At 39.9% G+C, this 57776-nt stretch overlaps 1 long non-coding RNA gene across 1 annotated transcript; it reads left to right on the top strand.

Moving 5' to 3' along the window:
• The first annotated feature begins 12998 nt into the window (after positions 1-12998).
• LOC114564047 (uncharacterized) lies at positions 12999-46197 on the top strand. Its single transcript, XR_003693719.1, has 3 exons — positions 12999-13074; positions 40240-40328; positions 45731-46197. It is a non-coding gene; the product is annotated as an uncharacterized LOC114564047 (long non-coding RNA).
• The last annotated feature ends 11579 nt before the right edge of the window (positions 46198-57776 follow it).

Raw genomic sequence — 57776 nt, 5'->3', positions numbered from 1 at the left:
TTACTTGAAGGTAAGTCTTGTAGATCACGAGTAGAAGCTCTTTAGAGAGAAGGACCATTAGGGACATTTTCGTCTGTTTTGTAGGATCTCATTCTCCTCACGGGCATCCTATTTATTTATTTTGTATTATTTTGCTTAATCTTTCGTACTAGCATATAGCCTATTTATTATTTAAGTAATTTTGTATTGCACCTTATTTATCGTTTATATGCGAGTATTTCTAAATGTGGATTTTTTTGTAAGATTGGACAGATCAGTGCACTTGGAAGTGTTGGCAAAACAGGGTTTGAAAAATGCGATGACTCGCAGTGTATTGTTAAAAAAGAGCATTTCTAATTGTAAATCTGGGATAAATGGGGCATTTGATAGTGTATAAACACCACTATATGTCCATGATTAATCTTGTCTCAAACCTAAAGCAAAACGTAGACTATCGAAGTATGAAATATTATACACCAGCATGTCATTTCGTGTAGTCCATTACTATTTTTTATTTGTCTTCCATTGTTATTCATTTAGTTGGATATCCATAAATTTATGAAACCTTAATGATATTGAAATGTTATATTTTATTGTGTTTAACATTTTGTAAATAAAGTGCTCAAACTTGTATTTTTTATTGCATTTTGTTGATTTTGTAAAACACCCTGCAGCAGTGGTCACCCACTGTTTCTGATGATTTTAATTCCTCCCAGTGACACTGTCAGGTAACAGTAGAGGCTTATTGACTCCACAGCTCTACTGCACAGTCCAAACAGGGAGAGACAATCAATAATTAGACACCAGGATATCTAAAACTCATCAGACGGCTCTATGCTTCCAATGCATTTGGAGGATAAAAGGCTCTGGAGATTATTGATGTTTCATTGGTTTGAAGGAAGTGAGTGTATGGGCTTATTGCATCTTCCACATGTCACTTATAATTTTTTAGACTTGGCCACGTCATTACCTTCCTATCTGCTGGGACAAGAGTATAAGCTCTATTTAGAGCAAAGCTCACTGGCTGTCTAATTTATTAGTACACATCTTTAAAATAATGATTCATAAACTGGATAAAGTGGAAGTATAGAAATATGTCCATATACTGATGGGTAAGGGAGAAGAGATTGGTGACAACACAAGCAAAAGAAGAAAAAACTTGCTTTGACATTGGAAATGATGCAACGATGAATGTGCGTGTATTTGTTCGCGCGCGCGCGCGCGTGTGTGTGAGAGAGAGAGAGAGAGAGAGAGAGAGCAGTTCATCCTTTATTGCTCCTGGAGAGCCATTTCAAACCTCATTAATCAAAAACTCGTCGCTTTCAGACTCCTCGCTGATCCCTCCTCCTCCTGAACAAAGCATTTGCATTCCAAATCCAAGTAACACATTTCAAACCGAGCAGCCTCAATCTTTAATGTTGGGGGAGAGTTAAAAAAAACAACATCCCTACTTTGTTCACATATTCTGAGATGATACATCTTTGGATTTAAGAGCGCATTAAGGCAAATGAAATCATCATCATGACTTTAAATCCGTACAAGTCCCACAGTCACAGTGTCCCGAAAACTTTCAGCCAGTTAACTGAATCTGACTTGGCACCTGAATTATTTAATAACATAGCTTTTATATTGATTTCATCTTATTTCATAATTAATGTATTCCTGGATTGTGGCTATGCGCTAATACAATAGGCAACAAATCACCTCAGTATTCAGTGGATGGCGGCCATTTTAACCCTGGGTGAGCTCTTCCTTCTTTCTTCTCCCCCACTGCGGCTTTCTGCACCACACTGGTCATTTATTGAGACCCTATGATCTTCATTAAATAACTTTGGAAAACTGAACGACCCACCCACAAAACAAGATGAATGTTAGGCTAATAAAATAATTGTATGTAATCAAAAAAATATTTGCTGTTATCTGCATTATTTTGCATTAAAAATCAATTGATTCAAATGAAAATGCATTGGAAAACGTTAAAGTATTTCATAGAATAAAATATTTCTGGTAGGCTATACCAGATCTATTTAAATTTTAAATAGGAAAATATAACATAATTTTTTCACTTATAAACTCTTAAACCTAATGGCGAAAATATAGGTTAGGTTACCATGGAATCAAACTAGGAAATATAAAAGTCCAAATATCACTGCTGTAGCACCAAATGGAGCAAATTGAGTTTCAGATGTTATCCTTGCCATCACGCCCCTTAGGCCTACTCTGATTGGACATGGTGATGAGATCAAATTCAACAATGTGGCATGCCAAAAGGAAGTTTCACGCAATTTGGAAATAGCAGCAGCATAGTTCCTTTGATTAGAGCTGCTCTGCAAGAAAAGATTATGTAAAGTGGGGTCTGGTTAAAAAACTATGGGCTATGAAAAATTTTTACTTTACAGAGTACTTTTGTTGCTATAAATGAGTCTGAAACGTTTTGCATGTAAACGGAATAAGATGTGGCTGGCAATATGCATTTGTTTTAGGTTATGCTTACATTTTGATTTGCAATTTATTAATTGAATCATAACAATAAAACAGTGAAGCAACAAAATCTTTGTTTGAGTAGGCAGTGCAGTTGGGCATTTTGTGTTCCTGATTGGATAAAAACAGAGCAGACCACGCCTGCTCAGTGGAGGGTAATATTTACATATGGGGAAGTAGCCCTACCGTAGGCTAACTATTAATGAGAACAAGGGGTGTTAGCAGCCGTGGCTCATCTATATACAGGCTATCTTAACTGGAGACAGACGGTTATTTAATTAAACCATAGGTAGGCTATTTTTTGTATGCTTGTAGAACAAAAGAGGTGCAGTCACAGCTGTTTCTTATAATTAATGAATTGGGTGCCGGAAGAAATATTCCAGTTCCACTGCACCAACACTTGTTCTTTAATCAGACCTAGAAGAAAGTTGGTGTGCACAGAACATATCGCGATGATTCCTCTGTGCAAGTGAGCAGCATTCATCTCCATCCCATAAGAGGGCTTTTATTTTTTTTTACACGCGCAGCCTGGCTCGAGAGACAAGAGGGAGTAGGAGTTGTGAAAACGTCGCAGAAGAAATTAACATGATTAAGAAAATGTTTCGTTCTTTCACTTTTATTAAACGCGTCCTATATCGAACGAAGTTAACGTGGATTATCACCGGACCAAGACTGAATTTCACAACAAAGCAGTTGACGGAAGTGGACAGAGAAAGGACTCTCATCTCAACATAATCTGCCACAAACTAGAAGGACTGGTCCGTAGTTTGTTTCAGACCTAAAGAAAGGCGTGGAGAGAGGACGTGAAAGAAAAGGGGCCCTGAAGGTCTGCTTTGGTTTTATCACAGCATCCCTCAACTCATAATTATGTTCTGTAATGGAGCAATAGTTTATAGTATTGGTCACCTCTGCTGCTGTCTCTTAAACTGTGATGAAAAGCTCCAACTGTGATGGTTTTAAGAAAGTTACTGTAAAGTGCAGGAGTTAGTGGTGTTGTTGACTTTAATGTTAGTATCTCCGGTCAGAACAGTTAATACACAACATACAGCTTTAAATGCCTTTTTGCAGGATACAGTTAATTTGCTTTAAAATAACTTTTATGATGCTGGGAAAGTTGATAGATTATTGCTGTGGACCTGTGTTCGTTTATTTATTGGCATACTTGTCTCTTCCAGTCCGAACTATTTTAAATATAAACTCAATAACTATTTTTGTGTTTAATGTAATTGCTACATTATTCCTTCTAGTATTATGCCATTGTGTGATGTAAAAGTTGCAACAAATGAATTGTAATGAAATTGCCAGTGACTTAATTTAATGATAAAAGAGAATGTATTGATATCTAAATGACCCATTTTCTTTTCTTCAAATAAAGGATTTAATTTGCCTTGTCATTGTGTTTTTCATGTGATGCTCGTTCACTCATTTGCAATATTCCTTCATATTACAGGAGAGCAAAAAGAGCCTTTTTGTTTTAATTTGTAAAGAAGATGCCATCTTTTTCCTCACAGTAGTCCACACACACAGTGCAGATTTGATATAAAGGGTTCTACACCCTCATTTTTGTCTCAGTCCATTAAACTGACAGGATTTCATTTGTTTCCTCATTTGTGTTGATGTTCAGTAATTCTTTGGTATCAGACACGAGGAGGAAGGATCTGTATCTCTATCACACACCCTGACCCTCTGTAAATACTGACAGAGGATGTGAATGTTAGAGAACAGCATTGTCAGAAGTCCTTCCTGTCCTCTGGCCTCTGCTGTCATTAAGGATTCACCGCACAGTGTGTAGGTGAATGAGCAGAGGAGGCACACATTCAGTTCTGTGTTGTTTGTCAAATCATAAAGCCTTCTGAAAGGAAACGGACTGTACATCCCCATATACCTCACAGTCATGTGAATACTCATTATTTGTGTATTGGTTGCAGGGGGCTACATCTGTCCTTCTAAAGAGGGCATATTGAATGGTAAAAGTCTGTCCACATACACAGAGCAAAAATAAAATCATCACTAAATATTTAGTTAAATATTGGACTATATCCACTGAGGAACAACTGACTGATAGGGCTGAGGTAGGGTTGCTTCCCATTTTGCAAGCTCTACATCTCAAGCACCTACAAAGCTTAAAAATGATTTTTTTACCCTGCCAGCTCCCACTCTCCTGTAACTGGCCTCTGCAGCTGACGGAAATGGATTTCCAGTGAAGTGTAGGTGGTCCTTTGTTTTGCACACTCCGTATGCCATAACAGCAGGGTTATGGGTTTGTGCATGCAAAATATAAGGAGGAAACACAAAGAAAGATGAGCATTGATTAGAGACTGAAAATCTGAATCTTATTCCTTAATACGTTGATCTTTGAGTTGAGCACATAGGCTTGCTGATTCATCAAACACTACAACTGCTTAAAATAACTGTAGCTGAGGAACCTCCCTACATTGATCATGCATGTTGTCACAGAAACTGATGTGCGTGGATTTATCGCAGCTCTTATGTGTTAGTGATATTGATATAATTGTAACTAAAATAAATGACTCGCTCCTCTGGGTATGATTTAGAGGGCTTGGCCAAAAGGCTCTTCTCCTCCTTCCTCGTGTGAAAGATAGCTCACTGATGTGAGGAAACCTGAAGTAACTCATACATTACCCAAGTCTTGACTACAATGCTCTGGTAGTCTATATCAAAAAGTATTAGTGCCTCTACCCTTTTCTGATGCTCATATGGATTTCTTTCACGCCATTTTCTGTATGAAATTATGAGTGAATAAATTGCATCTTCATTTATCTTCGAAAAACCCTTCTGTGCTGACTGCGATACTCAGCTCTCAGCGCTTTACATAATTATATTAGTCTTCTGCTACACCACAAAATTGATTGCCCAGGAAAATGAACCTGGCTTTGCTATAAATTACACCTATGGATCATAAGAAATGTGTTATTTTGTTTAAAATAGTACCTAATATAATTAGAGTTCTAATTCATGGCAAGCTACAAGTGTGCCTATTACAGTAACAGGGTTTGGAATTTAACCTGTCTGCTGGATAAAGAATGATCCTGTGTGGTTTTCATTTGTAATCCCAGACACATTATTTCAGTAAAATAGTCTGTGACTTTTAGATATGAGAGATGGATTGTTGAATGAATAAGTATATTCATAAGTTTTAGTATTAAAGTTAACAATTAATCCAGGAAGTTTCAACATCAATTCCACAGTCTGTCTGGTGTAACTTTTCCTTCACAGTGGACAGAAACTGGATCCTGCTTCTTTGGAGGTCTTACCTCTGCTGAGGATGGAAGGTAGATCTCTATCAGTCTGACACACAGGATGGTTAACTGTGTGAAAATGCAATGTAGAGAAGTTACTGTATATCTGAAATATTAAATACCCATGACAAAATCCTGTCCTAAAACAGCTGGGCACTGTATGCTTTATCAAATGTTATTCAAACAGGAGTAAACAGAACATTTGTTGGGGACTATTTGCAGAGGCGGATTAATACACATTTGCTTGAGTAAGTATTAGCAGTAGCACCTATGTGCAACAAAATAAACAACAGTGCCTATGGTCACCAGAGCAACAGTGTGCCTCGCTGATGTGTTTTTAATAGTTTTGGACCACAACTGAGGAATAAGATACATCAGGCACAAAGGGACAACTCATTAGAAGATTCAATTAGTTGTTGGTTTTGCTCTTTTAGTTGGATTTGTTGACAGTAATAAATATACAGAATATCACTAGCCGTATCATTGAACTGTCAGAGCAAAAATGACCAATTTTGGCTTTGTTTTGGGTTGAGCACACATTACAGATTAGAACTGTTAAGTGTGACACAGTATCTAAATCTGAAAAGGTAACTTGTACCACAACTCATCTTTGGCTTTAACTTTTTCAGCAGGCCGACTGTGACATTTCAATCAAATTTGACATATTTTGCATAGTTTTACAACTTGATACAAATTTAAATCCACAATCAATATTTACTTACTCTCTCAAACCATTCAGTTTTCCTAACACAGCTCTTCTGAGTTTCAAATTTCAAATGGTAGACAGTTGAGTAGCATATAGAGAAGATAGAGTTCATTTTCTTTAAAGTATATTGGGTTAGAATTGAGTATATTAGCCACGAATATGTGAAATTATAGGCTATTTTGTTTTAATAAAGTGCACCTTCTCAAGCCTCCCATTCACCCAAGCTAATGCGACTTAACTCTTGGTATCAAAATGTCTTGCTTTGACAAGATGAAGTGTTCCACTATGTAAGAATAACATACAGGAACAGTTTCCTCTTGGTCCTATCCCCCTTACCATCCTCATTCTAAGTGTTAAATCTCAGTGTGCTATACGCAACAAGGTGTATCTTACATTTTAAAGCTACCAAAATGCAAAGACACATTTCTTCCCTCTATTGTTCTCCTTACCTACAGCCCTCTGCATCACAATCTAAAATACAAGAGCACAGTGGCAGCATGCAGGGTTAAGTAATTCTGCACCGTTGAGAAAGACATTTGATTTCATTTGTAGTGTGTCTTGCAGCGGCCAGAGGTGAGCCCACCTTTGGCTGCGGGAGGAGTGAAGCGGCACACATATCTAGTGTTGGGAGACATAAAATTGACAATGCATTTATCTTTGAATAATGTAAATGTCCTGAGAATACGGTGGCAGTGGTCCTGGAGTGTCCGCCGAGGGCTCAGGGCTGTCACTGAGCTCTCTGGCCCTGCTGCAGCATAATGTGGCCTCCGTCTCCCCTGGAGCATCGCCGCTGCTCGGCTCGGCTCTGCCTCAGGCCCACATTCCTGCTTCCTGCACTAGCTCCCCTCTTAATTTACACTCTGGTATACACTCTGGTAGAAGAGGGAGTTAATGCAGAAAAGCCTGCCAAGAAGAATCTTATCTGCTTTCCCTCTTTAAAGGTGAGTTAGTTTAGAGCACGATATAGAGGTGTGGAAGGTGATGGTATATTTCCAGTACACCCTGTCTGCTCATTTAAAGATGTAATATTTGTTCATCTTAAATGCATTAAGCATAACATGGAATCTGTGTCATGAGAGTACACATTTTCAGTGTTTGAATAGCTTCTATTATTTTAAGTAGTTGGCTTAGCTTCAATGGTTCTATGAATGCTGTGAGTTATTGTGTCCAAGAAATGTGCAGCTTGGTGACTAAAACATGTATTGTTTAAAATGGATGGTTCCTGGCAGGCTGACAGTGCTGTTCAGTGAGGCAAAGTGCCAGTAAATTGTTTGTCTTCTGCAGTGCTGCCCTATAATTCTTCTGGGAACCAATGGCATTGTGTTTGCCAAAGAGAATAATGATAGATGGGATAAAATCAAACTAGAGGATTTTGGGATGCACTCTGACCACCAGGCATAATCTGAATACATTTGTGCCCCCAGGAATGACACTGGCAATTGTTTGTGTTTGTGTCTCCCCTGCCTCTTGTCTGTCCCCTGATAGAACAACTGATTTTATATAGATCATTTTGAGTTTGCAGGTAATGCTTAATATCACATTTCTTATACAACCATTCTAATTTTGATTTGTTTAATGTCTGCATTGAAAACCTATATGCACCATCAGCTATGTGTATCTGCTCCCCTAGACTATATGTTGGATGAAATGATGCATGTTACGCTGTATAAACTGCTGGCTCGTAATGTCTTCAGTTCTGAGGCGTAAATGTAAATGTGCAATCTGCCTGTTCAAGTGTCCTGTTGGCCCAACAACAGGAGCAGGTCCCCATCTGTTCCATCTCTGGAGTGCCCAGACAATACATTCCCCCCGCCAGACCTTCCCATTTGCTAGTGCAGAAGTTTCCCAGTCATTTCTAAGGTTACAGGCAGGGTAAGCACTTCCACCGTGTGCTCACAGTTCTCTGATCGGAACTATTTGGTCCTTATTTGCAGATAGAGTCGCGCTACATTTTCGGTGATGATAAATATTTAAATAAGCTGCCCTTGGCTTCCAGGCCTTTTTGTTGCTGTTGCTGCAGTTCCACAGGATGCGAGCAGCGAAAGACGAGCGTGGTTGTCAGTGGAGTGTGATTTGTTGCAAGCCCAGCCTTGCCAACTGTGAGGCACTGAAGTGTGACCATAGAGATGCCTAACATCTCCAGTTGCCTCAGGGCCAGCCAGTCAATTACACAATACTGTCTACCCTGAGCAATGGAATGTGCTCAATAACGGACCAAAGGCAAAGAAAAAAACACATCTCAGAACATTTTACACCAATGGCCACATTACTACAATATTCCCGGGTCAGATATTGTCGTTATGTCATATAACGCTGTGGTCAGCTGTGAAAATGCATGTATGTGTCTGTGTTTTATTGTTTTTTTTTTAACTTGTGGACCTCATCTGTTTATGAGGAACATGTGGGGGAAACTCCAAGTCCCTGTTCAAAGAAACCTGCCTCTCCTTTGTGAGACACTTTATCGTGTGGATGCAGATGTGCTTTTTGTTAGAATCTTGCACCTCATCCATTACTCTCGGCCTGCCAAAGAGATAGTGGAGAGTGAATCCACTCAAAAGGACCAAGACAGAGCCTGCTGCTTAACTGAACTTTCCGTGAACTAGGCTCAACAGCGGGATCCATGCATCAAAAAAATAAGTCATTTCTCCTTGCTGCTCTGGCCTCTGTTTCACACAGATTGGTACTATCAACACGTCCAGCATCCTCATGTATCAATCTGTCAATCTGATATTCGTTTGAGCACTATATCTGTCTCCAAAGATTTCATAGAGACTAACACTGAACTGGGAATTTTGTAAATATCTTGTCTTGTTGAATCAAGATTAAGGATATGTTAAGATATATAAAATAAATGCTACAGTGGGACATAGTGGTTTCAGTGATGTGGATATGACTGTAAAAACAGCTGTGCATTCATTTGGACATCATGTCCCGTGCACGAGCAAAACAAACATAGTGGTATAATTCTTTTAATCTAACTTTTGTCAAGAAAAGTGGAGAAAGTAAAAACATTTGCTGTATTTACCAAAATACTAAAACTTTAACTTAAAATTTCTTTAACTGAATGGCTTTGGTGTCAGAATAAAAGAACTAAGATTTCTCTGGAGAATCATGGTTTGCATTAATGTTTACAAGGAGGAGAAAGAGATGCCTGTTTCTGCACCAAACATCAGATGCCTTCAAAAATAAGATTAGCATGTTTTTTGTTAGTTTAGGTGAGCTACCAGTAGATATGTTATCATGATATTGTTGAGGGATTCTGATACATATACGTAAACATTCAAATACAGCACTACCTTTGGAAGTTGTTTTCAGTGTTGTAGGCTGGATCTGACTGGTTGTGTTTTACCAAAAAAAAGCAGGCGAGTAAAAAAGGATGGGAACAGCATGAGACCAAACAGTGGCTGTACTGAGAGCAATGCAATTTTTTAGCAATGGTAATATGACTATTTGCTATTTACTTTCCAGTGTCAGCCTACATATTTCAGTATCATCACATCATCAATGGAAATACATGACATGATATATTTCTCACAATTTCTGGTGACTTCATGAGAGTCCTTATACTGACACTTAATGTGACAAAACAAAAATACAGAACACGTACACAGGCACCTTTATTATCAACCACTCAATGTTGATATTATGGCCGTTAGTTGATTGTGCTGAAGTGATGTTTCACAATAGAATTTGTGATGTTTTTGCTTTATTAGAAATTGCTCATGTGAAAGAGAGATAAAAGAAACTGAAAGGTTGACATTTGGAGTCCAAACAAAAAGGCTTTTTTGCCTGTTCAGTAATGGTACTGAAACTGTGGCACTATTGACATAGACCTTGGGTTGTTATATGAAAAGTCCGTGGACACAATTTAATTTCTGTCAGCAGTCAGGCTCCACAGCCACAATGGATTTCTTTTATGCCCTAGCCTCTGACTCTCAGCAAGCATCTGTGTGAGCTGGAAACACAGTTTCTGCACAGCCCCTTCCTCTCCTCCACCCGCTGCCTCTGCCCTTAAGGTGCATTTCATCCACATAGAAAATGAAGTTATATCTGAACTTCGACCAATAGTCTCGCTAGCCCAGGGGAAAAGCGTTGTAAGAAGCTTGCCTTAGTATGACCAGGCAACACAGACTCCACAAGTCCATCAATCTCTTTCTGTTCTACAGTGCCTCTAATGACTGCATACATATACATACATACATAACCATCAGTTTTGCTGATATGAAATTTGCTGTTTAAAAAAAAAATAAGTTTCTTTACTTATTGCTGTAAATGCTTCTAGCTCTTTATTCTTCCAGCTGCGGTGTCTTGTAAAAAACATAAGGACCCCACATGGTGTCGCATGTTGAGGGCTGGATTATATCCAAAAGGCTTGTTCATGAAAAATGTGTTGCTGACAACCTTGGTGCAGCAACTCTTGAAAATGTGACTGTTTCCGATCCTAATGGTAGGTAGCAGAGCAGTGTGTTCATGGCTCTTTTTCTTATGGTGACTGACAGCACTCCATTCAGGTCGGACTGACAGGAAAATAAATGACATGATTTTCTTCTTGGGAAGTGCTGACATTAGACTTCTTTAGTCGAGGGTTGGATAGGAATGTGATTTTCTACTAATGTGACTCACGTTTGGAGCTGTTCCCTCATAGTGAATCTGTGCACAGGGCAACACCACATCATATTTTGTCTCATTGAGCATAACTATATCACGCCCCATGTATTCAGAATCTGACCTGCCTGAAACTCCCCAAGAGGCCATGGAAAATGTTACTGACTTCTTATATATGAAATTGGTGAAAAAGCTGCATCAGCAAAAAGTGATGCAAAAAATAGCATCATCAACTTCATTAGTGTCTCTTACTTCAAGCTGCTGTAATTCATATTTTTATAATTTTTTTTGGTTCACCCTCACAGCTTACATCTGTGTCATTTTCAGACACAGCAGGTAGCTTTTTTCAGTGGAAAAGGTCTGATACCTTTATGATGCCCTTCAAGCACCAAACAGCAGACAGACACCGTTAGCAACTACCTGCTGAACAGAGTAGAACATTTTTCAGCTATCTCTTGCCCTCGCCACTGATCTTGGCATTAGTTTCATTTCATTCAGGTAAACAAATAGACCCATAAAGAGACTCAACCAAAGTTCTTCAGGGGTGAGGATTATCATTCATTGTTGCTATTTGCTGTCCTCTTATGAGTCCATATCTCTACTCTCCTCCTGGCGTCTAACCTAATATGACCCGCCCTGTTGAAGCTTGGCAACCAATCAAATATAACAACTTGTGACTGTGAAAATATCAACTTAAAATGTGATTGTGTTTCAACTTGTTTCTGCTGGCTCAAAGTGGTCAAAACGTTATTGCACTTTTAAATCAGATCAATCCTGAGCAGAAGTTGCACCTGCACATATCTACATAGCATCACAAGCCTGCCAGAGTAACAGGTCTTCCCATCATGAATCACACCACCTGCCAGAAGGATGTTGCCTCACACACAATGATTACAACCACCCCTGTTTTTGCGGTTTTTAGTTTGAGATATATATATATATATATACTCACAAATGTTATTGTCACCCGTTAACAGGTCGCCACCATCATTGCCTATACTTCTCTCAGTGTCTCCTCTCTCCGTCCACAGCGGTTGTGTCCATCTGGTTGTCACGTGGTATGGGAGAGCCACCTAAGAGATGTTGTGCCCTCTCAGATCATTTGTCTTTATTAAAATTTTATGAAATGTGTCTCTCTTTACTATTGTGTCTTGCAGCTCATAAATTAATAATTGTACTTTGTAGCATTACTCACACAGTGCTCCATACATTGTTAAATGTATGCAAAGCCAGTACAATAGTATCTCAACCAGTACCTTTGAAAATACTGCTGGATGCATTTAATATAGGGATGGTTGTTTTTAGGAGTGCTGCATAGTAATGAATTATGTATTTTGAGAAATACTGTACTGTAAATACTAATTGTACGATATCATAAATGTAGAAAGTAGCCTGGAACAGATTGGTACAGACTTGATTTTAAATAGTGAGCCAAAGTTGTGACCTCACCTCCAGGCTAGCTAGTGTTCCACATGCTTCTATGACTCAATGAAGTCTCCCATTGAGCATTTCTTTCTGAGAAAATACCAGTTCTTAGGGTTTATTAAGAAAACTAAAGTTTTGGAAATGTGAGGAAGAGTGCTAAATACAAATTAATCTCTAAAAAGTTGTCCATATGGGAAACCTATCCATGTACTTACTGATTTAGAGTGCTTAACCTCCCTCATTCTTACTGTGTTTTTAAAATCAGTGTAACCCAAGATGATGAATTCTGAGAAAGAAGAACTTTTATGAGGTGCTTTAGTTGTAGGTGACAGACCTTCAGTGAATAGCTCTTCATGTTAGCTGCTAGCTGGTTTACTGCACCTTTATGTGCATTGTGACATATATGTAAATGACCTCCGGTATGGTCCAGCATACTCGGATAATCTGTTGTTTTACATGAGTGTTCATTTTGTTTTCTTTCTGCTGTGTTAATTATGACCCGTTAGCCCATAAAGGCTGATGCTTTTATTTTGAAGGAGTGCTGGTAGGAGAAAAAGACGCAGGTGTGTCTTCCAAAAGAACTTAGTTTGTTTAGCACCTGGCTGATTGCGGCACAAGGTTTGACAATATTTCGTTTCCTATTGTGATTGTTATTGAGAGATATTATAATGGATTTTTGCTTTGTTGGAAGTGTGTATAAAAAGCTAGCAAGGATGCTACGTTGGCTCAATGCATCGTAATTGCAGTCACGTTAACATAACACGCAATTAATTAGCATTCATTGGGTCTGCTACATATAGTCTGAAGAAATGCTATTGAAGTGTAAGTGTGTATTTCTGTTGTACAGTAGCCTTCATGGGACGAAGCGTGCTTGAATTGGGCTTTTTGGAGCTGCATTTTAGGTGTGATTTTTCACTAGGCCTAGTCTGGCTTTGCCAGACCCTCCTCCACTGACTTGTTTTTGTGATGTTTTATGTGTGATTTTAGTAAAAAGAAAAAAAAGTGCCTAATTATTTTATTTTGAGTTAAATATGCTGACCTCTAGCACCATTTTAGCCCCAATTTTGTTAAGTTGAAAAATGGTAATGTTTTGTTGTCTTCTTCCGGTGTGTTCAGGGCATGTTTTTGGAGCTACAGTATTATTGATAAAGCCTTTGTGAACCATCAGTTGGAGGGTTCGGTGATCATTGAGCCGGGCATACTACAGTGTGTACATCATGTCTACACTTTGTTAAAACTTCGTAGATATCATCAGTAGGCCTACAAATTTAGTGAAAATCAGGTCACTACTTCTTTCTCTGTTTTTTTCACCTTTTGTGACAAGCTACCGTATTTTTTTTTTTTTTTATTAAGTTTGTTTTATATTAGTTTTTCAAGTGCAGTAATCTTCACATAAATAAACAAGAAGCTTCATAAGTGTCGCTGTGGCTGTTGCAGTTTGCCTCTGGAATGTGGTTGAGGCACTTTGACAGATGTGTCCTCACCTTCTCTGTAGAGTAAATACTTATTTTTCTAATGGAAATCTGAGTTGAATACAACTAGGCCTAATGAGAGGCAACAGCGAATTGGTATATCATATTATAGTGTAGGATTTGTCTATTTTTTCAGTTTTCAGGGTTGTTGAACAACTTTATAGTTACAAACAATAACTTAATGCAAGACTGTACTGTATGTTCCGCATGATGTGGCCTTGGTAGTAAACATGTTAACTAGGCTGTTGTGCAGTTGAGGGGCAGCAAATAGCTGGGAGTTGCTTGAACGATAGTTACGTTATTGTAACTCCAGATTCTATGAGTATAGGCGTAGCCCTCTAAGCCACGCTATGGGTTTATCCCTTCGCGCATGCGCAGTCGAAGGGATAAACCCATAGCGTGGCTTAGAGGGCGAAGCCTATACGAAATAGAACTTACCTTTTGCAAAGGGTTAGGGTGTTTTCATCTTCATCAAAACACTGGGTCAGGCTAAAACCCTTCATGGAAACTAGCACTGTACATCGTATTGCTGCCATATTTCTTGGTTAATGACACAAAGGTGAAACCAAAAGGCAGCTTTCACATCTATCCTGTTAAGAGTTTCTTGCCACAAGATGAACTGGGAGGAGATTCTTCTCTTTGAAGTGCATATGTTGTGTCTGAGAGGCTGCAGAAAGGACCTGAGAAGCCAGCCCCCTGGTTCCTTCATTTCATTTACTTTCAGGAAGGGTGAAGGGTAAAGCTACTGGAATGGTGTAACATGGTTACCCAACTCTCATTGTTTTTAAGGGTCGCCTGCATGTGTTCACGTTTCTCTTTAACTCTGAGCACGGGGGGAAATTATAATTAATCTGTTAATGACAGTCGGGGCTGTCATTAGCTTGGGGAGTGTATAATAAATTGCTGTAATAAAAATTAAGATTGCATGCATCATTGAGGCCTTCAGAGGGTTTGTTTAATGTAGTTACAAAAATGGTAGCAGCTGATGTGGCGTCCACTGCTCTACCAGGAGAACGCTAATTTCTGAGTGACAACCTGCTGTAGCTCAACCACAGCTGAGGGAGGTGAGGGAAAATCTAATGAGTTTTTCCTGCGTCCCATTTTGAGAACCACCGAACTGGATGGCCTGGTTTGTATCCGAAAGGCAAAGGCAAAAACTTGCATTGTTCAGGGAAAACTAATTAGACCATCTGAAAATCTATGCAATTCCAAATCCAAGTAAATGTAAAAGAATTCATTATGGCCTGTCTCTCTGGTCAGTGAATGATTGGTCATCGTTTTTGAGGGCTCAAACTTTAGACAAATCACCACATGCTCTGAAAAGTCATGCGAGGGTTAAAGGCTGGGTTGTTCACTTGTCCCTCTTCCCTTTAACTGGAACATGAAAGATGCTGCATCGTCTGTAACATGCTCTCTGAGGGGGCACAGCGTAGTTACAGCAGCAGAGGACTTCCTCTTCTTTGATGAGAGACAAAGCTTCCTCTGTGATGCCATTAGAGGAGAGTCCTCAACTTCTGCCCCGGAGGAACAAAAGAACAAATCTTAAGTACATTAGAGGATTATCGTTTTAGATGATGAGCTCCCACTATTAGCACCACCTGATAAGGATACCTCTCCAAGTGTCTTTTTATGCACCCATGTTCGTGCACGCTCTCCACTTCAACTGCGATCTGCTGACATACCAAAACAGAGGTTGGCTGACCGGTTTCCTGTCTAGTCAGTGTGGCTGTGTCACCTTTTCTGGCCCTTTCAACCAGAAATCTTTGTCAAGGAGGAGGCTTGGAGCCTTATCTTTGGTTGTATTGTTTGGGACACAAGGGGCCTCGTTTGGGGTTTAGCCTGCGGGCAAGCTGGTATATTGCACTCGTAGCCTGACACCAGTTGACACAGCATAGTTGCCCAGGTCACCCTACAAAAACATCGCTCTCTCTCTGGATGAAGCCACCGAACAATGGCGATATATTTGTTGACAGACAGCCCATGGTGCTCTAATTGAGACTAAGTTCACTAGTCTCACTGATTTTGTAGGGAACCTTAAAGCAATAACATCCTTCCTGTTCTGCTGGTTAACTTAGCAAGAGACTTGTTCTTGTGTCAGGTCACATTGTCTGGTCTATGGAGCTCAATTAAAATATATTTGCTGAGTAAATTATTTAAAAAAAAACAACAAACAAAAGTAAATTCTTAATCTTTCACAGAAAAATAATTAACCTACCTTATGTAAAAACTTTCAAAAGCAAGGGATTTTTTTTTAAGCCTGGGCTTTTAAAGCTGTAACTAGAACCCTGTGGCTGAAACATAAAGCTTGTGAGCCGACTCTAATAGGGCCTCAGTGGATGGTAGACTGCAGTAGCAGATCCTCCACTGTGATTCATCTGTATTGTTTTCCTGGTTTGTTACCTTTCTCTCAAAGAGCCTATTGCTCCCGTGGCTCCTACAACAATTATCACTCGCTTGTCTCTCAGCTTACCGGGTTGTTGTCTTTTCTGATCCTCTTCTTTGTATTTACCTTTTCGCTTGTGCCGTATATGTTGTATATAAACATGTTATGCATCACCCACCGGTGTGTCTATATAATTATAGACCAAAAGGAGCAATGGGCTTAATTTTCCAAATTAAGTGAAATTTAATAATTCTTGCCTAAATCCTGGCAGTTATTAATGGCTGTGAGCAGACAAAGCAAAAATGCCATGTACATGCAGGTCAACTGCTTTTTATGGTAGATAAGCAAAGCTTTGTTTTTCTGAACAATTCTGGATATAAAAAGAAACATTAACCACCTTTTTAAAAGGAAGAAAACTATAACAAGGTAAGGAAATAATATATTATTATAATATAATAATCCAGATACATTTTATATTTATTGTAATTTCAGTGTCCCTTAAAAGTTTCCATCAAAGAACATAATTGAAACAAATAAGTGTACACTATATATAAGACCAAAGCAGCTAGCAACACCCCAATGGACCATCCACTTTTTCATACATTTAGGAAAAATATAATCATTCTTTTTAATTACTGCACCTAGGCACTCTATTAAAATTCTAATTCACCTCATCCACCTCGATTGATCTGTTCACAGTGGGTGGCTGTGGTGAAATGCACTGTATAATATTCATGCTGGTACGCCTTGGTTGTGCTGTGTGTCAGAAGCCATCTTGCAGCGAATCCCTCACCCACCTTGGAGCGCAGCCTGTGGAACTGATGAGGTGAAGAGCATTGCTCTGCAGCTCCATGCTAGTAATCACGGGACTGAAGAAACACATACATCATCTGCCACACAGGTTGGCATGGCGAGTGAAAAGCCTTCACATCACGTAAGATGTTGGACAAATGATGGCCATACGTGTGTTTGTCTCATCACAGATGGCTGTGCATCTTCAGTCAGGAAAAAGCTGAGCCTGGCACTTATTCCCCTCCCCCAATCCACTCTTCTTGCTCCCTCTTCCTTTCTCCCTCCATCAGTCTTTTGTAGCACATCCCTTTTTTGCCTCTCCTCTGCAGGAGGTTTGATATTGGCAACACAGTTAGTGCCCTCCACGGAAATAACAGTGGAAAAGATGACATAAATTATTTGCCAATTGTTTGACACATGCAGGGCATTGTCCTTGCTATAATCATCAGCACTCTGTCACCTGAAGGTATGAACGGTGCCACTGCTGCTTTGTGTCTCTGCTAAACCTCTTGGGCTGTTCAGGGCTCCTGCTCTCTTCAGTAACAAGTATACGAAGCACCTTTCTTCCAAGCAGCAAGGAGGAATGAATCACAATCATGCTTTTAAATTGTAGGGCTTCTGCATTGTTATTTACACTGGTGCAGAAAAAAACATGGCCAGTCAATGAATTAAACAATAATGGTAACTATAGGCCTACTGCACTGAGACCTTCTTTTCGGCTGACTGACACACATTTTGCTCATCAACAGCCAAGTTACACTGCATTAAGGAACACTTACAAAATGGCATAGTCTCACTGTTGTTGAAGCACTGGTAAATATTTAATATCTAACTCATGAGAAGCAGCAGGGACAGATAGCCACCAGTGATATTTAAATAAATCTGTTTTAATGGCACTGTGGAGGACAAGGAGTCTTATTTTACTACACAGTGCTTTGTTATAAAATGGCTATAACAGTTTTTTATTTTAGACCAATCATAAAATGGCATTTAAACCTTCTAAAGTCAGGGTCAATTTTGATTATTTTTTGCCCACTCTCTATACATTCATTTTTGTCTTTGTTTAGCAAAACCTGTCATTTCCCCATATGCATAAACTCTGCTATAAGTCTGGCTTATCATTTGAAAGTCACTGTATGCCTGTAAATGACATATACATTTTTAAACCTTCCCTTTTTTCAATAACATAGTTGCACTTTCAACAGGTTTCTCTGTAGCTTGTCTCTACATAATATATAAATAAAGTTACTATAAATAAAACATGCTCAGTGTATTCACAGATCAATAGAGGGACTCCAGAGGGGTTACAATACTAACACACTGTATGTTATGATCAACTGTGAGAAAGAACATCGCAGCTGGTTGGCACTGCATCAGATTCTGTATATTTGAATTATGCCAGCCTGTTTTATACACCATCAGACAAAAGCAAATCTCTCAACTGACACTGCAGAATCTGTCCAGGCCTGCTCAGCAATCAGTAACGAATAGCATCAAACATATAAACAGAGTTTTCCAGTCTTATGTCCCCAGGCAAGGAAATTATATCCAGCAGTCTATGCCGTTCCATTAACAGTGGTGCATGCATGTGAGAGAGACAGAGAGAGTAAGAGACTTGAGAGAAAATATTGTTTATGTGCACGAGTGTTTGGTTTATTTTCAAAGAGCTTGCCAACGTCAGTATGAAACACGTTTTAGTTAGCCAATGTAAAGACTATTAAATTGTGGATGGTGATCCATTGCAATTTATATGTAGCATCCACAGTAAAGAAAATCTCCATGTGGTTTGATTTCAAAGAGGCTCTGGCACATTGCATGCACAGTACACAACACATTATATTGCATGGATATGAGATATAGTGCTGGATCAATACATGATTTAGCCAGATGAAGAATGATGTGCAGCTCAGTGCAGGAAAAATACAGCATGAGACGAAAACGGTCCCTCCTCATGAAAAAATGCTCATTATCAATGGGGGAGGTGTTTTGTCTAGATGTAATGAGATACTGTCATGCTGTGGTACAGTGCAGAACAAGCAGAGCCACCCCTATGCTGCCTGTACCATTCTATAATGTCCTTGCCCTTGATCAGTTCCCGCTGCCTTCAATTGCACTGAAACCCATTATAAATTAATCACCTCATCTTGCAATTTGCATAAAACACACACAGCACCATTTCCGTTCACCTCTATCTATGAACTAGATTAGGAGAAACTGCATTAAATGGCACATTAAAGAAGAAGAAGCCGATCTGTAGCAAAAGGCTGTAATTCGGCGACAATGGCAGCAGAGTAGTTCCTTTGAGCGGTATAATTAATGTATGCCTTGCAACCGTACAAGGGGAAAAGCTCAGTGCATTTGGGAACAAAAAGAGAGAAATTTCTCCCATGAGTCCTTTGGTTCCCTCTTGCTTTCTGTAATTTCTTCAACATGAAACAATATAATTTTGCTGCCATGGTTTTTATGTTTTGACAAATGTCTGCATATAAAATTATATTGAGATACCAAAGGATTTACACCTCTTACGTGTTTGTTTTGGCTGCACGAGGCAGTGCGACGTGTCCCTGCTCACTCAAATTATAACAGATTTGCCCGGACGCGATGAGGTAATCAGCTATTTGAAAATGCCTAGCTATTACTCAGACAACGAGGAGCCAGTCAAGACAATAAACTTAACTGAAAGACTGAAGATTGATCACAGAGTTCTTATTTAGACAAACACTACTTGGAGAAAAAGGCAATTCATCTGATCTGTCCTGGTGTATTTTCCCTATGAATCAGCAAAAATGGAGAGGCCATCCCTGACTAAGATTAGAAAAAAGGGCATAAATCATGTAATTATATTGTCTTAACAACATCTGATCTTTGCGCACACACTTTTGTTTACCTATAAAAAGTACTTCTTTTATCTTTATGCTCTGCTTAGATGTTCCTAATTAATCTAGTTTTCACACTCAACACTTGCTCCCTGAATCACATGCAGAACATGAAGTTTGCATCCAAAACAAATAGTCTGTTGTATTCCTAGATGTTAAAGACAATTCATGTGGAATTACAGTTTAATACTTGATATCTGCACAGTGTATCATTTTTATTTTGTGTTTTACTGCAGTTGCCAGTACACATGGATGGCAGTTCTTCAGTCAGTAATTTCTCTGTCATAAAACTGTTAATTTATTTGAGGACAGTAGGCTGAAAAAAAATGCTCGACTGTGTAATGGACATCAGGCTTGTAAAGCTGCCTGCCCAACAATCTAGTTTAGCAGTGAGGAGCCCACATTAACAACACAACAGTAGTTATTCTCCCAGTGCTTTCCTAAATGTCACAGTTTGCATTTGTCAGATTGCAATGTATCACTTAGAGGGGGGTGATGGGAAACCCTCCAAGATTAACCTTGAATGGCAGCCAATCGGCACGGGACCAATGGCCTCCCATTCCTCTGCTTCACTGCACTGTACTGGTGCTGCACTCTACAGTATATTTAAACACATGCCGAGACCCAAGAGGAGGAAAAATAGCACCTGACCCCTTGAAACTGATACCCTCGCAAGCAAGGGAGAGGGGAAATTGTTTAATGAAGATGGATCACGGTGATGGCTTTACATTTCATTTCTTAACAGCGGGCATACGGCTTTATTACAGCCAGTCCTCACCTTTGTCCTCTCCCTCTCAGACGAGGCACTCAGGAGGCTCTCTGTACTTACTTTAGTTTGGTTTTAGTGGCTTTTTGTGTTTATGTGTGTGGTGTCTCTTGCCTCCTGAATGTAAAAATCTGCCTGCATTGTACAACTTGCTTAGCTGGCTAGTCAACAGGGAAATGTTGACAATTCAGCCCAGTTCCATCTGGCCACATTCTTCCTGTTCTAGCTGCTCTGTGAGGTCTCCTGTGAAATGATGTCCTCTATCAGCAGTGAATGTCACAAGCCCTTCGCCATTATTGCAGAATATGATCCCCACAGACAGTGAGGAAAGAAAGGGATTCAACATCTCTTTTGTACCTTATTCGACTCGGTTCCTCCCCCATATACAAGAAGTAAAAAGATTCAATGCCATGAGATGCACCTACAGTTGTATCTTGAATGAATGTAAGCTATGCATATTAAGAACAGAGTGCTAACGAGTAAAACACTGGTTCAGAAAATGTGTTTTGTTTTGATTAAGGCAGAGGTATGCTCAACACAAACTAGTTTATATGAGTGTTGTCTGACCACATCAGAAGGCAAGTGTTTATAATTGTTCTGAACGACCAATTTTGAAGGTGAGGTGAAATGCCTGTCATCATAGAGAGGGAAGGGATGCAATATTTGTTTAAATATGGGGATAACGGCGAATACTTTCGCACAGTCTCTCCAGGAAGGCATTAGTAGTTTTTCACCCGGTTGTACACACAAAAAGTAACAGAAGTAGTTGTGTTAAGACACTGTTCGACCATTTGATAAGCACATCATTTGGAGCATACTGATTCCTTTAGATTCCATTCAATTATATTTAATGTCAGATTTCTCTGAAAAACACTAAATACACATGACAAAACGAAAAACATTAAAGCAAACTTTTGCTCTACAATGAAAGATAATTTTTTCCCTAATTTACCCACTTTAAAGCTAGTACGGAGTTTCTGTCTCCCCCATTAGGAATTCTAAGTAATGACAACAAAACTGTTGGCGCGTCCACATGAAACAAGCCTTCCTTGATCGCTCACCACCCCCACCCCTCCTCCACGCAGTTGCTAGTAGCCAAGGAGGACACAGAGGATTTAAAAAACATGATAGATTCCTCAGAAGAGGTCATTGTCTTCCCTCCATTTTCTGTGCGCGAAAGTCACCAGACGACACCAGTTTCTGAACATAGCCATACTGAGAAATACAGAGAGAGTTTTGTGGAGCTGATAGTCTTAATTAGCGTTGTATCAACTCATTTGGCGATGGCTTGAATGCAACAGACATTAATTAATATAAAAAAGTTACGCACCAAAGCTTTAAAGTTTTGTTGAGATTAAAATCTATTTTTGTATATGTCATGCATTCCCTGCTATCCCCACTATCTATTTTGCTAGGTAACCATTGCTGCAAGGAAATAGATAAATACATTAATAAATTAAATAATAATAATTAAATAAATAATAAATTCTATCGTCCTTCGCTGCAAGACAATTGTGATTGGTTTTAAATACAAACAACTCAGAGCGTTAAATTCCCCTACCTGAATGTTAACGAGTGCAGCCAGACCTATCTGACACAGCGCCGTGGAGATAGGTCTGGCAATGCAAGGCTAGCGTTTGACCTCCATCAGTAAACAAGTCTTAAAACACAAAGAGTGGATGCATTTCATCAGAACCTGATAACATTACTCCTGGCCTACTGAGGACCTTTACCTCGGTTTTAACAAATTGACGGACATAAGAATGAAGGAGTTCAGTATTCTGTTCGTTGTAGACCGTGGAGCTCTAAATCTACAGTTTTCTTTATCAGGAAAAATTATATTTAATATTAGGTGGAAGTTGTCTTGTGTGACAGACTGAATCACGTTGTGTGCACACTGTTATCTGCTCGCTTTGATAAAACAGATTATAGGTGATTGAACTCAAGTCAGAGCGTTGGTAGCTTCTGTGTCATCAAGTTCAACCCTTCTAAAAAAAAAAAAAAAAAAAAAAAAAAGGGTCATGTAAAAAGAACCGGCTGTACTGTATTATGCTATAAATAACAGCAGCTTTGCAGAGACTGCTATGTGTTTGGGACCGGCTAAGGCTCATTCAAACCACATGCTGACTGAGTTTTCTTTACAGTAGATTTTCCACAATGAAACTAGTGTTTTAAACCATATTATAATTTTGGATTTCATTTGAATCTAGACTATAAACCTATAGCCTGCCTACCATTCTGATTCTTGTATTAGTATGGCAGACTGAACTCATACCTGTGATCAACTCATTTGCATACAGAGTAATACAATGGATGTCTGAGATGGAGCAGAGTCTGCACCTCTGAACCCTGGACTAAAGGCCAAGAGTTCAAATGGACAACAGGGCCCTCGGGCAAAAAATCTGAACCCTTTTCACCTTGGATGACAAAGCTAAAGTGCATCAGCAGTGCAGTATTTCCCTGAAACTGAGCAACCCAATAGTTGTGTTGAATATTTTTTAGGGCTGTCAGTTTAACGCGTTAACGGCGTTAACGCAAACCCATTTTAACGCCGACAATTTTTTTTATTGCGCGATTAACGCATAGACCGTTAAAGAAGGATTAACGTTCTTTCGGATCTAGCTAGACCGGAAGAAAAATTACAAATCCCACTATGGCCACGCCAAGACCCGCCCCTACAAAACAGCTTGATTGGTTGGAGTTAGGCATTTCACCTCGAGTGGTTAGGATAGCGGATTTGTCAGGGGATAGGACCTGAACAAATGGGGTTACGTTACCTTGGACGCCTGGCCAATAGTAGTGATTGAAGGGCGGGTCTTGGCGTGGCCATAGTGGGATTCGTAATTTCACAGACAGGAAACAAAACAGACACACGCTGCGGCCGCACACACTTGTTTGGGCTTGCGAACCGCGTAGCTAGTAGGCTCGTCACGGCGATTAGCTTCGGAGCGAGTAGTGACTCTACAGTCAGTGAGAGAAACAAAGTAGCAGGAAAAGTTAACCCTCTCCTTGATTTTACATTAGTTATGGAGAACGAGAACCAGGAAATGAGTCGTGGGAAACCATAGTCGCTATGATGACCAGCCACGCTCGCCTCAGACATGAGGCAGTAGTATCTGCAGTGGAAAATGGAGGTAACAGTGTTACATTATTCCAAGTGAGAATGTTAGTGTGAAATTGAACACTACGTATATGCAAATGTTGTTTTCAATAAAAAAAACATTTGCACAAAGCAAGCCGATCCACTTTTCCATGTTGATAAGAGCATTAAAATGAAAAAATATAATGGGACAAAAAGAAATCAAGGGACATTTAGAATAGATAAAAATGTGTGATTAATTGCGATTAATCGTGAGTTAACTATGCCATTAATGCCATTAATCGCGATTAAATATTTTAATCGTTTGACAGCACTAATATTTTTACATCATGGAGAGATTTTAATCCATTTATGGCACCAAACGTGAGGATTTGAGGCTGTGCTGCAACAAATTCCATTTAGCCCCATGGGTAATTCATTTTTGTCCGGTATATGGAGATATAGATTGACATGGACGTATGGTAGTTCCTCACACAATAGCTAGTGAATTTTAAATTAAAGTTAATGGAAGTTTCAAGTCCTCAAAAAATCTGAACTTGTTCTGGTTGTGAACCAAATGGAGCATTTGTCTGTTATAACAAAGTCTCTAAATGAGTCTTGCAGTACACAGCTCGCTATTCTTATTTGGTGGCTACCATCAAATGGGAATTGTATCATCGTATTGGTAAGTGTACCACAACATGTTTGCCCCTAACCTTATACATTTATGAATTTCAATATTAACAGGGGCATAGAATACTTAATGCTGGACTAAATTGAGTTTGAAAAGCCTGTGGTTTACAGTATCATTGGTGCACACTGTCAGCCAATTGCAGAGGCTGAGAGATTGGGAGGGTCAGTGTGTAATGTCCATGCAATGAGTAGCGCTGCTTTACGACTTCTATTAGCTCCTGTGAGGGCAGCCTTCCCACTGGTCCTCACTAATGATGCCTCTCTAATACTGCATGGAAGAGCATAGGAGGGTGATGTAAGTAGAGCTAGGGGAGCCACTTGGGTAAGAATTAAAACACGATAATTGATAATATTTCAATGTAGCTTAACGGAATTGCTTCATATCATGTGCAACAGGATTATCAATGAATAATTAATAAAACATACCCATATTTCATAACTGAAATACACTACCGGTCAAAAGTTTTAGAACACCCCAATTTTTCCAGGTTTTTATTGAAATTCATGCAGTTCAATGTCTTATTGTACTCTGAAATGAAAGAATAGAACAAATGAACAATTTAAGTTAAAAAAGAAATCATGGAATCAATTTATAAACCAAAATGTATTCTACATTTTTTTTTTTTTGACTCATCAAAGTAGCCCCCTTTGGCAGATATAACAGCTGAGCACACTCGTGGCATTCTTTCTACAATGGAAATCAAATATTCTTCAGAAAGTTCTTCCCAACTCTGTTGTGTGGCACTTTTCTGTCCAGTTCATCCCAAACCAGCTCAATGGGGTTTAAGTCTGGTGACTGTGCTAGCCACTCCATGTTTTTAAGCTTACCATCTTGTTCTTTTTTCCTAAGGTAGTTCTGGCATAGCTTGGACTGTTTTGGGTCATTATCTTGCTGTAGGATGAACCCCTGATCAACTAGGCGCATACCAGAGGGTACTGCATGGCGCTGCAAAATGCTGTGGTAGAAGTTTGGATCCTTTGTGCCTTTCACTCTGTACAAATTACCCACCGTGGATCCAGCAAAACAGCCCCAGACCATCATGCTTCCTCCTCCATGTTTGACAGTTGATGTCACACACTGAGGAACTATCCTTTCGCCTACTCGACGGCGTACAAAAATCCTGCGTGATGAACCGAAGATTTCAAATTTTGATTCATCAGTCCATAACACCTTCCAGTCTTCAGTAGTCCATTGGCAGTGTTTCTTGGCCCTAACAATGCTCTTTTTCTTATTCTGACGTCTCAGCAATGGCTTTCTTGCTGCAACTCGACCTATCAAACCTGCAGCTCGAAGTCTTCTCTTTAAAGTTGAAACTGACACTTGCTTATTACGACCTGTGAGCCGCCTATCACGCAAGCTGTTGACTCTCAGAAACTTGTCTTCTGATTCTGTTGTGGCTTTGGGTCTGCCAGCCCTCTTCCTGTCAGAGTTTTCCCCAGTTTCTAAGTGCCTTTTGATGGTGAAGAATACTGTACTCACTGACACCTTGACTTTGTTCGCAATTTCTCTGTAGGAAAGACCAACATTCTTGTGTTATGATGGTCTGTCTCTCTTCCATTGTTAATTGCCTTTTTCCCACCATTTTTATAGCAACTTACTACTTTCTGCAGTACAATACTGTTCAAATAATGCTCATGAGGGTACGGTACCACAGTGTGTTCCAACAATACTTTTATCCAAACAGAGGGGGTTGTAAGTAATCCAGACAAGTTGGAACACCTGTGGGAATTGGTAGCACCAACTTTCAAAGCTTGATCAACCTCCATTGCTGCAGAACAGCTTTACGTTGTTTACCCATTTCTTAGGGCCTTTTTGTAAAATTCTGAAATATACATTATTTTTTCAGTTTTGGGTAACCTTACTTTTTTTTTTAACCTCAGGCAGTTCACCACTTACCTTTGTACCATATCAAGCTATTCATTGGACTTGAACTGCTAAAATTTCAATAAAAAACTGTATGAGCATTGGATGGTGGTCTGCTGGAAGTAATGGCCAAAGTACAGGATAAAACAAATGCTCACCATAAAAGTAATAGTCAAATTGTGAGCAATGACAAATTGGGTTATTTTTGCTGCTATTATAAATGAAAGGTATCAGTGTTATGAATGTTATGTTGTCAAAAGCTGCCCACAAACCTGTCTACAAGTTTCTCCACATCTTCCTCATTATTACCACAATGACTTGTGATTAGAGGACTCTCATCTAGTTAACATGCTGAGTGCTCACAGTAGCACAAACTGGGTCCCTCATACCTACATTATGTCCTCCTATATGTCTTTCATGGTGTCTGAAACGTATGCCCTTTTTAACCTCCATGCTACTAGCAGCACACTGTTTTGCATAGGTATGCTGTTTTATGGGAGCACTATAGTGAAGATAATGGGTTAATAGTTGTTGTGGCTCAGCTATAGGTGAACTGGAGGAGTCATTAGAGTCAACCCCACAATGTCATGGTGCTATAGGCTCTGGCCGTGTTGTGCTTCGGAAGTAAAATAATTGCAGGAAGAGAGCAACCCGGCTAAATCATGCCAGTCTGGGGGAGAGAGGGCAGCAGACAGGAGCTGGACTATTCGGCCGTGATGCCTATAAGTGCATTTCCTCTGCTGTGCCCCCTCTGATCCAGCTGTCCCTAATATCAAAGATGTTCTGTTTATGTTTGGAAATCAATTGATATTGTTCATGATGGATGAGCTGTTGGCAGACATACCCTCTCTTTGGAGTGGAGTCAGAGGTGGCCCGATTTAATGGATAGCTTGTCTGCTTCAAACCTAAATGTGCAACTATACTGGAGCATAAAATATACAGCTGGTGGAGGCTCACTGATATGTCATGATAGCTACAGTGCACATAAATATGATAAGTGGTACAACATAGTCCCTTACTTCAATTCAAACTTCCCTCAGATGGAATATATTTCATTGCACGTCTGTGAAGGTGTCTGAAAATCAGCAGATATTAAATTTAGACAGAGGTAAATATTTTTTTGCAGAGACACAGAGGAGCCTCATTTTCCTCACATTATAAATGCTGTCACAAACATGACGCTTCGGAAACATTGCCTGTTTAGACAGTTCAGTTTAAGACATGTAATGGGTGGATTATTAGGCGCTGGAGTGCTTTTTTTTTAAAGGGCCCGCTAGTGCTTCTGCTTTCAGATAGTCTGGGCAGTATAAGACAGATAGGTGGTCTAGATTAGATAAAGATGTGTATGTGTGTCTTCCTAGTCTTATACAAATAGGGAGAGCCCAGCAATAGCTGGACGTGCACTTTCATCCTAGTGCTTTTTCTTGCCTCCAGCGATGGGAGTGGATGACCTTTTACTGTCAACTTCTAACATGACAAATTACAGAGGCTGGATGACCGTGTTTTTTAGGAATGCAAGAGTTCACTGCCTGGTCAAGCCGCTAGCAGGGCAGTGGACCCCTACAATGGAGACAGATGTATTAATTGATAGATAATAGTCATAGATATATTGGCTGGGGGGCTTCGTATTTTGAAGCCAGAAATGTGATAGCCAAGGAAGCCTTTAAAGGGTTTCGCTATCCTCTCCCCACAGGGACTGCCTGAGCAGTACAGACCTGCACATGAACTAAATCATGTACCCAACATCAGAGCAAAAGACTTCTGGGATGAACCTCCACTGTGCTTCCAGTGGCTTTGTCTGAATATAAAGACAAAATTAGGTGCGACCATTTCTTCTGTGCTGCTTGCATGTGTTTTTTTCCTTCAAGGGCTTGTGGTGAAAGCTAAGCGGGTGTGTGTGACATGTCTTGGCTAGCACTGCAGAGGTGGCTCACATGGTCTGCTCTGTTGTGTGATGTCAATGCCCTGTTTAATTGGAGATCAGCTGGGCCAAATACAGCGAGAGCATTGCTTTCTGACCTCATCGGGCTGATCTGTGCCATCCATTCAGCACACTCTCTTGCAACCACATCAGTCACCAGCCTGTCAGTTTGCACAAACAGCTAGTAAGTATTTATTGTACTGATTACATGTGCTGCACTGACTTGCCAAGGGCCGGTCTCTTAAGATGCACACCTGATGTTTTCCTAATTTACAGCACTTCTGTCCAATAGCTGTAGTGAGGTCATTGATATATTCAGTGCTGACCAGAATGACAACTGTGTGATCAGGGTCATTTGTAAGGCACAGTGAGGGCTTTTGTTCCTCTCGTCAGATGTGCAGCCATGTGGAAATCATTACATATTTACTTGCAGTGTTCATTCTGTCCCACACAGATTGGATCATTACATATTCCTCATTTGTTCAACTACACTACTGTATTATGCAAATGCTCATTGTAATGGATTTAGTCCCATGGACCAAATATTACAGGCGTAGTTATCACTTATTGCAGTGTAGCCAACAGTTAGTGAGCTGAGAAAATGTAACAGATATTGCCAAACATCCCATCCACATTTATGGAATTGAGCATTCTGCATTGTGGTAAAAATGATTATTTTATCCCCGAGGTTTTGAAACACTCATAAACAATCACACAGCCTTCCATGCAAGCAGAAATTCGTGTTGGCTATGATATTAACTCAGTTTCCTGTTAGATTTCTGTACAGTTATTCCATCAGAATTATTGCACTTGGTACATACAGCGAGTATTTGCTGGGTTAACCAAAACTGTACATTTTTATGTAACTAATTCCTTCATCATAAATAACTTGGCAACAAATGCCACAAAGGTAGAGGCCTGTATTTTTTGTTATAGCACTAAATGTTTGCATTTTACTGTAAATAAAACATCCTAAAGAACAGAGTAACATATTGATGTGTAGAGGAGGCTGAAGACCAAACACACAGCTGTTTGCTATTTTCACCATTGAACGGCAAAGACATAGTCCTGGGTGCTTTTAATATGAAGGAACAAATGTTTGACTAATAAAATCTCTCATGCAGGCTGAGGGGCTCAACCACACTGTGGCAATAACACTGAAGGCTACCTAGATTCATGACTAGTCCTCCAATAAAATAAACAGCCAATAAAACATCATGCTGGGACTCCCCTGACAGCACTTTAACATCATTACACTTTCAACAGGCTTTCATTGAAAACTTGAATATATTTTTGACTGTTCCCTATTACTTGTAGTCAACCACATGGGTCCAGACAAGGTTTTATGGCCGTCTACTTAATATCACATATCTCAATCCTCCGTGTGAAGTGCTGCGTGCTCACTGAGTGTGAGCATCTTGTGGGGAGATCTGGGGCCGATTTGCGCTCACCATTGCTTACATAAACTCCACTTCCACCTAATCACTCTGCCTTGATGTCAGTAGCTAGAGAGCATATGGAGCGTATATATTTTCGATCCACAGAGGAATTCAAAGGGACTTTTATCATCGTACAGGGAATTATAGTACTGGAATTAAAATATAACAACCATCATAATGATATGATTATTAAATGATAGCCGATTATGGGAGAAAAACTTGCCCATCAAACAAAAAAAGAAACATTAAAAGGTAATTATGCAAATTGTGCCTAAATAAACTGTATTACTTTTCGCATGTTTTGTTTTCATGTTGAATCACTTTATTCTTTTCCCATTTAAAGAAAAAAATAAATTTGGAATAGTACCATTTTACACTTTGTACATGATATATGTGTAATATGATGACAGACAGTAATCTCCAGGGGTAATATTAAATGATTGCTATGAAATCTATACCACTTGTCGAGCAATCGAGCCAAGTATCACCTACTTTTTTCTTTTTAAAAACGCCATCAGATCATTTTCTGTGAGGTTAATCCTTTTGACCTTTGCTGTTGCTACAGTATTTAACCTGGTGTGTATACAAAGATTTTCAAGAGGATTACGAAGGTCCTTAATAGGGGATTAGCCAAATCCTCATGTTGTCTGTCCCAAATTCTATTACACCCAGGGATTAGACTATCAACAATAGCTGAAGGCAGCTGGGTTAAGAGGGTGATGTTAAAGATGTGTTGCTCTCCTCGTTCTAATTGGACTTAAATGGCTCGTAAGCTTCACAACATTGTAAAATTAAAGGGTTGTGTGTCAGGTTCAACTAAAATCAGTGAAAAGTGGGAATGTGTGAAAGATGTCACACTGGCAGAAACTCATGAAAAAAAATGTTCCCTTCTTTTTTTTTATTTTTTATAAAACTCTAAAGGCTGGATCTTGCTGGTTAAAGTCTATAATTACAAGCTGATGACAGGATTGCACATTCCATCAGTGTGTGGTCCTGTGTGTGTGTGTGTGTGTGTGTGTGTCCTGACACACAGAGGTGATGCCAGACTCCCCCTATAGGACTTCACCAGTACTTCAATGCTTCAGTGAGGGGTGGAAACTATACACTCCTCATTGATAGAGAATATCAATAGGAAAAATTCATGAATACCCAGATTATTCTAAAAACTGTTCTTCCCCTATCTTTTTATTTATTTATTGGCAATAACCTTTTTGTCTTATTCAATTATAGCAACGTTTAACACAACATATGTTGTTTTGGTGCTGTTTTGTTTACATGTCCAGCAAATGGTTCATAGTTTGTGGTGCTGTTGTTGTAACTACATTCCATTTTATATCCAGATCTTTCTAATATTTTCTCCACCTCATTCATATTGATGAAAGAAGGGTATTTTATATATATATATATATATATATATATATATATATATATATATATATATATATATATATATATATAACTTACATTTAATTTAAGCATTTGCTGGACCATGTAGACACTACTACACCAAAGCAACACAATATAGTTATTATAATATGCCAACGATTGCTATAACTGAACAAGACAATACATAAGTAAATAAAACTCAGCATTGTAATTAATGTAGTAGTGGAAATGCTTGATCTCATAGGATTGTATTAGACTGCATGAATTTTAGCCGGGTGTACCTAAAAAACTGGCAACTCAGTCCATGTTTAGACGACAGTGAAATCTATAATATCGGCCAATAGAGCATACGTAGAGTCAGTCATCACGTTTATAATCGCACTGAAAAACCCTCCCAACACCATCACCTCCTGCTTGCCCGCCTTGAGACACTGTAAGACCACTTTACTTTACACTCTAGCTCAGGCTGTACTGTGTGTGTGTGTGTGTGTGTGTGTGTGTGTGTGTGTGTGTGTGTGTGTGTGTGTGTGTGTGTGTGTGTGTGTGTGTGTCTGTGTGTCTGTGTGTGTGTGTGTCTGTGTGTGTCTGTGTGTGTCTGTGTGTGTGTTTGCTACCAGGCTGGAGGTGTAACCAAAGGCCAGCACACTCCTCTCTTCAGATCGTGTTCTTCATTGTTTCCTCTTCAAGAAACACAAATAACTCAATTTGTTTGCGACTCACGTTTTAAGGCATCCCGCTTGTCAACTGATATTCATGGAATTTCGGCAAGGGGCTTCACAGTGAGCCTGAGCAGAGATGCAGGGAGGCTGACAGCGCTAATGGCTATAAAGATAAGTGGAAGAATGTTGACGCTTGAGAAAGCCACAGGCAATGCAAGACGATGAAAGAGAGAGTTCACCACTTAGACCGCTCCCTGACAATGGGGGGGCACAACTAGTATTTTATCAGCTATTACACTTCAAATTACTCCCTTTTAAATGCTGCTTACAATGGTGAATAAATAAAGCTGACTCCTACAATCCCACAAAACAGGACTGTGTTTGATGCTATTATATCATCTTACATCTGTAAATGTTTTTGGCCACTTGCCTGCTGCTGAATGTGGTTTTGCAGCAACATCAAGGCTATGAGCCTGCTATAAGCGCAGAGAAGACAGTGAATGTTGCCTGTTGAGAAATGAGATGTTGAAATTGTTGCAGTTTGTGTGCTCCTCTCTTCCTCGGTCTTGTATCTGTCTTTTTCTGCCCTCATCTTTCTCTCTCTCTGCCTCTCTCTGAGGTGCAGCCAAAGTAAACACCCTGTTCAGTGCTCTCAATCACAGGATCTCTCAGAGGAAGAGGGGGCAGTGCCCTGGCACAGTGCTGGTGGCCAGGCCTGGGGAGTGGGAGAGGAAGTAGGCCACTGCCTCAGAAATGTTCTATCATTCCAGCGCCAACAGGGAATTCACATCTATCAGAGCATGTGCTCGCACACTCAAGTGCTCCTACTTGACATAAATATTTGCATGACATGGGCTGACATGGGAGATCCTATCATAAGTCATACAAACTCATCATAGCCCATTACAAGCAGCACTCACAGTGACCACCAAGACAGACAGTGGCTAAGTAGAGAATAATGGCTGACTCCTAGACCTGCAGCAGCTACAGTTACAGAGACATGGGATCATTCTGTCATCAGGTTTTTAAACAAAATGTCATCCCAGCTATTACATTGTCATTTTTAGCTGCTCTGTCACAGCCCTGCAAAACGTCCAGTGACGGATTGTTCTCCTGCTGAATGCCTCTCGGCGGTTATGTGCCTGTGCTTTTTCCCACGTACTTCAACCTTTGCCTGACTGCAGCACAAATCACTCTCAATTGTGCTTTGTGTGGCAGCACGAGGAAGAGTCTCTCTGTTATTTTTGGTGTATGAATGTGTCCGTTAGGTGTTGTGTGTTTACGACAGCCCTATTCATTTTCACTTTTGTCCTTCATCACATACTGTATTTGAGAGGAAGCCCCGGCTTTCATGCAGCGCAGGGACCAGTTTGCATCCATGTGAACATTTCCTTCATTTAGGGGCAAAATAACAATGACAATACCACTGGTTTGTTTTCAGTTCAGCCCGCTTCTCTGATTCAAAGTGTGTGTTACAGATAGCTTTGGCTGGGAACCAGCAACGTTTGCCAAGCAGGTTATCCCGCTGTGCTCTTAAACATAAATCTACCACTAAATAGTAACTCCTCGACATGCAGACAAGTTTGTCTAAGAAGCCTGAATAAAAACACTTATGGGATGTTGGATTGGTGTTGGATTAACCATAAGGTATTAAATAGATAGTTAAAACAGGTCGGAAATGTTTCTAACATGAATGTAAATCTGAAATGTGTCTCAATCTCAGTGTGACCCTCTTCACTTTTCCTGTCACTAGTAATGAAGGATTATTTTACCGTCTAGATTCACATCTAAAGCCTGCAAGTACTTAAATCTTAGATACAGGATTACAGGACCTCATAAAATAATAGATGTCAGTGTGGTCAATGCAAGCGACTGTGATCAAGATAAGGATTATTTGCATGCATTCATGCTGCGACTCTGTAGAGAATGATCAGTGTCATCCCGAAACAATGGAGCTGATTTATGAAATATGGCAATACTGAGACATTCATGATTATTGATTGGTATTGTTAGCAGCTTTAAAAGAGCCATATGTCTTCATCTTCAGCAATGACACACGTATAACAAATAAGTTTACCACGCTGTGTGAAACCCACAGGCAACATTTTAGGGTTCTGATACACATCACAGGGTTACTTCATTACATTTTGTGTCATTATAGTGAGATTTTTGCATGAATTAGCAAAATAAATGAATACAAACCTTTTTCTTGACAAGCACATCCATAAAAAACAGAAGGGAAAAGTTTGTTATTGAAATACAAATGAGTTCCTTATTAGACAGGTGTGCACTTATTGTACTGTAATAAATACAATATCATAATACACTTATAACTTTCACAGTGCAGCTTGGGGAAGAGAAACCCATTATGTGGTTTCAGGGCCCATGCATCTTATTCAAGCGTGATTCCTCTTTGAAATGGGTTTATAAAAATAATCTATTCTGTATTTGTTTTGAATTGTCACAGACAGGAGGATCTTGCCTACTCTCAAGGTTAGCGAAGTTGCTCAGATGAATGGTTGTTTGAGACTGCGCTCGTATGTCAATGTTTACCCCATTAGTGACAGCTCCGAGGCAGTAGGCCACTTAATATTGTCTGTGTAGTCCCGACTGTCCCCGCACGCCAGTTCAAAAGTTCAGCCACTTCCTCAAGGGTCTCATCACATTCTCGCCACATCTTGATTTTTAAAGCTACACGGAGAGACTCGACCTGTCAGGAGAAATACCACAAAAAAACCATGATGGAACACAGGTTTGGAGCCAGGGCCCGTCAGGCCAACAAAGCTGCCTCCTGGCTCTCTGGTTTGGGGGCCTGGACGATGGAGCTCATATTAAAGGCTGTGTAGTGGTCCAGGGCATGGCTGCCTGCATCAAGCTAGAGGAGGAATTGATTGTTCTGGAAACTGATGAAGCTCAGGCACAATTAGATTGCAAGGCAGCGCTGTGAGGTGAGAGAGCACCCTGCCCGTCTCGCTGTTGATTGATGGTAAAATAATAACCGTTGCGTATTAACTATAGAGTTCACCACTAGGTTAAGGTGGGCCAAAAATTGCTGCTCTTATTAGATTCCGATATGACTTGCGATGCAAAAAGATTATTTTCATTGTGGCAGTGGACAGTTATTCTGCATGCTGAGAGGTGGTTTTCTACAGTATGTTGCTGTCAAACACTACATGAGGGTTTTGAGTCAGGAGGGCATTGGGTCAGGAGTCACACCAGGACATTAGTGAATGTTATTCTGACATTCCAGCCAACAAAAACAGATGTGAGGCTTATTCAAATACAATCACTCACACTGAAGGTCACATAGGGTCCCTTTATGTTTCACTGTTTCCTCATATCTCCCGCACTGCATCAATGTCCGCTCAAATATGTAGCTCCTTAAAAAAGCTGGGGGAACATCAGTTCATCATATTACTGGACTTCAAGATGAATATCCTCTTTCATATACATGTCATGGAGCCAAAATACTTAGTGCACAACCACATTATAATATGTGAAAAGGAAATGATGGACAGGGGTAGTTTCACTGAGCAATCTATCCATGTTTTAGATATGGATTAAGAAAGGCCAAATAGTCAACAGCAAATGTATTTTTTCTTGAAGAGTGTTTCCTCAATGTGTGGTTACAAAACAATTTTCCCTCCTGCTCAAAGTGTGTAATCCTGCTGGTCATTTGTTAGCTGGTGCATCTCCCATGTGAAGGCGAGGCCGCTGGCAGAGTGTTTGGGTATACAGGAGGTGAAATCTTATAGTAGCATATCAGAGCTCGGGGATTCACACACTCATTTATCTCCATTTCTCGCACACGGTGTCTAGTAATAAAAGCTCAAGTGAAAAGGGGGTTTATCATTGGAATGACAACATCTCCCAGATGCTGCAAGAAGAAATCAAGAGAATAGATAACGCATTACAATAACAAGTCCTTACTCTGCAGAGAATCCAATTAGGAGAGCCTTACATCATGATAATCTAGCAGAGGTGGACTGGTTCATTTAGACCGGTGGATAACAGAGCAGAGGGAGGTCTGGTCCTGGAGATCAGGGTTAGTTGCAGTTAGACCTGCTGCATACATCAGCAGCCATCTAGTGTGGAGAGGTTTACCCCCTAGTGGTTTATAGGAGGAATACAAGACTGATCTGCTTTTAATACACATTATGGAAAATTTGTTTAAATGCAGATTACTGCAATAGAGTGAAAACACCCACAAATAAGTTGGCGCATGTTAGTGGGTTTCAGTTTATTTATTGACAAATATTTTGTCTCAACTACTAGTTGAGATAATTTACAGCTAAATAATATGAATTGTGGGGTTTAACTGCAGCAACCAGCCACGCAGATGTTCATATGTGCATAGTGCCAGGAATGGCTGTGATGGTGGGGTATCTTGTTGTGTTGTTGTGGAGTGGGTGCACCGCTGGGCCTGTCTGTTCTGGTGTGCTAGTTTCCTGCTGCTCAGCATTTCGCAGGGCCTCGGGGGGACACAGGGGGGACATATGACTGGGCCACGCAAAGCTGAGCTAGTCACTCCTATCGTTCCGCAACAGACACATCCCTTTGGCGTCCTTCTGTCTCTTCATTGTCATCCCACTCCTCAGCACGGAAGCAGACATGGCGACGAGCCTGATGTTCCTCTCCATGTTAGTTAGCGGCTCCAGATCCCTCGCATTTCAGAGTCGGTGACTGCAGAGCAGGTGCACATGTTGCCACAAGGGCAAAGTGGACATTTCTGCACTCCTTTCTCAGCAAAGCTCTATGCTGACGTAACAATTTACCACCCAGCGACCCATACTGTGTTTTGATCACTCTTACATTTACCTGACAATGCAGTGATTTATTGGTGCTGTGATCATTCTTCGTACAGGGATGCAAAGTATGCTCTAACATGTAAAGATGGAGAACACATATGCTAACATGTTAGATTTCTGGCTCTTTGAAGAATTAGTAATATATTTTTTATTTTTTAGAATCGTGCCAGTGCACTCAAACAGGCAAGATAAAAGTGCTGTTTCATACATTTTATACAGAAGTAAATATATTCAAGCTGATTTTACTTACAAAGGCTTTTTAGAAGTTCAAAGTAGTAGTTAAACACATCTGATGCTGCAGTCCATCTAGTTTAAATAAAGTTGAGATTTAATTGATCCCAGAGGGAAAATTTGCCTATTACAGTTACACAATAAACTGTCTTAAGAAGTACAAAAGGGATAAAGAACTATTGAAAATGATATGAATAAAGTAAAAGAAATCAGAAATTAGGAAATAACATTCCAAAATGTCCAAATGCTAAATATTATATTTATTTATTTATTTATTACAATATGCCATTTTGAATATGGCTTTGTTTATTTTTTACATATTACAGTTACATTCCATCCTAACTACCCCATCTGTTTATTGGTTAGTATGTACATTTGTATAATGCACAAAAATAAAATCTAATTTACATTACTTGTGCAAATATGTGCAGACAGTGAGTCTTGCGGTTTAATCTGTAGGCCTTATCAAACTCACTTATTGTTAAGTCATACTGAAGTTGGGATTGTTATCTAAGCATGTCGTAAACATTTTCTAAATATAGTTACTGTGGTATTTATATTAATACCATGTCTACTACATACACTGTGAAATACTAATCCCAAATTCTGTATAAAGCCTAAATAAATAAAATGTACATTAGTTTCTTTTTAAGGGAAAAGCAAAAACAGGGAGAAATCCATTATTACTCAAAGCATAAAAAAGAAATATCATGAAAGCTTGCTTTGCGTAATTACATTCTGGCTCATGTGAGCAGCCTGTCTTCTCTCTGTGCTGGGGGCAAAGCTGTGCATTGTTTGTGATGAGCATGAATGCTGACCTTTGGCCCCTCTGGTGGCCTGTGCAACCCCCCGAAAGTTCACCGGAGGGTCATAGAGTCCTTGTGCCTCTACAGACACTGTGTTGATGGAAACTCCACCCCCCTCTGTAAATCTGTCTGTCTGTCTGTCTCAGTCAGGCACAAACACACACACACACAAACCAAACAAACAAAACCTGATCACGATGTGAGCATGAGGTTTAGAAAATATTTCAGCTCTGACAGTATTTGGACATCAGTTTCTTTCGGGATACTAAGCTGGAAATATTGGGTCAACACATAAAAAAACACGCATCAGGCAAGTATTCCAACAGCTAATCTCAATTAAAAGAAATGATCACATTCAATTCTAAAATATTGTCAAATGAATAAAATCCCAAGTTATCTACATGAAATTTAAAAAACGAGGCCCGTTGTGTTTTACACAGTAACCAATGATGTCTGCTTTTAGTGATTGTCACGGTGTGGCTTTCAGAATCTTTGCTGGGGCAGATTCATGCATTTTCCTATGCTCTGTGGCCTTCAGGCACGACCACAGGCAAATGGCATTGATGCTTATCACATGAGATATCACATGCTGCTAGGCAGAACATCTACCATGTCCTGTACGTGAGATATGCTGCCGTAACATGGAGATCATTTTCGTTTGGGGAAGCCATTAATACTGAAGATCTCACAGTCCCACTGATTTCCATATGTAAATTATTTTCTGTGAGCCCAGAGCATGGCAGAGTGCTCTGGGTTTGCAGTGATAGGTTGTTTAGGGATCAGATTAGACCCTGTGTCATTTCATGCTAGAGATGATAATAATGGCTGCCACTGCCGAGATGACTGTTGACATCATTACTCATGGGTTCTGCCACACGCATCAATCTTCACATGCTGTATAGACGCTCCTGAGGTGAATGAATTTTTCACTTTGCAGTTCAGAGTGGGGTCACACAGAAACATACCCTCACATATGAGAGGAGCACAGCAGGTAAACCTAAAGACACCACTCATTTTTCTTTCCTTTCTTTTTTTTCTCCACAGTATTAGATTACTTAGGCTTTGTTTAATTCTTTCCACTCAGCAGACTGATATGTTACTGTACATGATCTGACGGGGTGTTTCTGATCCAGATGTATGATGCAATCAAGTTCAATGACATGCTGGGCAGCAGATGTTGCTTTAACATAATATGCAAACAAATTGTCAGCTGGTTTGAAGTTTTGGTATAGTCCAACACAAAATTTTATCCAAAGCTCCTAATGATTGCACGTATGTGTCCTTCATTAACCAAGGGTGATACAGTGGTAATACAATCTGTAACCCTGCATTGTTAATGCCATGCTCTACCCACTGGACTTTACAGGATAAGCAGAGCTAATCCCCAATGAAAGATTCCCTCCCCCCTCCCTCTTTGGGGTCTCTGGAATCTCTGAAAGGACAATACAGATGTAGATGTGATGGTGCATCATGTTTTAACAGAGGTGTTCTCCATTGACAGGTGTAGTGAAGGTGTAAGAAAGGCAGGATTTACCCTCCTAAACTGTGTGCTGTCATTTTTACAAAGTATGTTCAGGGGGTGTGAAAGGGATCATTAGTTGTGTGGCAGCGGAAGCAGCCGTGTTGTCTGCTACCTGCTATTTACTTCCCCTCATTACTGTACGCTGGCTGGCGCTGGTGGGAGTGTCAACATCATTAACATGACTGTCATTAGTCCTGTCCCACTCTGCATGGAGAAGTTAGTCCTGGGGAGAAAAATGAAGCATCTTTCACCACCAACCTCTCAGCTGCAGCAGCTACTGCACTGTGAACGCTTCCATTCAGTTGGACTTGATAGATAATAGGCAGTCTGAGAAGAAGAAACAGCAGCTCTGCCCAGTCAATTGAAATAACCCCATCATCAATGCAGTTTATGCCATCTGAGAGACAAATTCATAATATAAATACACATGAAAATATAGGACAATAGTAATACAGTAATACAACGTAACTGACACACTTTACTGAATATAAAACTTGATGCATGTGCAACAGCTGAAATGAACTGTCCAAAACATAAAATGTTCCAGAATAAAAATAAATGCTCCTGATTTTGAATGAAAACTTTTATGAGAACATGGACTCATCCATAGACTGTTGATACATAAATTAATAAGATAAAACCCCTATTATCTTGAATCACTAAAATATATCTCTGTTGTATCTCTCTGTGGTATTTACCCGCAGCATCTCACTTTTGAATTGGCACCTACAACAGGATTAAAACAAACAAGCTCCCTCACACCTTGTCATCTGCCTGACTTGGCTGGATGTTATTATAGCCAACTTCAAGGCCTCCGCAGCAGCTGCAATCACTTATGGCAGTCTGCCTCAGTGCTCAACCCCTCCGTGCCCCCAACTAGTTTCCCATCAGCCTTGAGGGGGTAGAGCTCCTCGCACTCAGTTTAAACCCTCTTGCCTTGCTTAGACTTCCTCGACCACTGCAGAGCTGACTGGAGAAGTAGAACAACCGAGAGCGTAGCAGTGCAGAACACTTCCCCATGAAAACTTATTGTGAGTGGATCCACATACTGTGATTCCACTTTTTTTTTTTTTTTTTTTTTTACAGGACTCGAGTTCAAAATGGGCTGGGCTTTCAGAGGAACAGTGCCGTCCAATGGCAGCGCCGGGATCGCTGTGTGGCTCGTCTGATTTACGGTACATCATTAAGTCAGCGCATTCCTTCTCCCTGTGGCCCAGGTGGCTGTGGGGCCTGAGGCCCAGACTCACAGGAGCAGAGCATTGCTCTCTGTGGAGCACAGCACAGCCAAGGGGAGCGGCACATAACACAGAGGAGCAGCTGCACACCAGTGCATCCAGCTCCATACTACAGCCATGCCACATCCCTCCATGACAGGAAGCACGCAATACAATACATCTCAGCACCTTCTCTATGAAGGATATATGTTGTCTTATTTATAGGCCCATAATCCTGTTTTCATTCAACTTCAACTGTGCTTTGACTGCAAGAAAGATTAAGAACTAGAAAGCAAGAGGGTACGCTGATCTATGACCTATGCAACAGCAGGATGTGTTACAAACAGGCATAGTCATATACAATTGAAAATGAAAAGAGATTACTTCTCCCCAAAAATTAACCATCAGGCTAGTTTGATGTAAAGGTCTCATTGAAGAAAATGCATTGGCTTGTTCCTGTAACAAACATTCATTATATTGAGGATTTATGTGTTATATATTGCATGCTGTAATTAGTAATTTAAACCATTATGAATGAATGATCTGCCAAACAGTCTTTTTTTCATATTCAATATCTCAGCAGTCACAAACTGATGGTGGCACAAATCTTGAGAGATTTTTGGAGCTGCTTTGCCCTCTAGTGGTAACTCACAGTGTCAGAGTCCACACAGACATGAACTCCCCCCCCTCCTCTTACACACCACCAGGCAGCCAGTGCAGGAACCACAGCCTTCGGTTAAACTCTTTGAACATTCTAATAAGATGACTTGTCAATCTGCAGAGGATATCACATCGACAGCTTTGTAATTTTTTTTTGCAGACTGACAGTAAAAAAGAAATTAGCTGTTAGAGATTTCAGCACTTTATGAAACTTTACAAGCAGACTTTAATATTTACAAGACTACTAAAAACCCTGGCAGTCCCTTCAGCTCTGATTTACGCATTAGTGACATACTGTAGTTTATGTTGGGGAAAGAGGCAGCTTACAGAAACTGGCTGTACAACAGTTTGGATATCAGTTTTATAGAAACTTTACAGCAGACAGGACTTCAGTGTGTCTGACACAATCAAACAACTCCTATGTGGTGGTGTAATGTTTTTATACTGCAATCAATTTATTTCAGTGTGTGTGTGGTTAAGAGAAAGAGAGATTTTATTCAGTATCAATGATAAGTTCATTCAGGATGGGAAAACGTTGTGGTCGTTCCAGCTTTTGGCTGCAGCTCTGGGAAATAGAAACAGTGTGGTGATGAGGTACTTCCTGCACTGTGTGTGTGTGTGTGTGTGTGTGTGTGTGTGTGTGTGTGTGTGTGTGTGTGTGTGTGTGTGTGTGTGTGTGTGTGTGTGTGTGTGTGTGTGTGTGTTCATGGAGCCCCACAGAAATTGGCATCGGTGTCGGTGAAAAGCTCCTCGGCCTCCTCGCTGACAGTGGTAACGTGAGACAGACAGTGTGCCATTTGCTGTGTGTCTGACTAAGATGTCTTGACCTGACCAACTGGACAGGCCTGACTTCCAGCTCTGGCTTATATCTCTAGCACAGCATTGGTCACTTCACACCTAGCTGCTTGATTGGCCACATTTGCATGGGATCGGTGAGACAGCATTTTGTTATGATTTGGATGAAACAGTGGAACATAAACCTAAAGTAAGCCACTAACATTTATTTTCTATCAGTTTCTTTTTGAAAATTGAAAAGTCTGCTGAAAACTAACCACTAACTCTGCATGTTAGTATGTATCCTGTAGGTCTAGTTTGTGTAGTGGTGTTCTGTCACTTTGTGTATGTTTTAATTGTGACCTGCCAAGAGACTGCAGATCAAAATTAGCTTTAAGCTAACTCTGGTACAATACAGTACATCAAATGGTAACATTCATGCTTATATTGTACACGGTCCCTCACAAATATAATAAATGAATAAGTATGTATATCAGTCCTAACAACAAGTCAAGGATGGAGAAAATAAAGCACTAGGCTGAACTATTTTTAAATAAACTCAATTCATAATATTTATGCTTAATTATCATAATGTAATATTAAACCTCATATGTATGGGTGTTTTGCCAAACATTCCTACATACCTGTTATATATTTAACATAGATTTACCTACATATTAAACAGTTTTAAATACCTTACTGTCATTGTGGCCTATTATATTTATGTTTAGAAACAATCATTATTGTAACAGTTCTCAACTAACTCATTACCAAACACAAATATGTCAGCAAGTATTTTTAATGTTATTGTCTTGTAGTAATTGCAACATGGTTATGCATACTGCGCAGCACCTCACTATTTGGTTGTCAAGCTAATGACCACTGAACTGAATTCCTGTTCTGATTCTGAAGTATCTGACTCCTGATCCTCGAAATCAGTTGCTTGAAGCACGTCTTCATTTTCTTAGTTATTTCATGTGAACGTACGCTAACATAAACACACTTCTTCCTCCTTGTGTGTGCATAAATTAATCAGTTGAGGTTAAACATGAAAACACATTATCTGCTATTACCTGCATACTTGAATACAAACACAATTCAAGGGCTTACTGAATAACATGAATGAAGTAAATGTGGTGTAATATGGTCCCAGGTCTATGTAGACTCAATATGTGTCTTTTATGCCATGTTTGGACAAATGATGAAGCTCAAGCCACTTCACAAGTCAGAAATAAACAACCATTAAAACTTTCAGTAAGAAAAATGCCTTGTAATACAGGTAACACCTACACACAAAGCCCAAGCCTGTTTGCTGACACAGTAAGCCTACACCCGTCACACAAAATAAATGTTCTGCCCAATAGGAAAGCAATTTTGCAATGCATCACTTTAAGTGAGTGGACCTCTGTGCCGCAACCAGTGTCTCTTAACCTTTCCTTAATTTGTCTTGTCTTGTTATGAGCTTGCAGGAACAACTCTGTCCTTTCACTACCAAGATCTGAGTGCTCAGCCTTGCACAGAGCTTGGTTCAATTTGAGAGGATGAAAATGCGAGTTGAAGTCAGATTTTACTGTATGGCTCCTTGCTAAAGTCGATGCAGCTGTTTCCTCTCTCATTCGCTCTTTTGAAAACAGAAATACTGCATCGCAACATGAATCCGACACCCTGTGCTTTGCTTCCTGTTGTCAAAGCGCCATCATTAGTGTGTTCAAATGAGAGGTTAATAAAGAATAAGTTACTGCAACTTTCACTGCACACTTGATTTACTGCCACCACCTTTCTACAGCACACAAACAACCAACACTTAATTTCACCATAGAGCTGATAACGAAATGTTATCTCAATGTAAAGGAGGCAGTGACCTCTCCTCTGGCTTGTAAGAGGTTGCATGAAAATATTTGCAGCATTGTGTGGGATTACCATCCTCTGAGAGCCAAGTTTAACAATAAATAGCTGTAGTAAACGAGCACATGGAGAGCGCTGTGTGGTTTTAATTAGGCTGGTGCTGAGAGCAGGATCACAGTACATGATTTGGTTTCATCTCAGTATTATAAAAAAAGAAGTGTCTCAGAAGTTCAACTTTTCCACTCGTAGCCTATAGGACATCATCACTCTTGTTCAACAACCTGACACGTATTTTGGTAGGATTGTCGCCACAAGAAGGAAGTTGTAAACCAGAAAGGCTCCCAGTGCAGGAAGCCTCCTTTCATTGTGGATAATGTCACCTTGAAAACTCGGTGGTCCTCAGTAGACCCTACACAGAGCTTACAGTAAGACTTGGAACAATACCTACCAGGATACTTTACAGGCCAGAAAATAACATGTTAATAATGATATAAACTGATCCCAAAGTTCATGTAAAAAAATAAATCTCAATCCATCTAGTCTAGAACGGTTGCAAGTAACAGGTTTCAGATTGGCAAGTTTAATTTTTAGGACTTGTTTATGTTGTGTTTATTCCCTCTCATTCCCTGGACACTTTGGTAACTCCAACCCTTCATTAGGCCTTATTACGCACACCACTCACTCAACATCTGGCTTGGGGCTCCCAGAATGGCTCATTTGCCGTGCTTTTTATTGCAGTCATATAGTTGGAGTTGTAAACGACTGTGTGGCTCTGTATTGTTTTCTGTTGTGGGGAGCACACCGTAGTCTCACCAACGACGTGAAGAGTTACTGTAATGTGCACGTCACAGTTTCCCATCCTCTAAACAAGTTCAAGCTTTGTTTGCAGGTTTTTAGGGATAGAAAAGCTTTTAAAAAACAAGTGTCATTTTTTTAGTATAGTTTTATTAGAAACTGCCATTAGCAGCGACAGTATTTAGACTTTAGTGGAAGTGGGTTGTTCAATTTAGCCCCTGGCCTGTGATTGGACGAATCTCAGTTGAGTAAGTGGCACGTAGTGAAGGGATTGGCAGCTCTATAACTCCCTCAGACAGGTTTGTCATCTGTGTCAATGACCCACCAGGGAGCCGGCCCTAATATCAAACCCAATGCTGATGGATGACCACAGTTCCAGCTGTTAAGGCACTGTCACAAACAGGTTCCTCCATAGCCTATCACTGTGTGTGTGTGTGTGTGTGTGTGTGTGTGTGTGTGTGTGTGTGTGTGTGTGTGTGTGTGTGTGTGTGTGTGTGTGTGTGTGTGTGTGTGTGTGTGTGTGTGTGTGTGTGTGTGTGTGTGTGTGTGTGTGTGTGTGTGTGTGTGTTGTAAGTAAAGCCATGGTCAAAATGTGTGACCACAAGAGCAGCTGCTGTCATCATTATCTCACAGGGCCAAATTTGATGTTTTGATGATTCTCAGACAGTTTTCTGTGGCATTAAAGAAACTTTCTAATCAAGTATGGAAGATGAAGACATGCCTATAAATGTGTTTTTCATACCTTTATGCTGCATTGTTTCTTTTAAACAGCGAAAGACGTTTTAAAAAATGGCTCACACAACAGTACATCCATAATATCTTCCCATTGTTTTCATCTAGGTTTTCATGTATTTGTGGAGTCAAAACTAGAAACCCCAACAAAAAATGCATGTTTCTAAATAAATCAAATCTGTATTACCCTTATGTTTTATTAAGCTAATTCTGGATACATCCATGTTTCAGTCCTAAATGCAGATTTTGAACTGAGGCAGAGGCAGAAAAATGGAAGCATGGAAAGACTTTTATTCTCAAATCGGTTTAATTATGTTCAGAAAAATAGAATTAACACTTTTTTATGTTTTAGTGTGAAATGGAGCCACTTCATGAATCACACCCTTAAGTTTAAGGAATTATAAGGTTTTAATGAAGTGTATCTATTTAAAATACCTCCCACAGAGAGGTAGTATGTTTTGAATAAATGCTGAAGGTGAGAGAAGGTGCTTTACACTGGCACCTCTCTCTACACTACACGCTCTCATTGTTTCATTGTTCTGCCTTGCTTCTTTCAGCAAACGTGGTTCATAGTGGCTCAAGTGTAAACTACAGTACATCGCAGGAAGGAAGAGGACCTGGTGGTGGGGGTTGGGAGCAGGATCCCAGACCATAAAACCTGGCAGCCTCCCTCCTGCATTGTTCACCACCACTATTCCAGCCCAGTTTCACTGTTTTCTCCCTGTGCTGTGTGTATCCTGTCCTTTAAGAGGCAGTAAATGTTGTTGTTGTTGTTCATCAGACAAACATGAATCCTGACCAGCCTTCTCGTCTTCCTTTGTTCTTACCATGAAGACTCTTGAAGGCAGGAAGAAGGTTGTGCTAAAGAAGCAAATTAATAACCTGGTTATAAAGTTTGACACAGGCCTCATATGGGTCCAATCAGACACACATTAGGTTGCATGCAGCATGCATTACACTGAATAGAAAGCACAACAAATATATAAAATTCCAGCCTTTCAGCTGGATGCTAACATATCCAAATCTCCTCTTATAGCACCACCTTCTGGTGGACTGGGTCGCTGACTGCTGCAGTGTCATATATCACCAGAAACAGTGATTCAAAGTGTACATAATAAGAAATATGCACATTTTACAACATTTCTTTTGTGTCTTTTTACTCTGCTAATATGTATAACAGTACATTTTAATTCACATAATACGAATGAAAATGCATGTATAACAAACATAACAGAAAATGTGACCACATAATGAATATCCCTGCGTCTGCAAAGTAGGTAGTGCAAATTCACAATCACAACCTACTTTTTAAATGATACTGCCACAAGTTTTGTCCATTAAACTGTGTAAAAGCTGTTCACTTAACTTTCTCTCATAAATTATTACCCTGTTCTTATGCGTGCGATGAAACATTCAACACGACCGCAGCAGGAGAGTACAGCTTTTGTGCAGATGCTTCTCTCTCAGTCTATTTATGTGATTTAAGGCTGTCAGGGGAGCCAAGCAGGAGGCTGGACATGACAATGAAGCTGAAGTCCTGCAGAAACTGCTCCCCCTGCTGGCCGGGCACAGAGGAATCTGAAAAGACTGCAAGACAGCCAGAGGAAGGAATGCAGTCACTGAAACTCTCCATCTAGTTCCTTGTAAGTGTGTTTCTACCATGTAACTATATAAAGGTGATATTTACAAAGCAAGAAAGAAAAACAGAAAGTGGATGTAAAATGTTTTCCTTAAACATTTTTCCCGCTATTTTAGTGATTCTGTGTCAGTGACACATTAACCTTGATATCGTCACATATGATGTCCCATCTTTCCCACAAACACAAATGTTTATTCCCAGTTCATGTGATAACCATAAGGCCACTTGCTCTCCTATCACTTCTTCTGCTTGTCTACCTCTTCTTGCCAGGACCAGAACTGAAAATAGAGGGCAGAAAACGCCTCTGCGATCCCAGCTGCAAATAGAAAGCTGGAGACACGGGAACATTTTTTTTGCAAACCACTCTACACTCCACGCTAAATGCAGTCTTTCTCTGAGATCAGAAGGACTGATGAAGCCTGTCATAATTATTTCTATGCTACATTAACAGAAGTAACCCTGTAGTTTGCCTTGGCGCGGGTAAGTGTTGCTCCACGGCCTCAAGCATTTAAAGACTCCAACCTCCACTCCTGCTGAAGTGAAGGGTCAATGTCTGTCTGAGTTTAAGAAGTTTCACATCAGGAGCACTTAGAGCTGCTTTTTAAAAATTCTCCCTGTGTTTTTGTTCAGTGGAAAATATTCACAATATTTTGTAATGTGAATCCAGTTCTAATTGGTCCATCAAATACAAAATATCATAACCTAAAGCTATAAGCTTGGGTCCATATTTTGTATCCAAGATGTTTTGTTATTTGGGATAACTACATTTTATAGTCTTTTATCAGATCAGAGAGCTCCTGGGAAACACCCAACAGTTTCCAGGCACATGGTCTATTTTCAAAATCAATTTCTGTCTCACAGTTGGTTGCAGTGCCACTGAAGTAATCAGGGTCACACACCTCCCTCCATAGTCGTTTGCCAGCCCCTTCCAGCTGAAAAATGGAGCATTCTGGACTAGAGAGGTATATGAACAGAGATAGCTTGACACAACCATTTGTTTGGCTCAGGTGAATACAGCCAGACAGCAACACAGTCTCTGCTCTGCAGCGGGGCTTGCACTATGGCCAGATCCTACTGGACACTCATTCCTCAAAAAAGCTCAGCTCAGATACTCTGCTACTGTAATATACTACATGGAAAAAGACGAAGATGGTCTTGATAATTTTGATGATTGTTTTTACTCTACATATTTCAAGAGTTTAGCTGAGTATGTTTGGTAAGGAGGGAGGGTACATTTAAGGAGCTTTTAATGCATTAGAGTCAAAAGAAGTCATGGCATGCATCTGGCGTTTCGCATATGATACTGCAGGTATGTAAAGTCCATAAGTAGTATTGGCAAAATGTACTTCAATATCAAAAGTAAAAGTACTTATTATGCAGCAGGATGGTCATGTACAGTATTATTAGATGGAATGTTCTTTAGTAGAAGTTTAGAGTAAAGTAGCTTCAAATGGAAATAGTCAAGTACCTCAAAGTTCTAAATAGTTATTTTCCACAGCTGCAAAAATGATCTTATTTTATTATATTGAAACATAAGACAGCCCATTACTGCATGCAAGTACAGAAATAATGTCTTTGATGACACTTGTATTAATATCATCTCACTACACTATGTTTTTTTTTGTGTTTTTAAAAGTGTCCATTTCAGTTATTCAATTCATCTTAACACAAAAGGTTCCACTGTCACAGTGAAAAGTGTTTACAATCATCAAGTATATCTATGAATTTCAGAGACAAAAATACAGTGGTAATAAAAAGAATCCGTTGTAAATAATAACACGAACACCAGATTCTGTTGACAGATGTTATCTTGCACACATTCATTTCTCTGCTTTTTATTGACTGTGTCCTGTGACTTTATATAAAGAGTTTTGCTGTAATTCTTCTTTTGCTGTAACACATCTTCTCAGACTGCTGTAATATTCATGGTACAGGTATGAACAGAAACAACTCGGCACCTTTAGTGTAATGAATTTGAATCTGTGGCTGATTCAGTATTAGTCTGGGTTACTGCTCAGCCCTGCAGGAAATGAATTGCCCTTTATTTAACATTACAAATTACAGGTGACCCACAGTGAGGAGAGCTGTGAGTTTGAAAGGTGCGACAAATAGATTTAGAGGGGCAATGATTCCCTCCTAGCTTCCTGTTGTGCAAATGCAAGAGATTAAATGACAGAGGATATTAAGAAATAATTTGTGATTCCCGCTGTGATAACTGTAATGCGGTTAGGAGGCAATGAATATGTCTGTTTTTGTCACAATTAAATCAAATTAAGTATTAGATTACATTACATTGATTTGTTGTATTGCAAATTGTCATGTTGACGGTGCTGGCAGAAGGCAAATGAGAATATAAGGTTAGCATTGCTGCAAGGGTGGATTTGTTTGATCCTATGTGCTTCAGGTGTGGACTGAACAACACCCACATTAGACGTCCTGGACCCCGTGCTAAGGATTAAATCCTTACTTTTGAGTCATTATTGTCTTCTGCCAATGTTGGTGCCAGTGAGTAAAAACAGAGCTAAACGCAGTATGGTGGCTGAGTCATGCAGCGGCCACTTTAGACCTTGCTCTCTCAAAGATCATATAGCCAGAGAAAACCGCATCAGTCGAATGTTAAGATCGTATTACCTCAGAGATAAATCCATCAGTCCCCTTGTGGACATATCGAGGCAAATGTGTTCAAACCACGCTTTACACCATTTTAGGTTCCCTCTCCAGCCAATGACTTGGCCTGTTGAGTAATGAAGTGTTGGAGTTTAGTAATGAGACTGTTTACAGGGCGTGCTTGTTTCACATGAATCAAGCCCAGTGTGTGGTTAGATAAATACCAGCTTGGCCCTGCACGAAGCCAGTCAAACCTTCTCCTCTGCTCAGGAAATGGCAGCCAAATTCCTGTGGAATGAATGAAGAGGAAACCTGCGAGTGGCAGCCGTACCACAAGATCGCTCTGAAAGGAGAGGGTGGAAAAGCTGTGGCCCTTCCTCTGGCGTGGACTTGGGCCAGGGCTCACTAGGTGAGACTGATGGAATAATAATACACATCCTGAGTGTTCTTTTCATTAGCAGCATGGTTTCATGTTTTTCATCATCCTGCTGAGAGAAATGGAGAGACCCTTATTTCTGAGCTGGACAAATTACCTTCTCCCCTCTGGGAGATGCAGCTGCATTCAATATTGTGTGTGTGTGTGTGTGTGTGTGTGTGTGTGTGTGTGTGTGTGTGTGTGTGTGTGTGTGTGTGTGTGTGTGTGTGTGTGTGTGTGTGTGTGTGTGTGTGTGTGTGTGTGTGTGTGTGTGTGTGTGTGTGTGTGTGTGTGTGTGTGTGTGTGTGTGTGTGTGTGTGTGTGTGTGTGTGTGTGTTTGTGTCAGTGTGTTTCAGTTGGGATGCTGGATGCAGGGATTTCCTGTGGAAATAATAATTAACCACAACATGCACACAGGGCCAGCGATAAACGCTTGGCCTTCTTGCTAAATATTGTCTTTTACAAGCAACCAGGTAACTGGATTCATCTCATTTCCTGCATGAGATTTAGATGTGAACCAAACTTCCATTAGGATATAGGGAGTATTAGTTTAAAGCCATGACCTCAATCAGTCAGTTATGTAAACCTATCAGTCCAGGTTGTCTGAACTGAAGTGACAGCATGGCTGTCTGTATTTCAAACACATTATCAGTGATTCATATTAGCCCTTAGCCAAAGCAATCCCTCCATTAACTTCACCTGCAAACACCTCATATCCCAGCTGACCTATTTTCCCAATTACCAATGCCATTACTCTGCACTTCTCTTCCACACCTAGCTGTCACCAGACATCCAGATTAAGGCAGATTTCATAGAAAGTCCTCTGACGGTTACAATAGTGTAAATTTTTCTGCACTCTTATTACAGAGCACAGAGACAGAGTTACAGCGCCTCTCAAATGAAACAAGCTTGAGTGATAAATCTCTCGCACTAATGCACACGCTTAAGAGTTTTTGACTGTAAATAAAGTCATGGGAGACATGCTGTACTTACATTGGGAAAGCCTTGAGGAAATGGCTTCCCCCTTGAAAGAACATATGGGTGTGTATGTCTGCAGCCAATCAGGATGCAAGTTGAAAATGCCTTTATTCCGTTGGAGACTTCCCCAAGGCCTCATTGTTGTTTTTGTCCTCTTGTGTGTGACCTAATATTTTACAAATTATGACCTAACCACACTTGACTCATATTGATAACAATATACTCCTGTTTAATATGTTGTTTACTTAAATTTTCCCTAAAAAACAAAACAAAATACGATAACATTTTCAACAATAAAACCGGCAAAGCAAACAGCCATGTGAATATTTCTCAGATAACTGGGATGACAGTTCATTTGGGGTCAATATATAGCTTTTCATCAAGATCATCAAAGCATCATCCATCTCTCTATGCAAACACTGGTGACACCTTAATTGCCTTTGATAATACATTCATCCTGTCAAAACGAGGTGATAATCAAGTCGTTTCCACGGCAGCCATCGATGTCTGCGCTAAATCAGTGTTCATGCACTGTTAAAAAAAACAGTAGACACGTCTGAGGCTAATCAGGGCACAGTTAACCATTCATTCATTCATTCTTTTTCTCAATCACAAAATTTTAAACAAAATATAAGCCTCAGTCTGTACAAAATAATACACAATTGATGATTGAAAAGAAACTGAGAAGAGAAATCTTGTATTACCAGCCCCCTTTTCAAAGTAACATAAATGGTCTGTCATTGATGTTCTGCCAATACTTTCCACAATCTTTAATGACACGTGCACTAGAGCTGATAAAAATCCAACATGCATATGGTAACTGATAGTAATATTTTTTAACATAAACAAATATTACAATTGAAAAATCAACTTGTCAGTGCTCTCTGGTGGCCAAACTATGTGGTGGTGACACTGTTTCTAAATGACCTCAAACCATATTTTCACAATTCTGTACTGCAATTTTGTGTTACAACATATACACAGAGACCCACGTATCAGTATTGATATAAATTATATATATATATATAAGTTATAAGTTGATATTGGCTGGCCATTAGTCCAGCCCTGTGTACACATCAAAACACACATACAACCAATGACACAAGACTAAACATAAACATTACCTAAATTTATATTGTCCAGTTATTTTGTCTGTATGTATTTTCTTAAAGGATAGGTTCACACCTTTTCAAGTCTGAAACAAAAAAAGGGGATTCTATACTAAAAAGGCTGTAACTAAGATATTCACTTGATTTGACTGACTCAGACTGCAGAAGCCTCATGGTAGGTTCATACAAACGTTTCTTTTTGCACAAAATGAGGACTGTGGATTTTGTCCCCCATCATTTAAGGGCTTTTGGAAGTGCATGCAGCCAATATGAACAAGAAGAATGATTACTACAAGCAAAACCTGTTTCAATGCACATATCGGCATGTGAGTATTGTTTTAAGACAGACTTGAAAAAATGTGAACCTATCCTTTCAAGTCAATAATAGTTGAATTATTAAAAATGTGAAATGCTTTAGTATATATGTAATATTGAGTTTTTAAATGGCATTTCTGTCTGTAATGATCATCAGCTGATCTTAACACAAAGTTTTAGGCAATAATCTGTTTTCGGCTCTATAGATAACTAAGTTATATTACCCTTGACCTAATAAGCAGTCTGTTGGTATGTTCCCTTGAATCCCTTATTTTTCAATCATTTTGCTCTTTTCTGTACTGTATATGGTGGCTTTATAAAAGTTGTATATTATTTGCTCCACACCTCTACACAGTAACTAAAATATGGTGAATTGTGCAGTACATGTATATGTATGTACATGTACATGTATATTACTGTGTAATAAACAACATATAATACAACCTAACACATGCTGCTGCTCATGTTAGAGTTTCAGTTTCCTGGCACTAAACCTCAAAGATCTGCTGGCTGGCGACACACTGACTATTTACATTAGCTCTCACTGGAGTGGAAACGAACTTCACGCAGACCATCAAGTGCTAATTGGTTTGGAATGGAGCAAAGATATCAAGAAACAGATTCCAAACGACACACCAGTGATGGAAACATCCTTTAAGTAAATGTAGCAGTCGGCTCCAGCACACCGCACCATGCTTCATCTGCTCAGGACGTTTGATTACGCAAGCAGTAACTGCCAGCTAAAGTACAGGATTACTCTGTAGTGTACTCTTTGCTTTACAGTAATGAAGTGCACTGCTGCAGTTGCAGTTCTTGTTCTGAGTATGTGTGAAAGTTATCTGCTCGGCCTGTACTGTATGTGGGAAAGCATCTGAGGTGGCGACATCCCGATGGGATACACTACAGATGGAGCAATTAAAGGCAGGCCACAACAATTGACTTTTGTGAGGCAGACATATTGGAGAATGAGTAGAAACAATGCATCCCGTTCAGAATATTTTACTGAAGTTCACAGAAAACAACATAAGTAGCCACAGGAGGACGGAAAAATGTGAGGCTGCAACTAAAATAGCCAGCAAGTCTGTGTTGCTCAGGGAATCTATGTTTTGCTGTGCATTGTGAAAGTGAAGCTGGGTGTTCATATGCAGTGTTTCTGCCCTGTTAGTTTTATTTCAGACCTGTTAAAACAAGTCAAAACAAATAAATGATATGGTTATACATTGGCAGAATTTTAACTTTTTACTCCTCATTTTCAGAAGCCTGTACTGGTTGTACCCAAATAAGATTTGACATCTGATTTCTGCAGAAAAGAAGATGTCTCTGCTCTCATGTCTATCCAAGATCATTGTGAAGAGCAGACTGTCCTGGCACTTCACCCGCTGTCTCCTCAGCTCAGTGGGTGAGGGACAACAGCAGGAGCGAGTTGGTGGGAATTGTATTTTGTGTCTCATCATGTGGTCTTCTCCCAGCTCGCTGTGCTCTGGAGGTGTCAGGACACTGTGCCGAGGTTGATGATATCAGGTTATAATTAATACAGAAATCAAATTCCCCCCACGTTGCATCCTCTCTGATTTGATTATTTTTGTGTGGGTTAACATCATGCGGCACCATTTTCTCCATATGAAATGTTTTAACCAGTTTACTGTCTGTGCTTCATCCATTAAAAATAGATACAGCTTGTTTAAGGATGCAGTCTTATATCCTTTCCAAATCACCCTTGCAAGAACTTAGTCTTTGATTTAAATACCTCTTTTTATCGTTGTTACATTTTACAACAGTTACTTTTCTGACGTTTGTACTTGAGGCGTGTTGCTCCAGCAAAAACACAGATGGCTCACACATCAGATACTCAGCACATCATTCCATTATGGCAATTAAATAAAGGAGAGGACCTGGAGTGCAGAAATGGAGAGTAAGCTGCTTGGCTTACAGTATGGCTCAGGGCCATTTGGTCAGCAAGTCCTAATCAAGGACTCCAAGTTGTAACTGAACCAGCCCAGCACTCCTGTGTTGGGGTTACTGTTTTGATAAGCAGTCAAACTGATATATGTTAGTCCGTGATTTAGTCACATACTGTAACGTTTCCTGATCAAACCTTAAAGTTATTTTATTTTTTACCTGTTATCCACAGTGAGTTGTATCTTCAAGGTATTTTCATGATCTCACAGATGTATTCTGTCTGCCCAGAAAGATTAAATATTTCCACAGACTAGACAGAAAATATTTAGGAATAGTTTGCGGAAATACATTTACTCACTTTTTTGCAAAGAGTAAGATGAGAAGATTGATACCCCTCATCTCTGTGTCTGTTTAATTATGAAGCTACAGCCAGCAGCGTGTTAGCGTAGCATAAAGACTGGTAACAGCTAGCATTGCTCTGTTTAGAAATGACCAGATCTGCCAACCAGCACCGATATGGCTCACTAATTTCCATATTATTAGGGCCCGAGCGTCGACAGCGCCGAAGGCCCTATTGAAACTGAAGGAATTATTAGGGCCCGAGCACCGACAGCATTTCTGCAAATTAATTGCCTTTTTGAGGGGCTTAACATATTCAAAAACTCACCAAATTTGGCGGCCAAAGTCTGGTGAAAATTTACGTATTTTAAGGGTTTCGGGAATAGGCGCACAAAAACGGCTCGCTAGCGCCCCCTAGAGTGTTACAAAAATTGAGCCCCTGCAGTGCGTTTAACATAGACTCACAAAACTTGGTACACATATGTAGCATGTCAAGAAGAAAAGACTTCATTAGAGCCATACCCTAAACCCAACAGGAAGTCCGCCATTTTGATTTAAATGTTCGAAATTAGTGCGATTTTGGCCATTTCCACTGTACTGTTCGTACTTTAACGAACTCCTCCTAGAGATTTCATCCGATCAAATTTCAAACTCGGTCTGTGCCATCTTAAGAAGTTAAAGATGAAAAGTTGTTAAAAGAAAAACTTTTCGTCATAGGGCGTGGCCGTGGTGGGGCAGCCATTTTGTGCGTTTTGCCACCAAACCAGGAAGTGGGTGTAACTTGAGTGTACATTGTCCAACTGGCTCGAAACTTTTCAGGATTCATAATAGTCCAACCCTGAGGACAAATAAAGGCCGATATTTACTTAAAGTCATAGCGCCCCCTAGTGGCAACAGGAAGTAGGCCTAAAAGTCAAGGTGCTATACTTTAACGAACTCCTCCTAGAGATTTCATCCGATGGACTTGGTCTGTACCATCTCAACACCTTAAAGATGAAAAGTTATTAAAAGAAAAACTTTTCGTCGTGTGGGCATGGTGTGGTGGCCATTTTAAGTGTTTAGCGATGAACAAAGAAGATGTTGTAACTTGAGTGTACGTTGTCGTATCTGCCCGAAATTTCTCACGATTGACAAGGGTCCAGGCCTGAGGACACCTACAGGCCAAAATTGACTTTTGTGTGGTCTACATGTGATACTGAGCCGGCCCCTATAATATGACTACTCCCACTTACTCAGGCCACGCCGCCTTTCATAACATTTGAACTGTTTAAGGTCTTGTGTGAGGTGTCATTGAACTCAGCAGAGAGTTTATTCTTCATTGGTGATGGTTTGGCCCGCCCCCTAAGATGTAACCACGCCCCCTTTTATAACTAATGACCCGTTTGATGTAGACCCTTGTGTGAGGTATCATTGAACTCAGCATAGACTTCCTTCTTCATTGGTGATGGTTTGGCCCGCCCCCTATCTTCAAGCCACGCCCCCTTTTATAACTAATGACCTGTGTGATGTAGACACTTGTGTGAGGTGTCATTGAACTCAGCAGAGATGTTTTAGCCACGCCCTGTTTCACAGATAATGAACGGTATGTCGTAGAGTCTTGTGTGAGGTATCATTGAACTCGGCAGGGAGTTGCCTTTTCATTGGTGACGATTTGCAGTGTCTGAGTGCCGCGCAAATGCGCGTCCGCCAGTAACCCCGACGAGCACCGAGGGGCGAGGGCCCGTCCATCGCTGCTCGCAGCTTTAATTACTTTTGTTTTCCTTTTAACAAACAGGAAAAAAACATAAAACAAAATGTAAACACATGGTTTTAAAAGGCTAAGCTAAGTTACTGCTGCCATTAGCTTTATATTTACTGGACAGAGTTGACAGTGGAAATAATTGGATTGGATTTTTATGCTGTTTTCACATATCATTTAGACGTATCATTGCTCCAGGTAGAAAGTAGACAGTGTGAGATCACAAAAATACCTTTGAGGATGCAAAATGCACGTAACAAATTAAGTTGTGACTTTTCCCCTTAGGTTTGAGTCATTTAGTGACATACAAAATGCTGTGGTTACAGATGGGGTTACTAAACTCAATGCATGTGAACATTTCACAGTCATTTGCATGCTCTTATGCACATCATTCCCCTCATACCAAGTGCTTTATGCCTGCAAATGCTGCATACAATTCCTGATTATAGTATGAAGAATGTTACTTCATGCAAAGCATAAGCATTTGGTTGTGTACTACATGACTCTTACGTAAGGGCATGCCTATCTGTTTTTACTAATGATGTCAAAGTATTCTTTGGTTCAATGTAATAATCAATTTGCATGATAATAATAAGAGAAAGGAGAAGTTACTTTTCAGCTCTGGTTCAGACGGTAATGAGTGCAGCAGCAGCAGATTGACACAAAGGCTTGCTTAATAAACAGGATTTTGTCTTTGGAAAGATGCAGACAAAGAACGTAATGTAAAAAGTTCTAAAAAACAATGAGTAGTTGCAACCAATATACAATCTGAGCTGTAGTGAAGATATAGATCATGGTTTGACAAATGATTATGATGATTTTGATATTTCCCGCAGACAATTCTACTTTTTCATTTCCTGGTAAATTGTCTCAGCTCCCGTCCTGTCCTGGTGGGCTTCCCTCCCGGTCCCGTCTTCGCTCCGTGGTTTTATTAAAGCTAACATTTGTCAGCAGGAAGATGGTTGATATGCAAAATGTGGAGCAGCTCACACCTCACGCTTTAGTTATTCTGGCTGTTTGAGAAATGAGATATGAAGAAATGCCCTGCTACGACACAACAGATAAGAGACATGAGTAATGTTCAGAAGATTTTGGTGTTATTACTCTTTATTATATATTTTCTTTTACCTGAGTATTTTTTTACAGAATGATGTAACTGGAGAGAAAACATTGCACTCTAACAAGTGATTCTTATGCTTAACAAGGATCAGTGGGAATTATAGATTAGATTAAAAAAATTCTTATGTAGTATGATCGATTTTTTTTTTTTATGTACTTGATAACAGATCTACTGTATGCATCTACCATATTTTGGTAATAGAAATATAAAATAAAACGTGTAAAAAAAAAAAGAAATAGATTTGTTTTATTGAAACAGATATAGTTTACTGCATTGCTCACTGGAGTGTGAATTCATTTGCAGCATTCAGCCACAATATCACAAATCTGCACTATTCATACTTTTGCTGTCTGACACACAATGTAATTGCAGCAGCTTCAAATGTCAATATATTTTCCGCATCACGCGATGCCACGCAAATTTTATTAATCTAACTCCTTCATA

This window comes from Perca flavescens, chromosome 11, assembly GCF_004354835.1.
Source record: "Perca flavescens isolate YP-PL-M2 chromosome 11, PFLA_1.0, whole genome shotgun sequence".
In the NCBI taxonomy this organism is placed as follows: domain Eukaryota; kingdom Metazoa; phylum Chordata; class Actinopteri; order Perciformes; family Percidae; genus Perca; species Perca flavescens.
This window is presented reverse-complemented; position numbering and strand designations above follow the sequence as displayed.